The sequence below is a fragment of the Lathyrus oleraceus genome, chromosome 2 (assembly GCF_024323335.1).
Source record: "Lathyrus oleraceus cultivar Zhongwan6 chromosome 2, CAAS_Psat_ZW6_1.0, whole genome shotgun sequence".
Lineage (NCBI taxonomy): Eukaryota > Viridiplantae > Streptophyta > Magnoliopsida > Fabales > Fabaceae > Lathyrus > Lathyrus oleraceus.
Genome location: NC_066580.1, coordinates 291,331,692 through 291,403,780, shown reverse-complemented (window position 1 = coordinate 291,403,780; position 72,089 = coordinate 291,331,692). Strand labels below are relative to the sequence as shown.

The following is a 72,089-nucleotide window of genomic DNA, read 5'->3' as shown; positions in this document are numbered from 1 at the left end:
AAGAAAAAGAGAAGAAAATGGAGAAAAATAGAGATAATGGGCCACCACACTAAATGGGCTTGTGGCGTCCATCACCTGAATGTGTGGCACCCGCCACAAGAACCAAAGAGGGTGGTGGCGCCCACCATCAAGCATGAAGAGTTTGTGGCGCTCAACCCTTAAATTATGGCTCTCGCCACGGAGTCAAGGATTAGGGTTGTGGCAACCGCCACAACCTAGTCTTCCCTACTATTTCTCCATGATTTTAGCCACGAATCCACTTACCGTTGGTTACAATTTAGGGGAGTGGAAAATATATAAAGGAGTTTAGTTTTTTTCAACCACTCATCTCTTCTTCCAGCTTTCAATCGACGATTAATTTTTTAGTCAGATAGTATTTTCTTTTAGTTTCCTAGGCAGTTTTTCCTACTTTGTAACAGCGATAGTTTCTCCACATCAGGGACTATTGTAATTTATTTTACGCATTTGAATTCAATTGTAACGGCTACTCATTGCCAAAGCCTGCCGACATTATTTTATTTGAAGAATCAAGATTCAGTTCAAGTTCTCAATTCATAATCCAGGTTTTATTTTGATTGTTACCGGATCCATGTCCGGCTAAACCCTTAGGTGTCGGTATGTAAAGACTGTCGAAACGACGGGATTCGTAGATGGTCGGTGTTGATTTTTTATAAAACCTTTTTTCCGGTTTTAGTTTCTTATTTTATTCAAACTGTTTTACGTACGAGAGTACAAAACAAACTAAGGTTACGGTCAACAAGAACGAGAGTTTGAGATTTTAACCAAATAGCTGAAACTAGGAACTAATCCTAAACATAGCGAGAGAGCTTTAGGGTTAATTAGACTTTATTCATATTCAAAAATTACTTTTAAATTCAAAATGAGACCGCGAGAGCCAAGCGTTCTGGTTTAGGAGTATGGTCAGAGTCAATAAAAACGAGAGTGTGAGACTAAGTCCTTTCTATAAATAATTTCTACTGAAGAATATTTTGACCAATAAGATTACACCAAATATCTATCGAATCCCCGAAGTTTGATGCGTTACATATTGATATCCCTTCATCGCATATCCTTATTAATATTCTATTTATGCTATAGTTATTTCTCTTCATCCCTCCAATCTTAGAATGATCAACAACCTTAGATTTACATAGTAACATTAGAAAACGATACGTTCGATTATTAGTCCTTGTGGGTTCGATAATCTTTAAAACTACGCGATAGGACTGTGCACTTGCAGTCATGATTCCCATAGACTTACTAAGTCACGATCAAAACCCTAGATGTGAGTTTGATCGAGCATGGGTGGATGCACACACTACCTACAAAAGAAGTAAAGCTATACATATACATATTTTTGGCATTTTGGTTAGTAAATAATGAAAAACAAGGTATGATACATTCAAATGTGCTTGGTGATCTCTCCCAATGCAAACCCAATGAATGAGGGGTAAGAAGGATGCCAAGGTGTGATCCCAAAGCCAATGCACATGATGTGATAACATGAGGGATCTTAGGTTCAAAATTGGGGTCTTACATGCATGCTATATCAATTGGACACTTTAATGTAGGCATGAAAACCTCAGGGTGTCCTAGAGGCACAACGAAGGGGATGAAGTTTTCGAAACATGGTTACCCTTCTCAAGACTTACCAAACCTATAATGGGTATTTCGAAACAAATCGAAACACAAAGTATTGACAAAGACAACTCTTCTTACGCAAAGAGGGTTTTACAAGGCGGCCAAGTACAACTGGGCTGGAGAGAGGTTTGCCAATAGGAATTGAGCTTTGAAAAAAAAGGTGTGCCAGAATGGACCTAGACTTAGAAAGAGTTTGACAGACATGGACTGGGCTCTGATACACTCTGTCAGAAGGGACCTTGCAATAGGCACGAAAACCTCATATCATCCCTCAGGCACAACGGCGGGGATGAAGTTTTCAAAAATATGGCTACACTTCCCAGGACTCCCCAAACCTATATTAGGTGCTTCAAAACAAAACATGATGCAAAGTTCTGACAGGGGTACCCTGCTCGTGCAAAAGGCAACAAGGGGGATACAGGATTTCATGCACCAATCAACAAATAAACTCACAAAAGGAGAGTTATCTCAATGAAATCATCTCCGTGTAGGAGGCAAAAGGGGCTTACGATGAGAAAGCAAAAAGGAACGACTTAAAAGATCCTGCTGGGGATGCCAACCATGAATCTTACAAGGGTCAAAACAAAAGGTGTTATATATTTTTTTATATAGTGCCAACGGGGGTGGGCTTTGAAAAGGTGCAAACAAAAACGGGCTCAAGAATGTGCCAAGAGAAGTTTGGGCATGTTTCTACTTGTTAGAGAGCTTCGTGCTATGTCATATGATATGCATGAATGGTATAAAGAATTATGCATGACAGGTTTTATGCAATGTTATGAGGGTCTACAGATGCCCCAAGTTTGGGTATGGTGTGATGTACACCGAGGGAGATTTACTTGGGTTACAAGGCTTCTTGTTTATAGGGTGTGGGTTGCGTCTTGCATGATTTCCGGACATCCTTTCTTCTTGATGTTGTTGGAGGAAGAAACTGGCATGGACCTTCTGATACCCAAGCTTAGTCTGAGCAGGTAAGCTGAAAGAAATAACATGGCGAATGATGATTCTCGTAATCTCTTAGGTCAATGGACCTTCATGATCTTATGTTCTTGCATATCGTATGTAGAATTTGGGTACCACAGTTGCCCCTTCAAACACTTTAAGATCAATGTAAAAATCATATTTTCATTTTAGTGCTTTTATCATTATCCCCGAAATTTTCAATGCATTGTTTATTAGAAATAACAGTCACATTTCGCAAACAAGCAGAAAAAGTAAAAATGAAGAAGGGTTCAAAATGAAAATTTTATTGATTGAAAATGGGAGATTACACAAGAAAGAAATTCCTAAATGAGGTAATTGCAAAACGAAACATAAAAACAAATTGGCAATGTGAAAGTCTCGGAGATCCATTGAGTTTCAATTCTGCTATAGCCTTTATGTCTTATAGATCCTTATACTCTACTTATGATGAGAGTGACTGGATTGATCCCTCAGTTTGGGGTTTCCACTTATTGGAAAGATGGATTCACAGATCCTCGCAGGATACAGTCTCTTGCCATAAAAAATACCTAATTTTTTCCTATACCGTCCTTTTGGGTTTTCAGTCTACGGGATACCCTTTTTTTGCCTCAGTTTCCCCTTAGGGTGTCAACTTAGTGATTTTCCAACTCTTTTGATTTATATCCCTAATTTTTAACCGGATCTTTTCTTTTTGCGGCTTGTAGCGGTAAATTCATGACCATTGAGCTATTGGTTAGCTCAATGTCAATAAAACAAGAGTCGCAACCACACTTTTATTGTTTCCAAAGAAAAAGGGAAAAATACGAACAAAACCCAAAGATAAGAAGTTTTCAAATCAAAACTAATAAAATGTCAGAGATTATAGGTAAGGGGGTTGGTTACACAGTGGGAAGGTATTAGCACCCAAAGTGTCCTAGGTACTCCTAGGGATCCCTTTTTGTGCGCAAGTGTTTTAGTTGAAAAAGATGTTTGCTAAAAAAAAGAATGAGGGGATGAGAAAAGAATTAATTATTTACAATTTTGTGTTTGACAATACCTTCGGTCTTATGCCTACGTACCAACATAAAAATGAGGGATCAAAACCTCGTAGTTCATGGTAAAAATTTCAAAGATGGGTGGATTGATTTTAACAAAAGCTTAAAGATCTTTTGTTATCAAAGGGAGAATACTCAACCAAATATCCACCGATAATGCATGATTTACAACATATAAGAGGGAGGGCTCCAACTTGGATTCAATCAATAAGTATGCCACTAACCCCTAATAAATGGAAAGACTTACAATCAATATATCATGGAATGGGAGAATTATATCTCAACCCAAGATAACTCAAATCTAAACACTCTCTTTTAAAAAGTTTAAAAGAAAAAGGCACAAAATGGCCAAAAGGATTAGATGAGGTTGTTAGTTCTTTTTTTCTTTTTGAAAATAAGGTCAATATGATTAAGTTCATTTACAAATTTGATTAAGAAAATATTTTGAAAACCAATGGCATAAGGCCAAGGTTTCTACTCATTAAAACTAGTCTAAGATGAAAACACAAGCACAAAAGTTTTGAAAATGAGGGAGAGATTTTGAAGTTAAAGAAGTATGAGGAGATTAAGGGATAAGCCTAGACAAGATTTAAAAGTTTAGAGTTGAAAAGATGTAATCAATGAGAAGCATCCACAAGACAATAATGTCAAATAGGAACCTATTTCCTTTGGATTGGTCAAGCAAGCAAAAAAGCATAATCATCCAAGAAATTAATAAGAAGACCAATGGAATCAAATAAAGATAACCAAACATCCAAGAAAGCACTCCAAAGCAAGCAGTCTTCAATGTCTTTTACATGTATCAGATGAAATATCGCTTGAAACATACTCAAAGAGAAAGCATCAGATAATCATAGTAAGATCAAAATAACAGCTTAAGCACATAGACAAAGAGTATCAGATAAACCAAAGGAGTCTCTCAAGACTTGTATAAGATGAATGGCATTGGCCAACATATCTCAGTCTCAAATTAATGGCATTGGCCAGGTTCCTCCAAAGCATAGGGATGTTGCCTACTATAAGCCCAAAAGTTCAAATCAAGTCTCAAATAGAGGTCCAACAGTCCACTAATGTATTTTTTAGGGTTTTTGTTTTTATTAAGTGGTTTAAGGTCCTAAGACCATAAACAAAACAAAATCACAAGCACAAATATAATACAAGCATAAAATATGGCTCAAGTGGGCAAAATGAAAATGACTGAAACATAAACAACTCACATGAATGTAAATGACAATGAATGATAAAGTGAAAGAATTTAAATTTCATTAAAGTAAATTCCATTAAAATAAAGTCAATACAAAAGATGTTAGTGAAAGAAGAAAAGTGTTTAAGTCATTTTTTGGAGAACACTCAATAATCCACTCACACGCATGGTGATATGAACCTAGACATCATTCATGAGAAAGGCTCTAACTTGGATAAATTAATAAGTATGCCACTAGCTCTCACAAATGGAAAAGAGGCACAATCTTCACACAATACCATGAGGAATGGGAGACTTACAATCTCACTTACAAAAATGTTATGCCTTTTGGGACAAATTTAGCGTTATGTTAAGCAATCGTAATTGGACTTATATAGAAGTCACAACTATTTGAGGCCGGACAATAATAATATTGGTGTTAATGAATGCTAGAGACAAGGTATAAACCAAGCTTCTAAAGCATACCACACACAAAAATAAGAAGGGATGTACCTATCTCAATCAAGCTCATGTTGATTCATCTGACACAAGGTCATTGATGAATCAACTAGCATTTTATCTATTGAGAAATCATTGCCAATGAGGGATTAGGGAAGTAGAGAGATGAATTATGAAGAGATGGAGTGAAAAGGATCCCAAATTGATCAAGGGGTGAACTTCATTTGATCGATACCATTCATTCATTTTGAGGGATGAAGTTCAAACTTCATCAACCCCCTAAATCCAATGGTATTGATCAATATAATGTCCAATTCAACCAAGATCAAGGCCAAACAAAAATTGAGTCAACACAAAGTCAAAGCAAAAACTCACCAAAATATTAAAGTAATTAAACAATTTAAATCCAATTTTTAAATGAAGAAAAATACATTTTAAAAGGGGGAAAATCTCAAATCCCTTCAAATCACCAAAGAAATGGCTAAAGGATTTATCATAGGTCAAACAAGGTCAAAGGACCACTGACTATTTTTTTTGGCATTTTTGAAAAGTCAGAAGTATTTAAAATCAATTAAAAACAAGTCAAAAATCACAAAATTCACTAAAAATATCAAACTTAATCCAAAAATTAATTTTAATTCATAAAAAGGAAGAGGAAATTATTTATGAAATTTTTTGGTGAAATTCCCATAGTTTTTGGATTAAAATTGAAAATATAACGAATTAAATGAGAAAATGCTATTTAAAATATTAAATTGGAAAATGAATTAATAAAAAAAACAAGGGTCATCAAATCTCCCTCATTAATTGAGATGACAAATCTGATGGCCAAGCACATCACTACCACCATGCACCTGAGTTAAAGCACGTGTACACTTGGTAATCATAATCAAAGGATGAGATTAGAACGTGGCAAACAGATCAGATGGTCTGGACTGCACCAGCGCACCACCGGAGCCCTAGCTTCGGTCATCTTCTTCGGCCAGGTCACCAGACTGGTCAGGATCAAAGTGTCACTAAAATAAATGGATCATACACTATTTTGAAGAGGAAATCACGAGGATTCCAAATATGACCTCCAAAATTTTCAACTCCCACTCTATAATGAGAAATGTGGAGTTGAAAATTGAGGTATGCAAATTGAGTTGCTTTGATTCAACCTCGAAGCAACTCAATATCAATGCCTACATTGGTAGAACTCCAAGCAACAACAAATCAAGCAAAAAACTTAAAAAGTAAGAGAGAATCGAAGAGTTGAAAATCTGGAAAGTTCACCTCCGGGTTGCAGTGATGAGGCTCGATCTTGATGCAATTCCACTTGGCCTTGCTTCCTCTTGCTTGCAGGAGATGATTAGAATCAAAATGGATGTGAATCCTTGTAGTTCTAGTTCAGAAATAGAAGTTGAACTAGAAGCTCGATTTCAATGAAACCCTCAAGGTATTCTTTAAATGGTGGCTATGGGATTTCTTGGCACAACTTGGGCAAGGGTTCTCCTTAATTATGAGGTTATGGAGTTCAATTTATAGGCAATGCAATTCATTTCCACACCATTTGAAATTTGAATATAAAAATAGTAATTGATATGCAAGGGTGCATGGGAATGTGTTTAGGCCCAAATGATCATTGCAATCAGTCCAAATTCATGCAAAAATAATGTTGAGATCATAACATGAAGCCATGCAAAGGTGTGTAACATTTGAGTTCAAAAGTTGCCAAATTGGGCCATGCAAAGAAGCTATGCGCAACCCCTCAATTCTTGTCCAAATTGAATGATCTTGATATTTTTGGAAAGCTATCATAATGAGGAACAACTTTGATGTTGGGACTCTTTCCAGTTGAAGCTTGTAACATGATGAATTCTGACCTTGAAGTTGGAGGAATCAAATATACTTGAAAATAAGTTAAAAGTCAAATGACCCCTTTTTCCACCTTGAATAACTTTTGCTATGAGCTTCAAATGACTTTGATTCCTTTTTCAAAGTTGTATATATTTCAATTATCTTCAATTTGGTCACAAATTTGACACCATTTGGAGCTTTCATGATAGAGTTATGGATTTTAGAAGTTGAGGAAAATTGCTTATTCAATGATGAGGACCAAAATTGACCTATAATGTTTCCTCATGGAACATGCCCTTGCAAGTGGAATTAGACATTTATCAAAGAAGAAAAGTTTAATAAGACATCTTGAAATTGATAATGAAACTTGGATCATCTTCATATCATAAATATTGAGAAAGTTATGGTTCACGAAAGTTGACCTTCTATCTAGGGCACACACAAAATGACCTATAATCTTTCACCATAAAAAAGAATTTACAAGCAAAATTAGATATTTATACCAACATGAAAGTTGTTTGGAATATAATAAAGAGTAACTTTGATCTTGGAATTATTTTCATATGACAAACATTGTAGGAGATAGGGTCTAGGGAACCTTAGATTTGATCAGTTAACTTTTCTGGTCAACCTCCTTGAACCAACTTGCAAACTTGAAGATCATTTGCTCTTTGGGGCTCATGGAGGATCATATATGCTTAATATTAAGTATAATGGAGTATCCCTTGATATCTTTAACTAAATGTTGAAGAAACTTGCTGACGAAGGCACACAAGATACCTAGATGGATTAAGGCTTCCTTGACAAACAAGCTTCAAACTCTTGATGAATTCTTGATCAAAATGATAAATAGAGAACATAGGGATCCATATATGATGCTTAGAACCAATATGGACCATTGATTTCTTGATTATTTTTATTTAGGGTCTCAAACCCTAGTTGCGAGCCTTATGAGGCACATGTGGATACACACACTTCCTACAAAAGAAACCCTAGACATATTTTTGGTATTTTTGGTATTTTTGGTATTTTCGGTTAGTAAACAAAAAAATAAAGTACGTGAAGGTTAAAATCTTCATATCGACTCAGTAGAATGGACTTAAATAATAACATATAGAAACAAATTTTGGTCCCTAAGAGACCTCATGATGCATATGATATGAATGTTAAAATAATCTTTATGGGAAATATATTTCCACAAAGGAAAAGAATCCGAAGAGACTGAAAGTCCACAGGAGCATAATGCATTCCATGAGGAAAACTCACTGGGGAGACAGAGACTCTAGGGGGAATAAAAAGCTATGCATAGGCCAGGCTACAACTTAAAAACTGCTGGAGACACGAGGGGATTTCCATGAAAATAAATTAATGGAAAGACTCGGATTGGGGAAAAAGAATCTGCATGTATTGGAACAAAACCAACACAGTAGGAAACAACCACTAGGGAAGGGCGTAAGTCAGAACAAATCTGAAATACCCAAACACTCAAAAGGAAATTCGATTTCAAAAAGAAATACGAATCCAGACTCAACTAAGGAAGAAAAAATTCAACACATGAGTAAAAGAGATGTATTACCTACCACCTGTTATTGGGTAGGAAGATTATACACTCCGGCAGAGGGACATTTGTCACCGGTTAAGGTAAACATATTAAGGATGACTCGCTGAGAAAAATGAGGAATATCCATTACCGGTTACTGGGTAAAAATAGCATGCTGGGAAAAAAATAAAGGAATAGGATTTACAACTACCTGTAGGGATAGAAGACCAAAGGAAGAATATTCGTTACCAGTTAGGGTAAACGTATCAAGGATAAATTGTTGCGGAAGATCACCAATTACTGGTTAGGGCAGCTTAACAAAGGTGATCGACGATAAAAACATAGGATTACATCTACCAGTTACTGGGCAAAAGACCGAAGGAAAGAATATCTATTACCGGTTAAGGTAAACATTTCAAGGATAGACTGTCGGGGAAGATCACTAACTACCGTTAAGGCAGCTTAACAAAGGTGATCGACCACAAAAACATAGGATTTACATCTACCAGTTACTGGGCAGAAGACCGAAGGAAAGGATATCCATTACCGGTTAAGGTAAACATATCAAGGATAAAATGCTAGGGAAGATCACCAACTACTAGTTAAGGTAGCTTAACATAGGTGATCGACCACAAAAACATAGGATTTACATCTACCAGTTACTGGGCAGAAGACCGAAGGAAAGAATATTCGTTATCAGTTAAGGTAAACATATCAAGGATAAACTTGTCGTAAATAATATCCATTACCGGTTAAGGTAAACATATCAAGGATAAACTTGCTGGGAAAGAAGGATTTACAACTACTTGTTACTGGGAAGAAGACTAAAGAGAGAATATTCGTCACCGATTAAGGTGAACATATCAAGGATATACTCGGAAAGAAGAATATCTGTCACCGGTTAAGATGAACATATCAAGGATAGACTACCAAAATAAATAGGATTTACAACTACCTGATATTGGGAAGAAGGCCAACGATAGGAGAATATCCGTCACCGGTTATGTAGAACATACAAAGGATAAACTCGATAGGGAAACGAAAACGAGTCCGTTGAAGAAATCAAAGAAGTAAATTACCTTTTACCGATTAGGGTAAATTAACACAGGTAAAGTACTCAACATCAAGAAGAATATTACCAGCTACTGGGTAATAAATACTTTGGGACCAAAAGAATTATCTAGGTAAGAACTAGAAAGAAACGGTCAAACAAGACTCAACCCAATGAGGATATAACTTAAGAGGAATTGTTTCATCCAGATAATGAAATGAGGGAGGAAAAAAAAGTAATAATTATCCACGAGGAAATAACTCAGTGGGGAAGAAGAAAGGATAAGCTCTTTCTGCTTAAGGGGATGACACTCTACATTGAAGGAGGACATATACACCAAATCTGCATGGGAAAATGAGATCACCAAAGCAGGGGATCAAAAAAATTAGGTCAATGTGTAAAACGCATAATGAAATATCTGATGCTATGTTTATGCATGAGTATGTATATGATTATGGTGAAAAACGAGCACAGAGGATACAAATGTTGAATATCCAATCATCACAACTAGATACTCGACTAATTTCAACAAGATGGGAACACCAACTTGAAAACCTGCTAGGGATGAAAATAAATCATCGAGGATATAAATTCTATCTCAAATATTCAATTCCTTGGGGACAACACATAACCATGCACTCAAGGAAGACTGGGGATATAACAATCCAAATCAATACTCAACTCTAGTTGGGGAAGATATGGATAACATGCATCCGACCAAAAACTGTTGAAGACTCAGCGCTCAGAGGAAATGAAGAATATATATATATATATATATATATATATATATATATATATATATATATATATATATATATATATATATATATATATATATATATATATATATATATATATATATATATATATAACAATCACGGGGATTAAAACAAATCCAATCTCAAAACTCAACTCTTAAAAGAGGAGGAAAAACTGCTAGGAGAAAAGCAAAGCTCTTGCTTAAAGCACAAACTCTTTGGATGAGGAGAAAATACAGCTTGACAACTCCGTTGGGGAAGGAAAGCAATGATGAGGACATCAACTAACATGTTGAGCATAAGAGAGGTCTGTTGCGGGATATATATATATATATATATATTATATATATATATATTATATATATATATATATATATATATATATATATATATATATATATATACTTCAAAGCCACAAGTCAATGTTGCGGGGAATTTTAGGTCAACACCATATCAAATGAGAGACAACCCTACAGAGGATGACTATATTAAATACTTCTCAGAATCAAAGTACTGCTTGAACGGGGAGATCTTTCAATGAAAGAGGAAACTCCACAGGGAATCCATATCACAACAAGAGGTATAACTCCGAGTGGGGAACTGGATAGCATACTGGGGATTCCATCAATCAAATATGTGATTACTTCACTGGGGAATAAAAATCTACCAGGACAAATCAAAAGCCACACGAGGATGTAATCAACAACATATTCCTTAAGAGGAAGACAACAACCATAAGACTCTTTTTGGAGATTGAGAAATAAACCAATTCCAAGGTACCAAAAATATAAACTGGCCTGCAGAAACTCGCAAAGGGAGAAACCAAGCTACGACTATGAAACCACCAAATAAAGTTTTTAGGGATCCGAGAATCAAATAAAGGTTTCACTGGAGATCCAGGGTTCAATCACAATAATGCAAATCAAGGATGAAAATCCATGAAGGTCTTAGCTGGGGAAAGATGATGACCTAAAAAGAGAACAACACATCAACCATGCTAGGGATTAATATTGAACTGTTTAGGGAGAAAACACCTCTAAACACTGCCTACGGAAGACAACAATGCTTCACACGTCAATACTTACCGTTCTCAGATTGCTGTTGACATTCCTTTTTTATTTTAAAGTTCTTTAAAGTAAGTGCCTTATTATTTCAGAAAAATGTTTATTCATTGATTTATTTATTTCAAAAATATCATCATAAAAATGCAGTTTTATTAAACAGAAACAAATAAGAATTGCAAATAATTGGATAAAGGCTCAAATTTATTTAATAGAATAGTAGTCCGCAAATGACGAGACTCCATGGATCTTTACAAAGTTTGAAAATGGTAATTTACATGGAAAAGGGCTACATTGAACACAATGACCATTACTTTCCCTACCAACTTTGAAATCCATTATGCTTTGTCTTCGGTTGAGAATGATGAATCAAAACCAACCTGACTAGCAATGTTTCTTCAACGATCAGATCTAGCCGTATGCAGTTACTTGCCATAATCCCTAATTTTTGCCTACATTTCCCCAAGGTGAGGTATTCAATCTACCAGAATGATTTTTTTCTGTTTTATGTCTCTAACTTTTGCCTGGATCACCCTTTCGGGTTTTCAATCCACCAAGACGCTCATTTTTTCCTAAGCCACCCTTTCGGGTTTTCAACTTAGCGAGTTGTTCTTTTTCTTTTTTAGGATAAGTATTGATTGACTGCATCAACATTCACAGGACAAATGAACTCTTCACCATCCATAGTTGTAAGAACCAACACACAACCTTAGAAGGCTCTCTTGACAACATATGGGCCTTCATAATTAGGAGTCCACTTGCCCTTAGAATCAGGTTTGAAGGATAAGATCTTCTTGAGAACGAGGCCACCTTCTCGGAACACACGAGGCTTGACCTTCTTATCAAAAGCTTTCTTTATTCTCTGATGATATAACTGACCATGACACATGGCAGTTAATCTCTTCTCCTCAATAAAATTGAGATGATCAAACCTGGTCTGACACCATTAAACTTCGGCCAACTTGGCTTCCATCAATACACGCAATGATGGAATCTCAACCTCTATGGGGAGCACAACTTCCATGCCATAAACAAGAGAGAAAAGGGTTGCCCCTGTCTAAGTGTGGACGGATGTACGGTACCCATGCAAAGCAAATGGGAGCATCTCATGCCAATCTTTGTACTTTACAACCATCTTCTGAATAATCTTCTTGATATTCTTATTCACAACTTCAATAACCTCATTCATCTTAGGTTTGTAGGGAAAAGAATTATGATGTGAAATCTTGAATTCTTTGCAAAGATCTTCCACCATATTATTATTCAAGTTTGATCCATTATCAGTAATGATATTACTTGGCACACCATATCGACATATAATCTGACTCTTGATAAACCTTAAAATAACTTGCTTGGTCACATTTTCATACGATGCCGCTTCAACCCACTTTGTGTAGTAATCAATAGCCACCAGAATGAAACGATGTCCATTTGAAGCTTTGGTCTCAATCATGCCAATCATATCAATTCCCCACATGGAGAAGGGCCATGGAGTGGATATGACATTCAAAAGTGTCAGAGGAACATAAATCTTATCTGCATAGATTTGACACTTATGGCATTTCTTCACAAACTTGCAATAGTTAGATTCCATTGTCAGCCAATAGTAACCTGCTCTCAACATCTTATTTTCCATAGCATGTACATTTGAATGAATACCAAAGGAACCTTCATGGACTTCTGTCATCAATAAGTCTGATTCTTGTCTATCCACGCTTCTGAGCAAAACCATATTGAAGTTTCTCTTATAAAGCACATCACCATTCAGGTAGAAGTTGCCAGCTAATCTTCTCAAAGTCTTCTTATCTTTCAAAGATGCCCGAAGTGGGTAAATCTGACTTTGGAGGAAACATTTAATATCATAATACCATGGCTTATCATCCTTGATTTCTTTAACAACAAACACATGAGCTAGCCTATATAGATGCATCACAGTCAGATTAGGAACTTCTTTCCAAAACTTCACCATAATCATGGAAGCCAACGTTGCAAGAGCATCTGCTATTCAGTTTTCATCTCGAGGGATATGATGAAACTCAAACTTTGTAAAGAAAGTTGATATCCTCCTCGCATAATCTCTATAAGGTATCAAATCGGGTTGATTCATCTCCCATTCACCTTTGATCTAGTTAACAACCAAGGTTGAATCTCCATAGACGTCAAGATATTTGATTATGAGATCAATGGATTCTTCGAGCCCCATAATGCAAGCTTCATACTCAACCATATTGTTTGTACATTCGAAGGTCAACCTAGCTGTAAACGAAAAATGAGTGCCTTAAGGAGTAATAATCACTTCCCCAATGCCATTACCATAAGAATTAATAGCTCCATCAAATACCATACCCCAACAGGAACCAGGTTTTGGTCCTTCTTCAAGCACTGGTTCATCATAATATTGCATCTTCAAATACAATATCTCTTCGCCAGGGAAATCAAACCGCACTGACTGATAATCATCAATACGTTGGTGAGAGAAGTGGTCAACCAAGATACAACCTTTGATCACTTTCTGAGCTCGGTATTCAATATCATACTCAGATAACAACATCTGCCAACGGGAAACCCTCCCAGTTAAAGAAGGTTTCTCAAAAATGTACTTGATTGGATCCATCTTGGATATCAACCAAGTAGTGTGATTTAATATATATTGGCGCAGACGCTTGGCAGCCTAAGCCAAAGCACATCATGTATTCATAAGCATAGAATACCGAGACTCACAGTCGGTGAACTTCTTACTGAGGTAGTAAATTACATAGTCTTTCTTCCCAAATTCATCTTGCCGACCAAGAACACATCCCATACTTTCTTCAAGCACAACCAAATACATGATAAAAGGTCTTCTTTCAACAAATGTATACAGAATCAGAGGCTTAAGCAGATATTCTTTGATACTGTCAAAAGCTTTATGGCAATCCTTGGTCCAATCACAAGACTGATATTTCAGAAGGAGCTTGAATATAGGCGCACATGTGGCAGTCATATGCGATATAAATCTTGAGATATAGTTCAAGAGACCGAGAAAACTTCTGACTTGCTTCTTAGTTTTGGGCCCAGGCATCTCTTCTATTGCTTTGACCTTGGCATGATCAACTTCAAGACCCTTCTCGGTGATAATAAAGCCTAACGACTTACCAGAGTGAACACCAAATATACACTTATTGGGATTCAGTCCTTGATAAATGCTCAACATATTGATCTTCAGTCCTTGATTTAGCAATCGTATCATCAACATAGACCTCAATCTCTTTATGCATCATATCATGGAAAAGAATGGTCATGGCTCTCTAGTACGTTGCACCAGCATTCTTTAAACTGAAAGGCATCACTCGATAACAGAATATTCCACAAGGCATAATGAATGTGGTCTTTTCCATATCTTCGGGTGCCATCTTAATCTGGTTATAACCAGAAAATCCGTCCATAAAAGAGAATAAATTTAACTTAGTTGTATTGTCTACCAACATATCAATGTGTGGAAGAGGAAAATCATCTTTCAGACTGGATTTATTCAAATCTCTATAATCAACACACATGCGGACTTTTCCATCTTTCTTAGGAGCAGGCACAATATTGCCAACCATTGCAGATATTCAGAGGTAACAAGGAACCCGATGTCAATCTGCTTTTGCACTTCCTCCTTGATCTTCACTTCCATATCAGGATGAGTTCTTCTTAATGTATGCTTGACCGGTGGATATTCTGGCTTCAACGGTAATCTATGCTCCACAATATCGTTATCAAGACCTGGCATATCTTGATAAGACCAAGAAAATACATCAGAATACTCTCGGAGAAGCTCAACCAACCCCTTCTTAACCTCTGGAAGAAGCTGCGACCCAATCTTGACTTCCTTGATATCATCATTGGAACCTAAGTTGACCAACTCAATCTGCTCTCCAAACGACTGAATGGTTCTTTCCTTATGCTCAAGAAAATGGGATAACTCATCAGACACATCTTTATCATCATTCACTTCCTCAGCTTCAAACACAAGGAAATCAAAGTTTGGAGAGAGAGTAGGATCATTATATTCAATGGGTTTGAGAAGCAACCTGCATAATGATTTGATATTTTGATTTTAGAAATATGAAGTGCAAACAAATATTATGCAGGTATGGGAGAAATTATTACTTATTTATGTTTCTTTGTGGTTACCATTTTTAGAAAAAGAAAAAAGTAAAAACAGCATAAATGTGGATGAATAAAATTGCATTTTATTGATGATAATTTGAAAATTCCCAACAATGTTTCACTTCTCCCTTAGGCATAGGAGAAGGATTTTTCTATAAACAATAAGACATATTACTTTGAATGATGCACAATGACAAAGACATCAACAACAACTCAATTGCTGCAAGTTTGTTCGTGAGTCACAAAGTTGGCACAAGCTTCTTCATCTTCATCTTCATGAATGATGGCAGCTGGGTGTTGTTCTTCTTTGTGAATGAACCCTCCACTATGAAAGATTGGTTGCATAGATTTGACATCTCCTTGAAATGGCCCTTGCTGAAATCCCAGACCAACCATGTTCTTATTCTCAATGACTTCTACGACGTGACGCCACTTGTTTGTGCCTCTAGCCTGAACAACTTCTTGTGCATCTTTCAAGGAAGACATGGATGCCCCAGTCTTCTGGATCTTATCAGCTACTGAAAAAGCTTGGAACAAAGTTCCAATCTCTTCTTCAACTTAAACATATGTGAAAGACGACAAATGGCTTACCAACAACGCTTTCTCACCTCCCACAACAACGAGCTTGCCATTCTTAACAAATTGGAGTTTCTGATGTAGCGTCGACGTGACAGCACAACCCTCGTGAATCCACTGCCTTCCTAACAAACAACTATAGGTCGGATGAATGTCCATTACTTGAAAAGTAATCTGGAAATCACTCGGACCTATCTTGATTGGGAGGTCCACTTCTCCAATGACAGTTTTACGAGAACCAACGAACGCTTTCACAACCACACTATATTGTACCTCATAGGTGCGCCCTGGTATGATAACCTTGCCAAAGTAGATTTGGGTATCACATTTAACAACGAACCAGTATCTACCAAAACATTGGACAAAGCATCTTCTCTATAATTCATTGATATATGGAGGGCCAAATTGTGATTTTTGCCTTCCTCGGGAAGCTCTTCATCACAAAAGCTCAAATTATTCCATGAAGTGATATTGGCAACAATATGATCAAACTGATCAACCATGACATCATGTTCCACATATGCTTGCTCAAGCACCTTCTGCAACACCTCTAGGTGCACTTCAGAATTCATCAACAAATATAAAAAAAGAGATCTTGTATGGTGTTTGGAGCAGCTGCTCCACAATATTAAACTCACTCTTCTTAATCAATCGGAGAACCTCATCTTCATCACCCTTAACCTTCAACCCACTGGATTCACCAGGCTGATAAATTGGAGAGTTAACAGGATTAACCAAAGGAACAACCACCTTCTTACCAACCATAACATCCTCCATAACCATTGGAGATACTGGACCAAATACACAACTGCTTCGGGTCACTTTCACAACATCAACAATACTCACTACTGAATTTTCCGTGGGAAGAGGAACCTCTTGCCATTTTTTAATCATAGTAGCTTTATATTTGTAAGGTACAACTTTATCGGATGCATAAGGGACTGGGCCCGCTAACCGTATTCCTAATGGTGATACAGATCTATCATCTCTTTTGCTGCTGTCAAACTGGATTACTACTCGCTCAAGAGTCTTGAATACTGGCATAATTACATTCATATCATTACCCATATCTCTGGATTGAATGATCTGAATAACGCCTTTATCCATCAACATTTGAATGTCCCTCTTGACAATCATACATCCTCATGGATTAACACTGCAGATAACACAATCATCATGGTTATGTTCACAATCACTGATCCAGGATAAAATTCTATGTATCTCCACCAAATACCTTTGGATACGACGAGCATAAAAAACTATGAATTTACCAGGACAACCATCTACCATATTCACAGAAGAATTGCCATGGGCAGGAAAAGGATTAGCTTTGACATTAGGTGTGCGGTCCTCAAAGGACATTATCCCACTTTTAACCAATTTCTGGACTTCATACTTCAATGGATAACAATTCTCGATGTCATGGTCGGGTGCCCCTTGATGAAAAGCGCAATGCAGATCGGGCTTGTACCACCATGGCAGAGGCTCAGGTGTATGCGGAGGATTCCTCGGCTAGATCAAATTCTTGATGACGAGAGAAGGATACAGTTCAACATACGTCATTGGAATAGTATCAAAAGTGACCTTTTTCCTTTCAAAATTATCATGCTAATTGTTGTAGTTGTTGTGATTTTTGTGAGTATGTTGTTGTTGTTGTTGCTATTGAACTGTTGATAATTGAATTGCAGAATTGTTGGTAAATATTGGAATAACTGAGGATACTCGATGATGATGTTGGGATCTGGAATTCTTCCTCAGATGAGGTCTCTTTTGCCTCCCTACAGATATTGAATTGTTTCCCGCTCCTTCTTAGAGAAACTACCCCCATATTTCTTGCTCGTAGATGCTTCTTCTTTAGAAAAACGACCCTCTCGAACAACTTCTTCTAAACGCATCCCCATGTTCACCATTTCACTGAAGTCATTAGGAGCAATGGAAATCATACGCTCATAATAGAATGAACTCAGAGTCTTCAAAAAGATCTTTGTCATTTCCTTGTCTTATATTAGGGGACTAATCTGAGCAGCAAGCTCTCTCCACCTCTGTGCGTACTCTTTGAATGTCTCCTTATCCTTCTGAGACATGGACCACAATTGATCATGATCGAGATCCATATCTATGTTGTACTTGTACTGCTTGACGAATGCCTCACCTAAGTCGTTGAAAGTATGGACACTAGCGTTGTTTAAACCCATATACCACCGAAGCGCGACACCGGTCAAACTATCTTAAAAATAATGGATAAACAACTGATCATTATCTGTCTGGGTCGACATCTTGTAGGCGTACATCACTAGATGGCTCAAAGGACAAGTATTCCCTTTATACTTTTCAAAATCTGGGACCTTGAATTTGATAGGGATTTTTAAGTTGGGCACTAAGCAAAGTTCAACAACACTTTTCTCAAACAAATATTTACCTCTAAGGGTCTTCAATTCTTTTCTCAGCTCTTGAAATTGGTCTTTCATTTCATCCATTTTCTCGTACATATTAGGGCCTTCAGACGGCTCAGAATGATAAATGGTTTCTTCAACACGCGGCAAAGCATGAACCACAGGAAGAGGCGTTGACATGATCGGGCGAGATGCCGGCATAGGACAATAGTTGGAGCATAACCTTTAGGCACAAAATTCAGAGGCATTCCCCATGGGAATCTGGCTGGCATAGCCTGTGCAGGCTGGGTGGCAGGAAATATAGACACTGGCATTGAAATGATATTTGAGATGTCAATCCTTTGTTGAGGAGTTATAGGAGTTGGATCCGATTGATTCTGAGCAACAACGAATGCCTCCATCAGTGCGGTGAGTCTAGCAAATTCTTCCTTGAGGTCTCGATTCTCTTGTTCCATCTGATCCATTCTTTGTTGACGATTAGCACGAGTATCGTATTGATAAGTAAGCTTGTCTAATACAAAGACGAAGAACAATAAGACATCTGGCCGAAGGGCTAGAAGGCAAGAAACCTACTATGCAAATGATGCATGAAATGAAATGTTTTTATTTTAATTTTCAAGGAACATTCAAAGTCTTACTTGCAAATATTTCAATAATAATAATCAATAATAACATTTGGATTTAACCATAAAATCTCTTTTTATTCATAAAATTTTGGAAGGATTACACCGAGTACAATTTCAGAAACCAAAAATACAAATATAAGAGAAAAAGAAAGTATCATCCTAAAGATCCCTAGAAACTGAATCAGCTGAACTAGCCAAGGGCGTGTACTTCCTTCAGATGCGTCGGATCTCTGACTCATAAGCGGTCTTCATGTGAGATTTCTTGATGACGAGTTGATCAACGGTCTTCTTCCAAGCACCAGAAGGTTGAGGAATACTAGAGGAAGCTGAATCCTCTGGCTTTCTCTCTCTCTCTCTCTCTACTGCATGTTCTTCAAGAATCTCAATAAGTGTTTCCTTGTATTTCAACTCAAGTTGCAACTCCACTTGCTTTTGATGCAAGGCATGGAACCGTTCATCCCAAAGGCCCCTCTTTTGCTTCATCTTAGCTAGTATGTCTTCCAACTCCTCCACATCTTGGTTAGGGAGAGTTGATGTCTCAACCACAACCATAGACATAGGTCTCTCGTAGGTGTATGACATCTTAAGCTCCAAAGCTCTCTTCTTCACCCAACTAGTATAAGCTTCCAAAGCTACATAATTGCATGGACCAAGCTCAACTCTTCCCTTCCTATGAATATTGTGCCAAGCACGCACCATCCTACTCTTCATATTTTGGGGATCTTTACCCTCTTGATAGAAAAGACCTTCTAACTGAACATTATTAGGTTTATCCTTCAAGGGGAACCCAAGCTGATGACGAGCCAAAGCAGCGCTGTAGTTGATTCCTCATTGTGTACCAATGAGAGGCACATTAGAGAATTCACCATAACTATCAATAATTTCCAAGCCATCAAATGCAGAATCATACCAAGTAATATCATCATTAATGAGAGATATAAGTCTCTGGGACCATCGTAGACATTTCTTGTTCTCCAAGAAGACCGGTGTCTGAGACAAGTGCAAAATAAACCACTTGTACAGAAGAGGAACGCAACACACAACGGTTCCACCACCCTTAGAACTCCTTGGATGTAGAAAGAAATACGTGTCACCCAACGAAGTCGGAACAGAATTCCCAATCAAGAAGATTCTAATGGCGTTAACATCAGCAAAGTTGTCAATGTTAGGGAGCAATGCTAAACCATTGATAAGCAAGACAAATATGGCTTCAAAAGCGTCCATACTACCAACTTGAGCAAAAGCATCAACTCTCCCAATCAAAAACTCAGAAGTAATACCTTGGATCCCTCCTTTCTTTGTCATATTAGCATCGATCTCAGACTTCTTCAAATGAAGAGCATCAGCTATGACGTGAGATTTTGGCATCTCCTCTAATCCACTGAAAGGTACCTTGTCAGATACGGGTATACCCAAGATATATGCATACTCCTCTAACATACGCACAAGCTAATAATCAGGAAAAGTGAAACACCGATAAAGAGGATCATAAAACTGCACCAAGACACTCAAGAGTCCTTCAACCACATCAGCAGACAACACAGATAAAAGCTTTACATGAAGTCCTTTTAAATCCACAGGATCAACTACAAGGGATGCTAGCTTTCGTAACTTTTTCAAGTCGGGGCATCTGAAACTGTACTTCTTAGTGTTCCTTCATCCATAATCCATGGTTTGAAAATATTTGCAAATACGACCTTAGTTCCTTGAAATTTTATTTTCTGTGATGAATGATATAATGTACATGTATGCATGAATGCAACAATCACACACAAGGGATCACACATAAGGAAAACACAAACAAAGGTCAAGGGATGGATCAAGTCATCATAAAGACCAGTCATCCTTTTAGGTGGATCAGGGTTTTCACCCTATCAACACCCAAGTTCCATTGATATTAATGAGACTGGTCGGATCAACCAAGAATCAAAGGGTTTGTTGCGATTCACGAGCATGGAGTCAAGTTAAGAACCATCCTAAAGGAGTGTACTAAGGATAAAAACCTGTAGATCATGTTCTAAAAAGTTGACATAGTCGTGATCCCATCTATCGGATACTATAGGTTTGGACGATTGACTCATCAACCCATAATATTCCCAAGAGAAACTCGTCTAAGTGTAGTATCGCGTAACAACTGTTATCAAGTCTACATTTGAACGGTCTCCGCACTATGTCCTAAACAGGCCAAGTTGAGTTAAATGTTCTACGGTCTTCAGCTTCTCTGACTCCTATTAAAGAAAGTAATGCATATCCACGACTTACTCGTGTGACATTAGTAACTCCAAAGGGGTCTCTATTGAGTTAGGGATCTCATGTCAACTCTTTCAGGACTACTCCTTCAAATCCAACATGACTATATCACCCTCCTATCTTATATTGCACTCAAGTTCAGGTTAGAACTTATCTCACCACATAGAGATCACCAAGCACAACAGACAGAAAGTATCACACATACAATATATACAAACATCAAACACCAATAACCAACAAATATAATACACACAAAAATAAGGCTAAACCCACTTAGGACTACTCCCTAGCATAGTCTCCACTTTCTTTCTGTAGTGGTAAAATCATGACCACTGAGCTATTGGTTAGCTCAACACCAATAAAACCAGATTCGCCACCGCGCTTCTATTATTTCTAAAGGAAAAGGAAAAAGTATGAACAAAACCCAAATATAAGAAGTTTTCAAATCAAAACTAATAAAATGTTAGAGATTACAGGTAAGGGGGTTGGTTACACAGAGGGAAGGTATTAATACCCAAAGTGTCCTAGGTACTCCTAGGGAGCCCTTTTTGCGTGCAAGTGTTTTAGTTGAAAAATATGTTTGCTAAAAAATAGAATGAGGGGATTAGAAAAGAATTCATTATTTACAATTTTGTGTTTGACATGACCTTCGGTCTTATGCCTGTTACCAACATAAAAATGAGGGATCAAAATCTCGTAGTTCATGGTAAAAATTTCAAAGATGGGTGGATTGATTTTAACAAAATCTTAAAGATATTTTGTTATAAAAGGGAGAATACCCAACCAAACGTCCACTGATAATGAGGGCTTTATAACATTTAAGAGGGAGGGCTCCAACTTGGATTCAATCAACAAGTATGCCACTAACCCCTAATAAATGGAAAGAATTACAATCAATATATCATGGAATGAGATAATTATATCTCAACCAAAGATAACTCAAATCTAAACGCTCTCTTTTGAAAAGTTTAAAAGAAAAAGGCACAAAATGGCCAAAAGGATTATATGAGGTTGTTAGTTCTTTTTTATTTTTGAAAATAAGGTCAATATGATTAAGTTCATTTACAAATTTGATTAAGAAAATATTCTGAAAAACAATGGCATAAGGCCAAGGTTTCTACTCATTAAAACAAGTCTAAGTTGAAAACACAAGCAAATAAGTTTTGAAAATGAGGGAGAGATTTTGAAATTAAAGAAATAAGAGGAGATGAAGGGACTAGCTTAGACAAGATTTAAAAGTTTAGAGTTGAAAAGATTTAACCAATGGGAAGCATCTACAAGACAATAGTATTAAATAGGAACCCATTTCCTTTGGATTGGTCAAGCAAGCAACAAAGCATAATCATCCAAGCAATTAATGAAATACTAATGACATCAAATAAAGATAACCAAACATCCAAGCAAGCACTCTAAAGCAAGCAATCTTCAATGTCCTTTACATGTATTAGATGAAATATTTGTTGAAACATACCCAAAGAGAAAGCATCAGATAATCATAGTAAGATCAAAATAACGTCTTAAGCATAGAGACAAAGAGTATTAGATAAACCGAAGGAGTCTCTCAAGGCTTGTATCAGATGAATGACATTGGCCAAGATATCTCAGTCTCAAATTAATGGCATTGTCCAAGTTCCTCCAAAGCATAGGTATGTTTGCTACTCTAAGTCCAAAAGTTCAGATCAAGTCTCAATTAGAGGTCCAACAGTCCAACAATGTATTTTTTTAGGTTTTTGTTTTTATTAAGTGTTTTAAGGTCATAAGACCACAAACAAAACAAAATCACAAGCACAAATATAATACAGACACAAAATATGGCTCAAGTGAGCAAAGTGAAAATGACTGAAACATAAACAACTTGCATGAATGTAAATGACAATGAATGATAAAGTGCAAGAATTTAAATTGCATTAAAGTAAATGACACTAAAATAAAGTCAATACAAAAGATGTTAGTGAATGTTAGTGAAAGAAGAAAAGTGTTTAAGTCATTTTTTGGAGAACACTCAACCATCCACTCACAAGCATGAAGATATAAACCTAGACATCATTCATGAGAAGGGCTCAAACTTGTATAAATCAACAAGTATGCCACTAGCTTTCACAAATGGAAAAGAGGCACAATCTTCACACAATACAATGAGGAATGGGAGACTTACAATCCCACTAGCTTTTGGGACAAATTTAGGGTTATGTTAAGCAATCGTAATTGAACTTATATAGAAGTCACAACTATCTGAGGCGGGGCAATAATAATATTGGTGTTAATGCATGCTAGAGACTAGGTATAGATCAAGCTCCTAAAGCATACCACACACAAAAATAAGAAGGGATGAACCTATCTCAATCAAGCTCATGTTGATTCATCTGACACAAGGTCATTGATGAATACACTAGCATTTAATCTATTGAGAAATCATTATCCAATGAGGGATTGGGGAAGAAGAGAGATGAATGATGAAGAGATGAAGTGAAAAGGATTCCCAATTGATCAAGATATGAACTTCATTTGATCAATACCATCCATTCATTTTAAGGGATGAAGTTCAAACTTCATCAACCCCCTAAATCCAATGATATTGATCAAATTAATGTCCAATTCAACCAAGATCAAGGCCAGATAGAAATTGAGTCAACACAAAGTCAAAACAAAAGCTCAACAAAATATTAAAGCAATTAAACAATTTAAATCCAATTTTTAAATGAAGAAAAATACATTTTAAAAGGGGAAAACCTCAAATCCCTTCAAATCACCAAAGAAATGGCCAAGGGATTTATCATAGGTCAAACAAGGTCAAATGACCATTTAATAATTTTTTTGGCATTTTTGAAAAGTCGGAAGTATTTAAAATCAATTAAAAACAAGTCAAAAATCACAATTCACTAAAAATATCAAACTCAATCTAAAAATTAATTTTAATTCATAAAATGGAAGAGGAAATTATTTATGAAATTTTTGTGAAAGTCCCATAATTTTTGGATTAAAATTGAAAATGCTATTTGAAATATTAAATTGGAAAATAAATTAATTAGAAAAAACAAGGGTCATCAGATCTCCCTCATTAATTGAGGTGGCAAATATGATGGCCAAGCCCATCACATCCACCATGTACCTGAGTCAAAGCGCGTGTACACTTGGTAATCACAATCAAGGGATGAGATTAGAACTTGGAAAACACATCAGATGGCGTGGAATGCGCCAGCGCATCACCAGAGCCCTAGCTCCGATCATCTTCTCCGGCCAGGTCACCGAACTGGTCAGGATCAAAGTGTCACCAAAATAAATGGATCATACACTATTTTGAAGATATAATCATGAGGATTCCAAATATGAACTCCAAAGTTTTCAACTCTCACTCTATAATGAGAAATATGGAGTTGAAAATTGAGGTATGCAAACTGAGTTGCTTCGATTCAACCTCAAAGTAACTCAATCTCAATGCCTACATTGGTAGGACTTTAGCCAACCATAAATCAAGAAAAAAACTTAAGAAATAAGAGAGAATCGAAGAGTTGAAAATATGGAAAATTCACCTTCGGGTTGCAGTGATGAGGCTCGATATGGAAAATGGATGTGAATCCTTGGAGTTCTAGTTCAGAAACAGAAGTTGAACTAGAAGCTTGATTTCAATGAAATCCTCAAGTTATTATTTTAATGGTGGTTATGGTATTGCTTGACACAACTTGGGGAAGGGTTCTCCTTAATTTTGAGGCTATGGAGTTCAACTTATAGGCAATGCAATACATTTCTACACCATTTGATATTTGAATCCAAAAATTGTAATTGATGTGCATGGATGCACGAGCATGTGTTTAGGCCCAAATGATCATTGCAATCAGTCCAAATTCGTGCGCAAATGATGTTGAGATCATAACATGAATCCATGCAAAGGTGTGTAACATTTGTGTTCAAAAGTTCCCAGATTGGGCCATAAAAAAAAGATATGTGCAACCCCCTAAGTTCTTATCCAACTGGAATGATCTTGAGCTTTTTGGAAACCTAGCATAATGAGGAACAACTTTGATGTTGGGACTTTTTCCATTTGAAGCTTGGAACATGATGAATTTTGACCTTGAAGTTGGAGGAATCAAACATACTTGAAAATTTTCTATGTTAAAAGTCAAATGACCCATTTTTCCACCTTGAATTACTTTTGCTATGAGCTTCAAATGACTTTGGTTAATTCTTCAGAGTTGTAGATATTTCAATTGTATTCAATTTGGTCACAAATTTGACACCATTTGGAGATTTCATTATAGAGTTATGGATTTTAGAAGTTGAGGAAAATTGCTTATTCAATGATGAGGACCAAAATGGACCTATAATGTTTCCTCATGGAACATGCCCTTGCAAGTGGAATTTTACCTTTCTCAAAGATTCAAAGTTGAATAAGACATCTTGAAATTGATCATGAAAGTTTGATCATCTTCATATAATAAAAATTGAGCAAGCTATGGTTCTTGTAATTTGACTTTCTATCTAGGGCACAGACAAAATGACATATAATCTTTCACCATAAACAATGACTTTCCATGCTTAATTAAATATTTATGCCAACATGAAAGTCTTTTGGTATGTCATAAAGAGTAACTTTTATCTTGAAATCATTTCCATATGACCAAAAGTGCAGGAGATAGGGTCTAGGGTACCCTAGATTTGATTAGTCGATTTTTCTAGTCAACCTCCTTGAACTAACTTGCAAAACTTGAAGATATTTTGCTCTTTGGGGATCATGGAGGATCATATATGCTTAATATGAAGTATAATGGAGTATCCCTTGATATATTTGACCAAATTTTGAAGAAACTTATTAAGGAAGGCACACAAGATACCTAGATGGATTAAGGCTTCCTTGATAAACAAGCTTCAAAATCTTGATGAATTCTTGATCAAAATGATAAATAGAGAATATATGGATCCATATATGATGCTTAGAACCAATGTGGACCATTTCTTGCTTGATTCTTTGTATTGAGGGTCTCAAACCCTAGTTGTGAGCTTGATGAGGCACAAGTGGATACACACACTTTCTACAAAAGAAACAAAGCTACAGTAGACATATTTTTGGTATTTTTGGTAGTAAACAAAGAAAATAAAGTATCATACAATAAAAAAATGCTTGGTGATCTCTCCCAGTGCAAATCCTATGAATGATAGGTGAGGAGAATACCAAGGTGTGATCCCAATGCCAATGCAATGTCATGAGATGAGGGATCTTAGGATCAAAATTGGGGTCTTACATGGCCCACCGGAATACCCATTTTTGCTTAAGTTTCCCCTCAGGGTGTCAACTTAGCGAGTTAAATTTAGGCGAAATATTTTCTGACTGTGTTTGCATTTGCCGGTGATGCAAGATCATCGTCATCCATAGTTGAGAGGATCAAGGATCCTCTTGAGAAAACCTTTCTCACAATATATGGGCCTTCATAATTGGGGTTCCACTTGCCCCGAGGATCTGTGTGGATCGAAAAAATCTTCTTTAGTATTAGGTCACTGACTTGGAGATTTTGAGGGCGAACTTTCTTGTCAAAGGCCCTTTTCAACCACTTCTGATAAAGTTTGTTATGGAATAGAGTTGTCATGCACTTTTCTTTGATAAGGTTCAGCTGATCGACCCTCGCTTGAATCCATTCAGCTTTATCTAGTTTGACATCTGTCAAAATCCTCAAAGAGGGGATCTCTACTTTGATATGGGGCATTGCTTCCATACCATACACCAGAGAGAAGGGGGTTGCCGTAGTCGAGGTTCGTACCGAAGTACGATAGCCGTGAAAAGCAAAGGGTAACATCTCGTGCCAATTCTTGTATGTATTCACCATTTTCTGAACAATTTTTTTTATATTCTTGTTGGATGCTTCCACTGCACCATTCATCTTCGAACGATATGGTGATGAGTTGTGATGTTCAATCTTGAAACTTTTACACAACTCCTTCATTATCTTGTTATTAAGATTCGAACCATTGTCGGCAATAATTTGGTTGGGAATCACATAATGGCATATAATGTCTCTTTTCAGAAAGAGAGCCACCACTTGTTTGGTGACAATTGCGTACGATGCAACTTCTACCCATTTGGTAAAGTAATCGATAGCTACAAGGATGAACTGATTCCCATTCGAAGCCATTGGCTCGATACGTTAGATCACGTCAATTCCCCATATAACAAAGGGCCCAGGATATGAGATGAAGTTCAAAGGCACTGGAGGCACATGTATTATGTTTACGTAGATTTGGCACTTGTAGCACGTCTACACATGACGGAAACAATCAACTTCCAAAGGAACTTTCATGCACATCTGTTATTATCCGGTCTGCTTTATGTCTATCCATGCATCTGAGCAGGACCAAATCGTAACTCTGCTTTTAAAGCACCTCTCCAATTAAGAAGAACTTGGATGAGAGCTTTCTCAGAGCCTTATTGTTTGTGATAAATTCATTTTCAAGGTGAATCTATCTTTCAAGATACGTCTTGATATCATGGAACCAGGGTTTGTCATCCGACTCTTCCTCAGTTGCCAAACAATATGCAGGCTCATCCAGGTGCTGAATATTGATAGAAGGAGCTTGGTTCTTCCATTTGAGATTGAACATGGACGCTAAAGCAGCAAGAGCGTATGCAAATTAATTTTCCTCCTTTGGAATATGATGAAAAGTGATTTCATCAAAGTAGAGAATCAATTTCATGACGTGTTCCCTGTAAGGAGTCATCTTCTGATCATGGGTTTCCCAGTCTCCTCGTACTCGACTAACGATGAGAGTTAAGTCTCTGTATACCTCAAGGATTTTCATCTTTAAATCGATTACTGATTCTATACCAAAGATGCATGCTTCATATTCTTCCATATTGTTAATGCAGTCAAAACATAATCTCGCAGTAAACGGAAGATGAAATCCTGTTGGTGAAGTGATAATTGTGCTTATTCTGTAACCTTGGGCATTAAAAGCATCGTCAAACACGAGTGTCCATCATGATCATGATTTGGGTCCTTCCATAGGGCCGAGAATATTGCACTCTCTTATGAACAAGATGTATTCATCGGGAAAATCAAACCTCATAGATTGGTAATCTTCCACTGGTTGATGTGCCAAATAGTCAGATAGCACACTGCCCTTGATGGCTTTCTGCGTGACGTACTGAATGTCATATTCAGTCAAAACCATCTGCCAACGGGAAACTCTTCCGATTAGAGGAGGTTTCTTGAAGATGTACTTGATCAAATCCATTTTGGAGATCAATAGCGTAGTATGAGTCAACATGTACTGCCTCAGTCGTTTGGAGCCCAGGAAAGGGCACAACAAGTCTTCTCTAGCAATGAGTACCTTGATTCAGACTCGGTAAACTCATTGCTTAGGTAGTAGATGGCATGCTCTTTCCTACCTGATTCGTCATACTGACCAAGTATACAACCCATGGAGTGTTCCAGGACTGTTAAGTACATGATAAGAGGTCTCCCTAGCACCGGAGGCATCAAGATGAATTTTTCTTGAAGATACTGTTTTATCCTCTCAAAGGCTCTTTGATAGTTATCATTCCACTCAATGGCTTGATCCTTTCGAAAGATCTTAAAGATAGGTTTGCATGTGGATGTTAGGTGAGATATGAACCTAGCTATATAGTTAAATCGTCCTAGAAAACCACGAACCTCCTTTTTAATTTTCGGTGTTGGCATACTTTGTATGGCCTTGACTTTATCTGGATCGACCTCGATGCCACGTTGGCTCACAGTAAAACCTAGAAAATTGCCAGATCTTACCCCAAATGTGCACTTATTGGGATTAACTCTTAATTTTAATTTCCTCAATCTTACAAATAGCTTTTGTAAATGAATGAGGTGCTCATCTTCAGTTTGGGACTTGGCAATCATATCGTCAACGTATACCTCAATCTCTTTATAAATCATGTCATGAAAGAGAGTGGCCATAACTCTTTGATATTTTTCCCCAGCGTTCTTCATACCGAACGACATGACCTTATAGAAGAAGGTTCCCCATGGAAATAAACGTTGTCTTATCCATGTCTTCTGGATCCATTTTGATCTGGTTATATCCAGAAAAACAATCCATGAAGGAGAATATAGAGAATTGGGTTGTATTATCCACTCACACATCAATGTGAGGTAGTGGAAAATCCTCTCTCGGGCTCTCCCTATTTAAATTTATGTAGTTTATGCATATGCACACCTTGCCATCTTTCTTAGGCACGGGTACGATGTTGGCAACCCATTGGGGGTAATTGGATACTTCTTGAGAGCCTGCATCAAGCTGCTTGTAAATCTCTTCCTTGATTTTGATAGCCATATTAGGTTGAGTTCTTCTCATCTTCTGCTTTACCGGAGGGCAGTCTCCCTTAAGTGGTAGATAATGTATCACAATGCATGTGTCCAAACCAGGCATGTCTTGGTACGACCAAGCGAACACATCGACCTATTCACGCAGTAGCTCTATCAACCCATTCTTGACACCAACTTCTAGGGAGGTGCCTATTCTGATCTCTTTTTTGCAGTCCTCAGACCCAAGGTTGACAATCTCCAATGATTCTTGTTACGATTGAATTACTTTTGTTTCCTGTTGTAACAATCTGGCTAACTCCTATGGGAGCTCACAATCTTCGTCACAATCTTCCTCATCTTGGTAGATTGGATTTTCGAAGTCATAATTGGCCATAGCAGTAGCGTTGTCAATGGAATCCGAGTTGGATCTGCATGAATGATGATTCATGATTTATTTTAGAATGATTGGACAAGGGAAAAACAAAAATATGAAACATTGCCATTTTTTAAAAACAGACAAAAAAACATGGAGCACAATTGAATGCGAAACATTCTTTATATTCATATTAAATAAGACTTGAAAACAACAGGGGCCCTACAAGCTCCGTTATGCCTTGGGCAAGGGCATAAGGATCTAAAATTAAAAACAGGAAAATTACGTTTGACAAAAACTGACTTCAGGTAAGTCCACGACTGTCCAATTTCTAAGCACCTGACCCAATACCTTCTGATATACTAAGCGAACAACTTCAGGAGTGCTGATATCGTCATTCATCATAGAAATTTATCCTCGAAAGAGATATCCGGCGCTGACGAACAATTCTGGAAGAAGAAGAACCTGCTTATCTCCTGCTGATGGTACATTCTGTTGAGTCACATTTTGTGACCGGTATCCAAGACCTGGTCTATCTTTATTGGTTGGTAATTCCAATACTCGACCCTATCCTTTAGGGTGACCTGCCTTTATTACCGTTTGAGCATCCTTCAGAGAGGATATCAAGAACTTAGACTTTCCAGATACTTTTCCACTATGGGGAGTCATTAACATGTTGGCAATCTCAAATCCCTGAAATGTTGTTTCATGAATTTATCCACCCAATTCGATGTATTAGAAAGATGATAGTTGACTGACCATAATGTCTTCCTCTCCATCAATGGTTATCAGCTTGCCATTGACGATAAATTTCAGTTTTTGGTGGAGAGTAGATGTTACTGCTCATGTAGCATGGATCCATGGACGACCCAAAAGACAACTATACGTAGGATGAATATCCATAACATATAATGTCACGAAGAAAGTATACGGTCCTATCCTAATAGGAAGGTCTACTTCTCCAACGACATATCTTCGGGAACCGTCGAAAGCTTTGACTATCAATGTGTTGGGTTTCATTAACAATCCCTCTATTGTCAGCTTAGTGAGGGAATTCTTCAAGTGCACATTCAAGGAAGACCCGGTACTTTGGATAGTATAGTATCATCACATTCGATAGAGATACGGACAACTTTGTTATAAGCTTTGCCTTTGGGAGGTTGTTCGTCGTCACAGAATCCCAAATGTCCACTTGTTGTGATGTTGGCTATGACCCCATCAAATTGGTTGACAGTAATTTCCTGGGGTACACGGGCCGCACTAAGAAACTTGACCAAGGCGTTTATGTGGGCTTCAGAGCATAACAACAGTGATAAGATAGATATATTGGAAGATGTTTGGTTGAGCTAGTCAACCACCTTGTAGTCACTCTGTTTGATTATATGGAGGAGCTCCTCAAAATCATTTGAAGCGGTTTTTCCTTAAGGAAAGTCTTTCCCTTTCTCCGTGTTGGCAAATTGTTTTCCCATATTCTTGGACACAGATCCAAGTTCTTCTTTCTCAGGGGGGTGTTAATGCAAAGATACGGCCGCTTATAGTCATACCATCAATTCTCGTGATGTTCACAGTAGGCTCTTGAACTTCAACATGCTTATGAAATTCAACATGCTTTTGAACTTCAACAAGCTTTTGAATTTCCACAAGCCTTGGAATCTCAGCAGGCTTTTGAATTATAGCAGGCCCTTGAACTTCAGCAGGATTTTCTTCCAGTCTTTGTCGATAAAGATAAGTTGTGGAACTGTAATTCCAAGGATAACTTTAGTACTTTCGTACAAAAATGGGGTTGGTACTGTGATTGCCAACGGAGTTATGGGAGCATTTGTAACATGTATTTGTAATGGATAGTAAGGTATCTCTAAGGTAGACACGTCCTTTGTAGTTGAGATCTGTTCTACCAGGAAGGTTCCTTGGTCTATCAGTAGTTGGATACCTTTCTTTAGCTCTCTATAACCTTGTGGATTATTAGGCAGTGTGCACAATCATAAGTGCAATTGAGGAACACGTTCTTCATCAAAAATTGTTCCTTCACCACAAGAAGAGGAGTTTTCAACATGTCAACCTTTGAGATAAGGTTGAGCTCAGCAGGCTCTTTGATCATATTGACAGGATGATTGACTTGGGGCAAAATCGGGTTATTGTTAATGTTAGGACCTATATGTGCAAATGATATAGCCTTAGAGTCAAGAAGGTCTTGAACTTTGAACCTGAAGGCCTTATAATTATCAATTGAGTGACTAGGTTTCCCAGCGTGGAACTCGCAACGTGTATAGACATCATAATCGGGTGGAGGTGGCGTTGGGGGAGGCCTGACTTCCCTCAGTTTGATTAAAGAACCATTCAGCAAGTGGTTCAACAACTGGCTACAAGTCATTATAAGAGGATCAAGCTTTCTTTCCTGTCTTCTTGGGCGTTGTTGGCCCTGTTGATATTTTTGATAATTATTATGTCGAGGAACGTGCGACTATTGGTATTGAACATGCGCTTGATCTTGAACTGGCTGTTGAGCGGCAGGGATGTCATACGTTTGTTATTGGTAATTATTGGGGGTTACCTCAAAATTTTGATAGTATGGGGTCTGGTAAGCTTTACCTTTCCCCTTTGATGTGGAAGCAGCGTTAGCCTCCCCTTCTTTCTTTTTAGGGAAACCACTGTAAGGCTTCTTAGCCCCGTTTGAGGCAACATCAGGGCCTTAGATCTTCCCAATTTTTAGACCGTTCACTATCCGTTCTCCAGCAAATATCAGATCAAAGAAACCAACAGAAGCACTCCACATCATCATGTCTAGATATGATATTTGCAGTGTGCCCATGAACGTATCAGTAAGTTCCTTCTCAAGGAGTGAAGGTTGGACCCTGGAAGCTAAGTCCCTCCAGCGTTATGCATACTCCTTAAAGGACTCTTTAGATTTTTGGGTAAAGCTTTGGAGTTACGTTCTGTTAGGAGCCATGCCAGTATCATACTGATAGTGTTTCAAGAAAGGCTCAACCAACTCTCTCAAGGTACGTACATGTGCATACTCTAGTTGCATGTACCATTCAAGAGACGCTCCGCTAATACTGTCCTGAAAGAAGTGCATCAGTAACTTCTGATCATCGGAGTAAGCTTCCATCTTCCTGTAGAAGGATCTGATGTGAGTTTTAGGACAAGTAATCCCCTTGTACTTCTCGAACGCAGGGACCTTGAACTTAGCTGGGATCTTCACTCTAGGGACTAGACATATGTCAGTAGTGTCCAACCCAAAGGTACTAGGACCTTCAATTGCTTTGAAAATTTCATCCATCATACGAAACTTCTTATCAATGTCATCAGGAGAAGGCCCATAAGCCTCATACATTGACTCAACCTTAGGCATGAAGAAAGCATCATGGTAATCATCCACGTCAGCTTAGGATCCTCCCTGAGCAGGGATATGGAAAGTGTTAGCAACATTCAAATTGAAGGGTACCTCTTAAAGTGGAGCCTGAACAACAATAAGGACACCTTTTCCCGCAGCAGGATTCACAATTAGCACATCAGCAGCAACCCTCTTGTTGGCCTGACGGTTCTCTTCTTTCCTTTAGGCCATGTTTTGAATGACTTTCATGAGTTGGCCCAACTGGGCTCTCACATGAGTCATCTCTTCCTTTATTGCAAACTAGTTTTTATCTAGTTAGCTCATGATGTCATACCCTAATTTTTAACCCTAAGATCCCACATATCATTTGCATCATTGCACACAAACAATGTCACATCTTCGTCTTTCCCTTTATCCATCTTTCGGTTTGCTTCTTGTAGGGATCACCAAGCACCTCTTTGTTGTTTTGTTTTACCTTTGTGACTACTAATCAAAATATTAAAAAATATGTCTTGTTTCACTTAAGTTTATTGCGCAAGGTAAGGGCTTTTTTAACCAGGGACATCTCAAAGTTTTGTGGCTTACTTCTCAAGAAAATTCAAAGGTTCATGTGTTTATTTCCATGCCTTCTTCAACAAGTAACTTCAAGCTTTGAGAAACTTAATCAAGATTAAATCCAGAACACCTTACTTTGAGTTCATATGATCACCCATGTGATTTAAAATGCAAGGAAAGTCCAAGTACCCAAGCTTGTTCCAAGAGGTTTGACCAAAAAGTCAACATTTTGAAATCAAAGTTTCAAGGATCACAACTCCTTCAATTCTCAAAAAATTTGAATGATTCTTTTTGCATATGACTCTTCTCAACCTCCTCTACAATTTCTCTTTACATGACAAGAGCCAATTAATCTTGGAGGATCATCAAACGTTTGGTGACATTATATGTCATTTGTGGACTTAGTGAAATTTGACCTATTTTCAAGTGACTTTTGCCCAACTTTCAAGATTCATAACTTCTCCAATTTTCAACATATAAGGATGATTCTTTTTGCATAGTGTCATATATGATGCCCTCTATAATCTTTATTCAAGGACCAAGGTCAGAATATGATTGGAAGGCCATAGAATTCATTGAGACATTACTTGTCATTTTCAGCCATGAAACACTCGAATTTTTCTAAGTTACATGATTAGTTTTTCATGCCAACTTTGACATGACATAACTTTCTGCTCAAGCATCCAAATGAAACCTTTCTTGGCACATTGTAATCTTTTCCATGATGTTAACACATTGCAAAAATAATGAGATTAAAAAGCTTCCCGAGTATGGTGCCCCATTGGATTGAACATGGTGACTTGTAATTGAAGAAATTGCCATTGCCCGAGTTTGGAACTTCACTAATCTCAATTCCAAGCTAGATTAGCATATGTTTTGGACCTAAACATGTTTAGCCAAGTCTCCATAAGTTAATTAACCTTTGAAATGCATCATTTAGATGAGTTTTGATGAGTTTCAAGTCACACTTTTCACACACTCGGATCAAATTCATTTTGCACGAATTCTGCATTATTTCACACGTATTTGATTCCAAACTCATTCCCTATAAAAAGAGCAAGCTATTGCATTCATTTCCAAGCTTTGGAGAGCCAAGAAATCCCTATTACAACATGAAAGTTTTCCATAAAATTCAACTATCGTGTTTTGAGTTTCAGCTTATTTCAATCCAATTTCTTGATTCCATTATCACCTTCGGCATCCTCTGAAACTTTTGCAACAATTCCTAAGCTTTTAGACCTCATGAAGTGCTCTAACCAGATCGAGCTTCATAAACTTCTGATCACCATCTAGACAAGGTAGTTCTGAGCATCATTTGAAATCAAACAAGTTACCACAATTTAGTTTTTCACTCTCTGATGATTTCCCCTAACTTATCTGGTATTGATTGATCGTATTCATCGTTTAATTTTATTTTTCGTGGCTTGCTTGTTTCTGAAAATTATCTGAAACTCCCTTTGCTTAGTTCACATAAATGAATTTGAAGCATAAGGTTGAATTCATGATGAGAGGAGGATCACAATGGTGGTGGTCTCGTGTCTTGAATTTACCAAACGATGAAACTCCGGTGAGAGCTCACTAGAGAAGACGGTCGAAGCTTTCTTAGGTTGTCTGAGTTTGATCAAACATGTTTGCAGAATGAAATATTTTGATTGGTTGAATTTAAACTGAATCATGTGTTTGGCTTGCAGCGCGTTCCATCGTGTTCTCTAACATTTGGAGTGTTGGATCTGCCACGTCAACTAATGAGGCGCGATCCAACGCTCAGTGTTTTTTTTTTCTGATTTTTATTATTTTTATTTTATTTTTTGTAATTTCTTTTTCTTTAAAAATTCATAGTAAATTTCATTTTTTATCTAAAAAATCCCAAAATAATTTCTAAAAATTCTCTTTTATTTTTCTTCATTTGTTTTTTATTTTTCCATATATTTTTTTCACTGATTTTCTATTTTCATGAATTTTCTCTTTTCTCCTTTGCTTTAAATTGGTTTTAAAATACTTTTCTGTATTTTAAATTCTGAAAAAATTATTATATACTTCTTATTTCATTTCCAACCTTCCATAACTATCTTGGCCATTTATTTAGTGTTTTGAAGAACTTTATGGATTTTCCATTTTATTGATAGTTATGAGGAGTTCTCTAATGTGCCTCTTCTTGGTACACAAGGAGGAATCAACTACCATCCGACTTTGGCAAGATGTCAACTTCGGTTTACTATGACGAACAAACCTAATAACATATTGTTAGAAGGTTTATTTTTCTAAGAAGGAAAAGATACTCAAGGGTTGAAAGCTAGGATGGTACGTGCTTGACACAATGTTCATAGGAAAGGAAAAAGTGAGGTTGGATTGAAGAATTGTACAACATTGGAGCCTTACACTAGTTGGGTGAAGAAGAGAGCAAATGAATTCAAGATGCCATACGCTTATGAAAGACCTATGCCCTTAGTAATGGTCAAATCACCCACTATTAAAGGCATAAAGGAGTTGCAAGAGGATTTGGATATGATGAAGCAAGAGAGGGATGATTGAGAAGAAATTTTTTGTACCTGACACCTTGATAAAGTAGAATTGCAGAAGCAGCTAAAGAAGAAGGATGACTTGATAAAATTTCTTAAGCAACGTGTTGTGAAGAGATCAAGGGACCAAGAGGATTTAATTTCCTCTAATTGCTCATCATCTACTCATCTTCCTACTTCCAGCGTTTGGAAAGGAATTATAGACCAACTCATAATAGAGAAGGAATGTAACGGGAAATTCATGATCGTCAAGCTATTGACAAGCTAGACATCAAATAACAAGAGTCGCCACCGCGCTCTTATTGTTTCCAAGGGAAAAGGGAAAAAGTACGACAAAACCCAATAAGTAAGAAGTTTTCAAATAAAGACTAATAAAAGTTAGATATCATAGGTAAGGGAGTTGGTTACACAGAGGGAAGGTGTTAGCACCCAAAGTGTCCTAGGTACTCCTAGGGAGCCCTTTTTGTGTGCATATGTATTTTGTACAAAATGATGTTTTACAAACAAATAGAATGGGGGGATGAGAAAAGAATTCCTTAATTATATTTTTGTGTTTGACAAGACCTTCGGTCTTGTGCCTACATACCAACATATAAATGAGGGATCAAAACCTCGTAGTTCGTGCTATAAAGTTCAAAATGAGTGGGTTGATTTTAACAAAATTTAAGTTTGAAAGGCACAAGGGCCTAAAAAGTGATTTGAATGAGTTAGTTCTTTTTGGCTTTTTGGAAGTTTAAGTCAAGTATAGTTAAGTTCATCTACAAGTTTGATTAAAGAAAATAAGTTTGAAAAATGCAATGGCATAAGGCCAAAGTTTCTACCTTTTGCAAAAGTGGTCTGAGTTTAGAACAAAAGTAGTTCACACAAAGAAGGTTTTGAAAATGGAGGGAGAGATTTTGAAATTAAAGAAACGGGGAGAAGATTGAGAGACTACCCTATGCACAAAAATTTAAAAGTTTAAAGTTGAAAAGATCTGACCAAATGGGAGCAATCCAATAGACAAGTATGTCAATAGAAACCCAGAATTCCCTTGGACTTTTTTAAAATCAAGAAACACACAAATGCACAATTATATCAATCTTGAAGAGCAAAGGCATCAAATAAAGATGGCCTCATCCAAGCTTATCCACTTTATGATCTTCTTCAAGATAACCTATGTAGCAGATGAATTCCACAAGTTACAGGTTCAACATAACAACTTAATAATGATCAATGTTGCAGATGAACTGGAGAGATTTTGAATGATGTATCAGATGAAGTTTCAAATTGAAAGCACTTGGTTCTTCAACAAATTGGCATTGGCCAAGTCCATTAGCAAAGGAATGTTGCCTAATATCTAAGTCCAATTGGGAAAGATCAAACCAACAGTCCACTCAAAAGTCTTTTAGGGTTTTTGTTGTTAATATGTACATTAATGGTCAAAGACCACACAAGCAAACAAGGTATACACAAACAAAATATTATCATACAATATGGTCCAAATAGACAAAGTGAAAATTACATTAACATAGACAATTAGAATGATATGTATAATGGCAAATGATATAAAGTGCTAGAAGTAAATTGCATTAAAGTAAAGACTTGAAGTTAAAAGTTAATGGTTAGTAGGTTAGTAGTTAGTTTTGTTTTGCTTTTTGATTTCAAGACATTCTTTGGAGAACACTCAACCCACTTGCCACAAGCATGGATCCTTGAACCAAAACATCTTCCAAAGGAAGGAAAGAAGGCCAAGTTTCCACACAATACCATGGAAGAGGGGAGACTTACAAACTCACCAACTAGAATGCTTATGCCTTTTGTGTCATAAATTTAGCGCTTTGTTAAGCAATCGTAATTGGACTTATGTAGAAGTCATAACTATTTAAGGTTGGGCAATAGACTTTTGGTGTTAATGTATGTTGAAGACATAGTATTATGAACTATTCTCATTAAACATACTGTCGCAACCCGAAAAATACGGTATGCGAAAAAACAACCGGCGAAGAAAGAAATGACAGAAGAGTCGCCACCGTGCGTTATTTATCCCAAAGGAGGGAAAGGAAACGCTCGAAGTAAACCTGGAGAAAGGAAAGGAAAAGACAAGGTCTCGCAACCAAATCTTGGGTTCGGGAGTCGATTATGCGAAGGGAAGGTATTAGCACCCCTACACATCCGTAGTACTCTACGGGATCCACTCTTGTTTGTTTCTTGTCTAAAGGGTGTATGTTTATCTAATGTACTATTTACTAAAAGAAGGGGTCAAAGAAAATGACTCGCACGGATGTCGCATCCACTGCATACGTATCTCATCTGAATATGAGAATCAGAGTCTTCGTAGCTCGGCTACCTATGGGTGAAAGATAAGTGTGTTCGCTAAGACATCGCGTCTTATGCCTACATATCTCATCTGGAATGAGAATTAGAGCAAAACGTAGTTCAACTAACTACGGGAACAAGGGTCTCGATTGCAACTAGGGCAAGAGAAAGGGAAAGTCTCGATCGCAATGAGGGCGAGAGAAAGGATCGCAACGAGGGCGAAAGCAAACAAGGATTAGTTGTTAGTTGTTAGTCAAACTCGGCAAGACATCGCATCTTGTGCCTACGTATCTCATCTGAACATGAGAATCAGAGTTGTCGTACTTCGGCTCACGCACGCCAAACAAAACAAGACACCTACACACAAAAAGGTGGCAAACATGGAGCCCGACTGCCAATCACTGGACTTACATCAGCATCCGAACCAAAACACACACAAAAGGGCAAACGTGGAGCCCGACTGCCAATCACTGGACTTACATCAGCATCCGAACCCAACAAACTTACACTGGAACCCGAATGCCACTCGATGGACTTACATCAGCTTCCAAGCACACAACAAGCACAAACAAATAGCAAATCGCTAAGGGGTCGGGAACTCGAGCCTAGCAACTGTCAGACAAACACACACAAAAAAGGGAAAAGTTCCCGGAGAGGTCTCGCACGACCTCCTGCCTACATACCTCGTCTGGAACAAGGATCAGGGCGATGTAGTTCCCCTTCATAGGGGTTGCCATCTGAATATGGACTTACAAAGGAGGACACCAGTTGTGTCAGAGGAGAGTGGGCGATGTGTTCACGTCCTAGCAGTAGGTGTCGCAGCTCGCTGAATCGAGTCTTAGGCAGTTACCTTTTTGCAATAGGACGGACTGACATGCCACAAGATTGGAGACGCACAGAAGGTCTAAAAAGAAATGGGGAAGCTCTGCCCTAGAGTTGTCATGCAATGTGTACTTAAGTGTTTAGGATTTACAAATGGGAATATCTACCTAATGTTAGCATGCAAAGAATATGGGAATTCTACCTATGTTATCATACAAAGGGTTCTATCTAATGGGTGCTACCTAATCGGAACAAGAATCGGCGAATGGAGCAAGGAGAAGTGTTAGGGATAAAGGTAGATGGCGATGCATGAAACAATCGACTTACAAGGTTGATGGCGATGCAAGAAGCAATCGACTTACAAGGTTGGATGAATACGTGCTGGTTCTGTTAGGTTTTGAAAAATGATTACTCGACGTTGGGTCGAGGTTTTGATCTTGTTTTGAAATGGTTATCGAATGTTCATTTTAATTCTTGTATTAACAGGTGAATAAAGAATTAAAGAATAAATATTATACATTTCATGGGAGAGGGGTACATTTGTTATGAATGGGGGTTGTTCATGGCAGACAAACAATAATAATACATGCCTCATACACCATACAAGTAGGCTACAGTTAATCAAACAATTAAGATATAAACAAGTATATAATCGCATCAAATGATCGAAGAATGAAATAATGAAGCATTAAACAATGTATGAGTGTAAGTGCAAGGGACATGTCTCATTGTAAGGAAGCCCAAGAGTAAGCTATGTGAGGTTGATGGCGATGCTTAAAAAAGCAATCGACTTACAAGGGTGTGAAAAAAAGGGCTCGATATTAAATCGAGAAAAGTATGATTTTTATAGTTTTAAAAATGGTTTTGAACTAAACTAAAATACAACAACTATGCATTATTAACAAATGAAATCATGAGTATAATAAACATAAAAAGAAGATATTAACAAAATACTAAGAGGATAAAAAATGCTAAAGGAAGGTAAAATCGAATAATAAGCAAAAAATACCTCACATGAGTATCGAACCCTCTCCGCCTAATATTATGCAACTAAACTCTCTCCACTAGGCCACTCAACACTATCTGCTGTTGAGATACTATCCTAAATATATGAACTGGAATAAAAAATTTAAAATGAAAACAAAATAAATATTTCCATGGTTTTTTTTTATCTCTGTTAAAAACAGATTAAGCTAAATAAATAAAAAGTAAATAATAATAATAAAAGAAAATAAAAACATATACATTTTTCTGATTTTTGTGCTAAAAACGAAATAAATTAAATAATAAAAGAATTAATTAAAAAAGAAAAAAGAAAATGGAAACAGAAGCTCGTCTCCCTCACTCTCTCTCACCTTACGAGCTCAAACCTTCAGCATCTCACTCGCATCTTTCCATCTCTCACACGAATCCCTCTCTCGCTCTCAACAAACCCCTCTCAATCACTCTCAACTCTCACAATATTTTCAACAACAAGCACATGAGAAAGATAAAAAAGAAAGAAAGAGAAGTACTTACAAAGTGCCACGGCGGTGGTGGTGAAGGACACGAAGAAGCTGGCCTCCAGGTAATTGATTTTGGGATTCTTAGGGTTTCTTCTCAGATTTTCGCCTCCAGCTCTCTGTTGTTCTCTTTACTGATTTGCCTCTCCTCTTTATATTCTGTGAATTAGGGTTACAAATTGGTGCCCTTGTGTTCAAAAGTAACTCTGCAAAGCACTTTGGAGGCTCAGAAATTGGATTGCCCTATCCATGTTAGATTCAAGAAAAGGTATCCTTTCTCCTCTGCTATGACCTCATATCAATTTGGGATGTTTTTGGACTTTGCCCTCTGACTGTTGGTTAATGGTTTTGCACTTTAGGTTTTGCAAATTGACTGATTAATGTGTCCCTTTTTACCGCAGTAAAAAATGGTGAGCTTGGTTGGATGCATCCTCGTTCATGCTTGGTAGGTTTGAGTTGCAAGGTAACAAATATGGTTCAACAGGTTTTCGGGATGGTAAGTCAACATATCTCATGGCTTGGTACATAGCCATTCCATAGCAGCAACAGATGTGGTACCAGTAGGTGTTTGTAGTCTTGTCACATGGTTTCACAATGTTTAGCTTGGGTTGTACTGCAAATTATTTGTTGTGTTCATGAACTTTGTGTGTGGCTGGAACTGAACCACCTTTGTTCTGTCTGAAGTCATTTTCAACAATGCTGAAAGCTTGTAGTAAGATCCTTCAGATTTGAAAACCTTAACATCAATACTTTCAATGTGTTTGTTGGTTTTGCAGGCTGCTGATGCTTGGCGGCAGGACCATGGCTTTGTAGGAATTTGTTGACAAGATATTGTAGCAGCAGTCAAGAATTCATTCGGATATGTTTGGTTTTGATGTGCAGTCACCATTGCCTCTTACTTTTAAATCCAAGACTCCAATATAGCTAAAACAGTTGCACCATTGCAGCTTGAAATGATGATGTACCACTCAGATTTTTGTCTGTAGCATTGGACCCTGAATCCAGGATATCTCCTGTTTTTGCCTTTCCTGAAGTTACGGTCTTAACATTACCGATAGACTGATTCCGCTTTATAACAGGAACTTTTTTTCTTTAAAAGGTATTTGTTTTTTTTAGAAATGCTTTCAATCTTGGCTGGATCTAAGGATGATGCAATTAATGCTTCCATTGCTTTGTTTTTAGAGACCTCGTGCCCAGTATCAACCAGAGAATCCCTCTCTTCATCCAACTGTTTTTCTCTGGATGAACCAAACGTCCCACGAATCCTGGTTCACCTTGGGGCGCTCCACCACCATCAATCAGCCTAATCTGCTGCTCCTGTGTAGGTTGTTGATTGTCAATAGAAGCTTCTTTTGGAGAATTGCAATTTGTGGAATTTGAACTAGCTTCATGTTTGTCTTGACGCGCTCCACCACTATCAATCAACCCAATATGCTGCTCTTGTGTAGGCATGGCATGAACATAAACATGGTTGGCCAAGGATAACTTGCAAATGAAGCACTCATGATGGAAGCAAGCAAACATGAACAATGGAGTGATGGATTAAGGTTCATGAATCAATTTTCTTGAGTTCTGAATTCCTTACTGTTTCGAAAATTTGGATGTCTGAAACTCTTGGGAAATTTAATGAATGGCTTTGTTATTTTGCAGGGTGTTGTTATGTTAACACAAGTTGGCGGCTAACCTCAACTTTTACTTCACCATTCCGCTTCTGTTTCGATAGGTAAAGACCAAAGTATTCCGCTTGAGCGCCAAAACCTTACACTGCCATTTTCCTGATGCTGGTGTAGATTGACTGTTGCAGCCTGAATTCAATGACAATGTGTTTTATTTCATTTGCACTTAACCTGCCTTTTTTGTGTGCATTACTGTAGGAACAACTGTTGGTTTTGACGGCGTGCATCATCTATATGTGCTACATGAGATGCTTTGGACTCGTTATCTTCTTGAGCATTACTGGATGAGACATCCACCTCCACGGATGATGACAAATTTCAGGTATAGTAGCCGGGAGTGGTTGTGGGTTGTCAGAATAATCTCCGTCCACAGGCGGAACTGAAGCATTTTGATTGCTTCAGTTCTGCTCCGCTACAGTTTCAAGCTATTGTCTTGAGTTACCTGCATGTATGCTGGTCCCTCCATTTCTCACTTTCACTTTCCCTTCAGGAATAGTAGTAGCAGCCACACCATTCTTATTAGAACTCATTCCTATTCTACTTGGAACAGAATGCCTTCTTGTACCAGAAGCTGGGAAAGAAAGCTGCTTCTTAGCAGGAGTACTTGGCACTTTGCTTTTAGTCTTTGCAACCTTTGCAGGTGAGCTTACATCTTCTTTCTCCGGAGATATCGCAATGCTATGTCTTCGATTAGTTTCGGAATTCTTGTTGAACACGGACTTTGAATCACCATCACCACCCCAAGAATCAGTGGTTGATGTTTTTTTGCTTTTCCTTTAACAGGTGCTGGAAGTACGCTCCTTGAAGCTAGAGTTTGATGACTTGGTTTTTGGCTTGTAGGAGAGTTTTTACTATCTTGATTTTGATCTCTTAGAGCATACAATTTGGAGATTTCTCCAACTCACATAGTGTGATTTGCAGCACCTTTTGCTGATTTATGATTCTCTTCATCCTTTGTGTGAACTATCAGAAGGAAAATCCTTACCGACAATAACATTACCACCATCCGATGGACTAATTCTATCTACATTTACAGTAGATGAAGGGGCGGAATTCACATTAGTAATTCCAGATGATACAGTTGTAGGCCCATTGGCAATAGCTGGAACAGTGCTTGTTCCAGAACTTTTTTTCTAGCCTTTGTCCCTTGCGAACCTGGCAAAGGAGGCACACCCTTTGAAGTTTCTTGGTTATGACTTGGTGTGGATGGTTGGACAAGGTATGCACCAAGTGATTTGCACAAGTTTGAAGGAATTTTGGAATGACAAAAGGCAAAAGTCAATTGTTGACCGAAGTCAACAAATGGTCAAAATGTGTTTTCTTTATGATTTCTTTGTAAATGGATATTCAATGGACAATTGTGGGTGAATGAATTTGGGTTGACTTTGGTCAAAGTTGACCAAAAAGTCAACTGTTGACCAAAGTCAACAGTTGGTCAAAAATGCCAAATTTTGTATTTTCTTGTATGGAATCAAATGTAATAAATTGAAATGGATTAGCAAAATGGTTTGAAGTTGGTTTTCAAAATTGGTTTAGTCATGACTTGAATGTTTGACTTTTGAAAAGAAAATAACCTGACTGATAATGTGTATGAACAAAACCAATGAAATAAGACCATAAGGTTAGGGTTTTGGCATAGTATCCATGAACCAATAACATGACTAGAAAGTGGCTTGAAACACAAGAAACCTGTTTTTTTTCAGATGTCCCAGACTATAGATATATTCACACTCACAACACCATGACTTTGGATCAAAACCACAATCCTCATACAAAACCAAAGTAAAGCTAGGCCAAGCATGCCAAACAAACATAAAAATTCAGGATCAAAATCGGGGTATGACAGCTGCCCCTATTTAAGCGTCTTCAACTAGAGAAAATGAAGCAGGACGTTCTTCATATGATCATAGTGGGAGATGATTAAATACTAAGAAGACCCGAATTTTGATCCTGAATCCCCATGAAATAGTTTACAATGTCTGTCAGAATCGGCAAAGAAGCAATCTCGAAAGAAGAGTCCGTCTGGTACGGTGAAAATCGGCCTGAGTACCGAAACAGAAAGTTGACCTGGATACCAAAATAAATGGTAACACAGGAATACCCATGGCCTGAACGCCACACATTAGTCTGAACACTAAGCATTGGAATATGAGAGTATCAATGTTGGTCTGATCACCGGAAATCTGGTCTGAACTCCACTTCGATCTGGAAATCGGAAACTGGCTTGAATGCCACTTCGGTCTGGATACCGGGAACTGGCCTGGACGCCACTTCGGTCTGGATACCGAGAACTGGCCTGGACGCCACTTCGGTCTGGATACCGGGAAAACTGGCCTGAATGCCACTTCGGTCTGGATACCGGGAACTGGCCTGGAATGCCACTTCGGTCTGGATACCGGGAAAACTGGCCTGAATGCCACTTCGGTCTGGATACCGGGAACTGGCCTGGACGCCACTTCGGTCTGGATACCGGGAAAACTGGCCTGAATGCCACTTCGGTCTGGATACCGGGAACTGGCCTGGAATGCCACTTCGGTCTGGATACCGGGAAAACTGGCCTGAATGCCACTTCGGTCTGAATACCGGGAACTGGCCTGGAATGCCACTTCGGTCTGGATACCGGGAACTGGCCTGGAATGCCACTTCGGTCTGGATACCGGGAAAACTGGCCTGAATGCCACTTCGGTCTGGATACCGGGAAAACTGGCCTGAATGCCACTTCGGTCTGGATACCGGGAACTAGCCTGGACGCCACTTCGGTCTGGATACCGGGAACACTGGCCTGAATGCCACTTCGGTCTGGATACCGGGAACTGGCCTGGAATGCCACTTCGGTCTGGATACCGGGAAAACTGGCCTGAATGCCACTTCGGTCTGGATACCGGGAAAACTGGCCTGAATGCCACTTCGGTCTGGATACCGGGAACTGGCCTGGACGCCACTTCGGTCTGGATACCGGGAAAACTGGCCTGAATGCCACTTCGGTCTGGATACCGGGAACTGGCCTGGAATGGCACTTCGGTCTGGATACCGGGAAAACTGGCATGAATGCCACTTCGGTCTGAATACCGGGAACTGGCCTGGAATGCCACTTCGGTCTGGATACCGGGAACTATCCTGGAATGCCACTTCGGTCAGGATACCGGGAAAACTGGCCTGAATGCCACTTCGGTCTGGATACCGGGAAAACTGGCCTGAATGCCACTTCGGTCTGGATACCGGGAACTGGCCTGGACGCCACTTCGGTCTGGATACCGGGAAAACTGGCCTGAATGCCACTTCGGTCTGGATACCGGGAATTGGCCTGGAATGCCACTTCGGTCTGGATACCGGGAAAACTGGCCTGAATGCCACTTCGGTCTGGATACCGGGAACTGGCCTGGAATGCCACTTCGGTCTGGATACCGGGAACTGGCCTGGAATGCCACTTCGGTCTGGATACCGGGAAAACTGGCCTGAATGCCACTTCGGTCTGGATACCGGGAAAACTGGCCTGAATGCCACTTCGGTCTGGATACCGGGAAAACTGGTCTGAACACCACAAGTTCTTCGTCCTGACTGTTGAGAACTTCTTCGATCTGGAAATCGGGAAAACTGGTCTGAACACCACAAGTTCTTCGTCCTGATTGTTGAGAACTTCTTCGATCTGGAAATCGGGAACACTGGCCTGAATGCCACTTCGGTCTGGATACCGGGAACTGGCCTGGAATGCCACTTCGGTCTGGATACCGGGAAAACTGGCCTGAATGCCACTTCGGTCTGGATACCGGGAACTCTGGCCTGAACGCCACTTCGGGAAAACTTTCGATCTGAAAATCGGGAAAGACTGGCTTGAATGCCACTTCGGTCTGGATACCGGAAACTTCTTCATGTCTATCAGCATCGGCGAAGATAACAAAACAGTGATAAATGAGCCGGTACGCATGCCAAAGACCCATGCTGGGGATAACAATCGAAAGATTGACCAAAGAGTGCATGAGATATATTATCTATAGCCGTCAAAACGTAGATAATACACTCGCATGGAAGATTATCCATAACCGGGTTGCAGGTTGTTAAATGAATAATCGACCGAAAAGAAAGGCATCAGGGTACCAGGACTAGGCATGCAAAAGATGACCAATCAAAAGAGGATAAAGTTGCTTACTCGGATCAAGTATCCAAAAAGAAGGGGAAGACCCAATGGGGACAATACTGCTTGACCAAGGCAAGTATCCAGAGGGGAAAAGAATATCAATACCGCCAACTGGGTACTGATAACCGCAAAGAGGGGATTACATCTACCGGTTAGTAGGCAGAAAACCACAGAAAAGTAACCAGTCATCGATAGGATGAGCACAAAGGGTTAACTCCAACAAGGGGATGAAAGTGGGATTTTACAACTACCAGCTATTAGGTAGAAAACCACAAAGATAGGACTTACAACTACCGGTTCGTTGGTAGAAGACACAAACAGCATGAACCACAAAGGCTACCTCTGCTAGGGGGTGAAAGTGGGATTTTACAACTACCAGCTTGTAGGTAGAAAACCACGACGATAGGACTTACAACTACCGGTTTGTAGGTAGAGGCCCACAAATTCCGCTGAGGATGAGATGAATGAGTGCCGGTTAGTGAGCAACCATTCATTTATGCCCCAGAGAAGTACAAGAGACAGCGAACAAGAAGCCAATTTAGGATCGATCCAAAAAGGCAAACTGAATCAAGACTCATCCTAATGAGGAAAGAACTCAATAGGGAAAACCCATCCCATTATGGAGGGAACGAAAGCAACCGTCATCCACGAGGATGTATCTCGGTGGGGAGCGCAGAAGGAATGGTGGACATTTTTTGCTTAAGGGGTCGACTCTATATGGAGAGATCAGACACGCCCACATATGCTAGGGGAATGGACCCAAGCTTTGCAAGATGCTGCCAACTTCGAGGAGTAACACTGCTGGGGATACCCACTCAACTAAGGAGCCACCTGTTGGGAAAGCACCAACCTCTCAACCATGTTGATGAACCCAATTCTGAAGTCGATCCAATGGCGCGATGCTAAACTCTTTCCAACAAACCAATCTCGGTTGGTCGCCACGGCCTAGGGCTAATGGATATGTTTGCAATGTTGATGCATGAGTTTTTTTTCCTTGTTTTACACAATGCTCCATGATCATGGAAATGCTATGCACTAACGATGCAATATTCTATGCTTATCTAAATGATGAATGCATAAACACACGTCTCCTCCAGAGACAACACCGGGGAACTCCAGGAACTGTGCTGAGGATCCTATAACCATGTCAACTTCCATCCTGCTGGGGAAAGACAAACCTTGCTGGGGATGCACTCCCTCGAACCCGAACTGCTTGGAGATTACCCTGCTAGGGGAGGCAACCCATTCTTATCTCTACTGGGGATGATTTTCTCCGAACCCGATCCGCTTGGGGATTACCCTGCTAGGGGAAAACCATCAACACAAACCCTACTGGGAAGGCAGTAACCTTCAGGCTCGCTGAGGAGACACTGATCTCAAATCTGTTAGGGAGGTAACCCCCTCACACCCACTGGGGAAATACAGCTCATTGGACACGGAACACCTGTCGAGTCGCCGAACAGCGACATCCATCGTCCACCCACAGTGTCGGCTTTCCTCTTTTGAGAACACCCAGACTCGCCTAGACTCCTCTGATTCATCCCACGAAGATCGAATTCCTGGGATTCATACAAACTTTCCGGTCCTTAGACTTTGAAGAGTCTTCTTGATTAACTTTCCAGGATTGTCGTCGTAATCCTTCACTGTCTTTTCACCGTTCAACTATCTCTTGCCCCTGATCAGGCTCTGCAGCAGAGATCGTTAGATAAAAGCGTGCCCCAGGTATGCCCTAGGTGTTCCGATATTTCAACGCCTAAGTCACTCAAATTTCCGAATAAGATTTCCAGATTTCAACCTCATAAGCATGCATCGGAAGGGACCTCTATGTTTCAAAATGCAAATATTCTTATCAAAATAAACAGATGTTTTCGTAATCAGAATGGTAATGACACAAAAATAAAATTTACTTGACCGAACACACGCTTTATTGACTGGAATAAAAGATGGCTCACAACCGAGCAACACACAGGAAGCAAACCCTGGAAAGAGGTGATTGCACACAACAGAAAAAACTCTATCCTTGTGGCAATGTGAAACCATGATCTTATCGGGTTCCAACTCAGTTACACCTCATATGTCCTCAAGACTTTCCGCACTTTCTGTCTTCTGAACAAGATGCTTCCGATTGGTCTCTGTTGGAGATTCTCCAAGTCATCATGAGCACAAACGATCATGCTAGACGCAGTTGTTCGCTTCATTCCCTCTTTTGCCTGGACCGCCCTTTCGGGTTTCAGTCCACCGGGATACCCTTTTTTGCCCAAGTCGCCCTTGTGGGGTTTTCGACTTGCCGGGTGTACAGTTCTTTTCATTTTGTCCCTAATTTTTGCCCGAACCTTTTCTCTCTTTTTTTGGTTCGCCGGGATGCCCTTTTTTGCCTGGACTCTTTTATTCTTTTTGTCCAGCGGGTCTCTTTTTCACGAAGTATCTTTTAACTGCGTCCGCATTCACAGGGGATGGAAAATCCTCATCATCCGTGGTCGTCAGCAACAAGGCTCTGTCAGAGAAAACCCTTTTTGACCACGAACGGACATTCATAATTGTTTATCCACTTGCCCCACGATCGTCTTGAGGAGGAAGGATCCTTTTCAACACCACATCTCTTCCATGCTACCCACGAGGTCGCACTTCTCGGTCAACAACACGCTTCATTTACTGGGTACAACTGCCCCATGACAAGTAACTGTCAGCCTCTTTTCTCAACCAGGCTCAACGCGTTATACCGAGTCCTCATCCACTCGCCCTCTTCTAACTTCTCATCCATCCGGACTCTTTACAATGAAATCTAGCCTCCAGCAGGCAATATCACTTCCATCCCATACCGCATGAGGAAGGCGTTGCCCCAGTAGATGCACGTACCAAAGTACGACACTCAGGATACCAACTTCGTATTCAGCCACTATCATTGGTGCGTTCACATGTTATCGGGGAAGCACTAGCTCACTCTCTTTAAGCTCTCCCCATCAGACATCAAAACCCGTTCGGATTCGGGGTCAGGCCCCTCCTCCGGGATCGGTCACTCTCAATCTTTCGATTCGAGTACCTCGAGATGTCCTCATCAGGGACTTCAGACTTCCTTGGTTGACAATCATCAATGGGCTGTTGGGCGAGATAACCATATAATACCCTCCTCTTGGTTGCTTTCTAGGAGGTATACTGAATATCGTATTCAGTCGACATCACTTGCCCTCTCGCAACCCGTCCGTTCGATGCTAGCTCCTCAAGCACATACTTGATCAGATCCATTTTGGACATCCACAAGGTGGTATGAACCAGCATACACTGTCTCAATCGGCGAGCAGCCTATGCCAAAGTACATCAAGTTTTCTCGAGCAGTGAGTGTATTGTTTCACAGTCGATAAACTTTTTGCTTAGGTAAATTGCGTGCTCTTTTCGATAAGACTAGTCATACTGACTCAATACGCACCTCATAGACCAGATTAGCAGTCGTTTCTTCCCCGGAAGGTATCAGAATCAGAGGTTCCTGCTACTCCTTTTTTTTTCATGCCCCTTGGCAGTCCTCATTCCACCTGACCATTTGATTTCTTTCTTTTTTTTTTGTTTATTTTTGGTTCAGGCGTTTCTAGTACTTTTTTTTTTTTTTTTTTTGCAGGATCGACCTCGACTCCTCTTTCGTTTGCAACATGCCTCGGCAGCTTGCTGGACAGCACTCTATAAGTGCGCTAATTCGAACTCAACAGTATGAGTTATCTCTATCTGTCAAACAACTTGGTCCACCGGATGCCCCTCTTCTGCTTGGGACTTTGCCATCATGTCATCAACATGGCATTTGCTTTCACGATGAATCATATCATGAAACAAAGTCACCCTAGACTTCTGATACTTGGCACCGGCCTTCTCGATACTGAACGACATCACCTTATAACCAGAAGGTGCCCCTTGTGTGATGGACATGGTTTACGTCATATCATCTGGCAACAGTTCAATCTGGTCTCGGCCAAGAAGCCATCCATGAAGATAAACTGAGCATTATAATCAATCCAATACCTCGTTGTGACGTACCGGGAATTCATCTTTCAGATTAGCTCAGCTCACATCTCGACAGTCCACACACATTCTCATCTTTCAGCACCGGTTTCCGCTTCCCTGGAGGACAGTCTTCTCTCCATGGTAACTCGTGCCTCCACAACATCGGTATCTTACCTTGGTGTATCTAGATACAACCAGGCGCACATATACCATCCTGTTCTTGACTTGCCTCTGAAGCGGCCTCAATATTCGCTTTCTGACCTCGGCGGTACTTGGGATGACAATCTCGACTCGCTCCTCGTGTGGTTGAATCACCTTCTCCTCTTGTTTCAACAACCTGGCTAATTCCAGCAGATCACAATCTTCTTCGCCTTCTTCTTCGGCATGATAGATCGGATTGTCGAAGTCATACAAAGGTGTAACCAAATTGTTATTGATGAGATCAGGAGGGTAATCACTTTTGAGGTTGGAACGAGACAAGTTCAAAAGAAAAAACGAAAAACATTGCCATTTTTATTTTCTTTAAACTGTAAAAAACGAAAAACAGGGAACACCGCTTTTAATCACAAAAACATCCATTTATTACTGATGCAAAACGTTGCAAAATGAAACACATGAGATGGCCCTTACAATGGACCAGTACGTTTCGGGCAAAACGTATGGCTTTCATGCAAACAACAATTGAAACACAGAAATACTACACTTCCGGATGAGTGACAGTGATGCTTTTGGAGGCCTTCCAGTTTCCTGGTACGCACGACTTTATCCACAGCTCGAGCTCGCGGTCGCGGTCGATCTCTTCACTCACTGAACAAGCATGATCAGAATCCAGCATTCCTGCACTGACAAAGATGTACGGTGGACGACGTCCTCTGTTTGGTCTAGACGACTCTTGATCTGGATAACCAATCCCGAACATGTCTGCCTTTACCACTATGTCGATGATCCTGCCCCAACCTCGGGCCTCTTGGTTCTTCACCACCTCTAGAGCTTGTTTATAGGAAGAAATGGACAACTTCTTCTCTTTCTCGACAACAAGAGCGCTCTCCACCTGGATGGTTTTGATTGCTTGACTGGGTATTTCAAGTTTTCCAATGTCCATTTCTACTTCTTTCATCTTCTGGGTCGTGTCTCCCATCAATACACACCCCTCTGTGGCAACGGCCGCACAACCATTATCAATAACAGGGGAAACTCCATCCTGCACTAGAGGTTCTGGGACCACAGACATGGGAACCTTTAACTGATCTTCCTCAGTCATCTCCATTCCTTTCTTGACCTTTTTCACCATCTTCATTTTTACAGGACCCTGCCTGGGTACAGGGTTGACATCCCCCTCCATGATCTGTGCCAAACTGATGATCTTGGAGTCCACCAAGTCTTGGACAACATGCTTGAAAGCCCTACAACCCTCAACACTGTGCCCGGGTGCCTCAGAATGGAACTCGCACCTGGCATTCTCATCATAGTTTGGAAGCCTCCGCTGCTGTTCTACAGGAATCAAAATCCTCGGCCGAACTAATCCCAGATCTCTCAATCTCCTGAACAAAAGGGTATAAGTCACAGGTGGTTCCTCAAACTGACGATCCTCCTTCTTCTTCCTCACCTGGCTCTTAGCTCTCGGTGCCTTCTGTTGAAGTGGTGGTTGTTGCCGGGGTACAGGTGAGTTACCAACAAGAGTGGTTACAGCAACATCATAAGGATGATAACGATCCTTACTGCGTTCTTTCTTTGCTGGCACACCACTTGACTCAACCTCCTTTTTGAGCGGACCACTGTCAGAGAGTTTCTTTGCTACCGAGCCAGAGGGATTTGTTACATCGGATGATGAAGCCTTTCCCTGAACTTTCTCCTTGATCATCCAGCTCTCAATCCTTTCCAATCTCTCAGACATGGCTTTCTGCCCCAAGGCAAGCCCTTGCACAATACTGAACAATCCCCTCATCATCTCTTTCAGTTCAAGGATGTCGGCGTTGGGAAGATCCATCAGCTTGGATTTGTTGAGTCTGACTGTATGTCTGAATGGAAGAGCTATGCGTACCGGTTGACACCTACAAAACAGCAAATGGGTTAGTATGACTCACACATGCAATGTCTATCCGTACCAGGAATATTCCTTTGATTTTGGTTTCACAGAGACAAATAATTTTTCAACAATAACATTCTGACATCTGGATATCTCTCAACCAGAATCTTAATCAAAAAGTGGACCCTGAGTACGGATAGACACGAGTTGAATGCAGATGAATGCGATGCAAATGCATGAATGCAAGTCACTGCGCCACCAAGTCATCTGAAGACCCATTCTCTGAACTAGTCACAGTCATCGGGACTAAGTCACCATAAATCCGACTTGGGGAGTTCCGAAATAAACGGAACTAGAGATTACATCACTATCATCACAGGAACATCCACTGAACGGATGACAGTCAGATCCTCTGAACAGGTACTCTCAAATTCAACCCGGGGATCCGAAATAAACGGAACCCGCTGATAAACCACGGACAGAACTCCGGCGTCCCAAAAATAAAAGTCCATAAATTTGGCTGAACCAAAGTCACCATCACAGCACCACTGGCAGAAACCGTATCTGTAGAGATCAAACCCTCCCCTCACTGGTAGGTTCTAAGAACAGAAGTTTGCCAGCTTCAGCCCTTCAGTCGAGAATAATACGTTTACCACTGAAGGTTTGGCATTATTACGGGATAAAAGACCTCTGCCGACTCCCCTCAACAGGATATCCTAAAGCAAGTTCCCAGTCTCGGGGTCCTCGGATTGAGCAGCGAGAATGCGCCCACCAGAGCTAACATAATCACGTCTCGGAGGAGAGGCCTCGACTGAGTTCTCGGGAAATGGTCACCAGAGTCGACGATTTCTAAAGGAATATCTGTCGTTATGGAACACCCATAGGACAAAATATATCCAACAGAAACCGCGTCTGGAATGTGGGTCTCATGAACGACTTATCATAGCAACATGCCACGCAAGCCTCATGACTATCCACTCTAACACTTATGTGTATGCTCAAGCCTGGGTAGTGGGCTTATCTCTCATAAAATATCCCAACCCAACAAACCCACAGAACCCACAGATACAACAAACATATGTACATGAATGCAATAAAATAGAGCAGGTAAATACGGAAAGTAAACGACTGTACAAAAGCATAAACACCCAACAAACAAGAAATCTACAAAAGCTAGGAGGGACTCGCTTAGGGAAACCGTATACTCCCCAGCAGAGTCGCCAGCTGTCGCAACCCGAAAAATACGGTATGCGAAAAAACAACCGGCGAAGAAAGAAATGACAGAAGAGTCGCCACCGTGCGTTATTTATCCCAAAGGAGGGAAAGGAAACGCTCGAAGTAAACCTGGAGAAAGGAAAGGAAAAGACAAGGTCTCGCAACCAAATCTTGGGTTCGGGAGTCGATTATGCGAAGGGAAGGTATTAGCACCCCTACACATCCGTAGTACTCTACGGGATCCACTCTTGTTTGTTTCTTGTCTAAAGGGTGTATGTTTATCTAATGTACTATTTACTAAAAGAAGGGGTCAAAGAAAATGACTCGCACGGATGTCGCATCCACTGCATACGTATCTCATCTGAATATGAGAATCAGAGTCTTCGTAGCTCGGCTACCTATGGGTGAAAGATAAGTGTGATCGCTAAGACATCGCGTCTTATGCCTACGTATCTCATCTGGAATGAGAATCAGAGCAAAACGTAGTTCAACTAACTACGGGAACAAGGGTCTCGATTGCAACTAGGGCAAGAGAAAGGGAAAGTCTCGATCGCAACGAGGGCGAGAGAAAGGATCGCAACGAGGGCGAAAGCAAACAAGGATTAGTTGTTAGTTGTTAGTCAAACTCGGCAAGACATCGCATCTTGTGCCTACGTATCTCATCTAAACATGAGAATCAGAGTTTTCGTAGTTCGGCTCACGCACGCCAAACAAAACATGACACCTACACACAAAAAGGTGGCAAACATGGAGCCCGACTGCCAATCACTGGACTTACATCAGCATCCGAACCAAAACACACACAAAAGGGCAAACGTGGAGCCCTACTGCCAATCACTGGACTTACATCAGCATCTGAACCCAACAAACTTACACTGGAACCCGAATGCCACTCGATGGACTTACATCAGCTTCCAAGCACACAACAAGCACAAACAAACAGCAAATCGCTAAGGGGTCGGGAACTCGAGCCTAGCAACTGTCAGACAAACACACACAAAAAAGGGAAAAGTTCCCGGAGAGGTCTCGCACGACCTCCTGCCTACATACCTCGTCTGGAACAAGGATCAGGACGATGTAGTTCCCCTTCATAGGCGTTGCCATCTGAATATGGACTTACAAAGGAGGACACCAGTTGTGTCAGAGGAGAGTGGGCGATGTGTTCACGTCCTAGCAGTAGGTGTCGCAGCTCGCTGAATCGAGTCTTAGGCAGTTACCTTTTTGCAATAGGACGGACTGACATGCCACAAGATTGGAGACGCACAGAAGGTCTAAAAAGAAATGGGGAAGCTCTGCCCTAGAGTTGTCATGCAATGTGTACTTAAGTGTTTAGGATTTACAAATGGGAATATCTACCTAATGTTAGCATGCAAAGAATATGGGAATTCTACCTATGTTATCATACAAAGGGTTCTATCTAATGGGTGCTACCTAATCGGAACAAGAATCGGCGAATGGAGCAAGGAGAAGTGTTAGGGATAAAGGTAGATGGCGATGCATGAAGCAATCGACTAACAAGGTTGATGGCGATGCAAGAAGCAATTGACTTACAAGGTTGGATGAATACGTGCTGGTTCTGTTAGGTTTTGAAAAATGATTACTCGACGTTGGGTCGAGGTTTTGATCTTGTTTTGAAATGGTTATCGAATGTTCATTTTAATTCTTGTATTAACAGGTGAATAAAGAATGAAAGAATAAATATTATACATTTCATGGGAGAGGGGTACATTTGTTATGAATGGGGGTTGTTCATGGCAGACAAACAATAATAATACATGCCTCATACACCATACAAGTAGGCTACAGTTAATCAAACAATTAAGATATAAACAAGTATATAATCGCATCAAATGATCGAAGAATGAAATAATGAAGCATTAAACAATGTATGAGTGTACGTGCAAGGGACATGTCTCATTGTAAGGAAGCCCAAGAGTAAGCTATGTGAGGTTGATGGCGATGCTTAAAAAAGCAATCGACTTACAAGGGTGTGAAAAAAAGGGCTCGATATTTAATCGAGAAAAGTATGATTTTTATAGTTTAAAAAATGGTTTTGAACTAAACTAAAATACAACAACTATGCATTATTAACAAATGAAATCATGAGTATAATAAACATAAAAAGAAGATATTAACAAAATACTAAGAGGATAAAAAATGCTAAAGGAAGGTAAAATCGAATAATAAGCAAAAAATACCTCACATGAGTATCGAACCCTCTCCACCTAATATTATGCAACTAAACTCTCTCCACTAGGCCACTCAACACTATTTGCTGTTGAGATACTATCCTAAATATATGAACTGGAATAAAAAATTTAAAATGAAAACAAAATAATTATTTCCATGGTTTTTTTTTATCTCTGTTAAAAACAGATTAAGCTAAATAAATAAAAAGTAAATAATAATAATAAAAGAAAATAAAAACATATACATTTTTCTGATTTTTGTGTTAAAAATGAAATAAATTAAATAATAAAAGAATTAATTAAAAAAGAAAAAAGAAAATGGAAACAGAAGCTCGTCTCCCTCACTCTCTCTCACCTTACGAGCTCAAACCTTCAGCATCTCACTCGCATCTTTCCATCTCTCACACGAATCCCTCTCTCGCTCTCAACAAACCCCTCTCAATCACTCTCAACTCTCACAATATTTTCAACAACAAGCACATGAGAAAGATAAAAAAGAAAGAAAGAGAAGTACTTACAAAGTGCCACGGCGGTGGTGGTGAAGGACACGAAGAAGCTGGCCTCCAGGTAATTGATTTTGGGATTCTTAGGGTTTCTTCTCAGATTTTCGCCTCCAGCTCTCTGTTGTTCTCTTTACTGATTTGCCTCTCCTCTTTATATTCTGTGAATTAGGGTTACAAATTGGTGCCCTTGTGTTCAAAAGTAACTCTGCAAAGCACTTTGGAGGCTCAGAAATTGGATTGCCCTATCCATGTTAGATTCAAGAAAAGGTATCCTTTCTCCTCTGCTATGACCTCATATCAATTTGGGATGTTTTTGGACTTTGCCCTCTGACTGTTGGTTAATGGTTTTGCACTTTAGGTTTTGCAAATTGACTGATTAATGTGTCCCTTTTTACCGCAGTAAAAAATGGTGAGCTTGGTTGGATGCATCCTCGTTCATGCTTGGTAGGTTTGAGTTGCAAGGTAACAAATATGGTTCAACAGGTTTTCGGGATGGTAAGTCAACATATCTCATGGCTTGGTACATAGCCATTCCATAGCAGCAACAGATGTGGTACCAGTAGGTGTTTGTAGTCTTGTCACATGGTTTCACAATGTTTAGCTTGGGTTGTACTGCAAATTATTTGTTGTGTTCATGAACTTTGTGTGTGGCTGGAACTGAACCACCTTTGTTCTGTCTGAAGTCATTTTCAACAATGCTGAAAGCTTGTAGTAAGATCCTTCAGATTTGAAAACCTTAACATCAATACTTTCAATGTGTTTGTTGGTTTTGCAGGCTGCTGATGCTTGGCGGCAGGACCATGGCTTTGTAGGAATTTGTTGACAAGATATTGTAGCAGCAGTCAAGAATTCATTCGGATATGTTTGGTTTTGATGTGCAGTCACCATTGCCTCTTACTTTTAAATCCAAGACTCCAATATAGCTAAAACAGTTGCACCATTGCAGCTTGAAATGATGATGTACCACTCAGATTTTTGTCTGTAGCATTGGACCCTGAATCCAGGATATCTCCTGTTTTTGCCTTTCCTGAAGTTACGGTCTTAACATTACCGATAGACTGATTCCGCTTTATAACAGGAACTTTTTTTCTTTAAAAGGTATTTGTTTTTTTTAGAAATGCTTTCAATCTTGGCTGGATCTAAGGATGATGCAATTAATGCTTCCATTGCTTTGTTTTTAGAGACCTCGTGCCCAGTATCAACCAGAGAATCCCTCTCTTCATCCAACTGTTTTTCTCTGGATGAACCAAACGTCCCACGAATCCTGGTTCACCTTGGGGCGCTCCACCACCATCAATCAGCCTAATCTGTTGCTCCTGTGTAGGTTGTTGATTGTCAATAGAAGCTTCTTTTGGAGAATTGCAATTTGTGGAATTTGAACTAGCTTCATGTTTGTCTTGACGCGCTCCACCACTATCAATCAACCCAATATGCTGCTCTTGTGTAGGCATGGCATGAACATAAACATGGTTGGCCAAGGATAACTTGCAAATGAAGCACTCATGATGGAAGCAAGCAAACATGAACAATGGAGTGATGGATTAAGGTTCATGAATCAATTTTCTTGAGTTCTGAATTCCTAACTGTTTCGAAAATTTGGATGTCCGAAACTCTTGGGAAATTTAATGAATGGCTTTGTTATTTTGCAGGGTGTTGTTATGTTAACACAAGTTGGCGGCTAACCTCAACTTTTACTTCACCATTCCGCTTCTGTTTCGATAGGTAAAGACCAAAGTATTCCGCTTGAGCGCCAAAACCTTACACTGCCATTTTCCTGATGCTGGTGTAGATTGACTGTTGCAGCCTGAATTCAATGACAATGTGTTTTATTTCATTTGCACTTAACCTGCCTTTTTTGTGTGCATTACTGTAGGAACAACTGTTGTTTTTGACGGCGTGCATCATCTATATGTGCTACATGAGATGCTTTGGACTCGTTATCTTCTTGAGCATTACTGGATGAGACATCCACCTCCACGGATGATGACAAATTTCAGGTATAGTAGCCGGGAGTGGTTGTGGGTTGTCAGAATAATCTCCGTCCACAGGCGGAACTGAAGCATTTTGATTGCTTGAGTTCTGCTCCGCTACAGTTTCAAGCTATTGTCTTGAGTTACCTGCATGTATGCTGGTCCCTCCATTTCTCACTTTCACTTTCCCTTCAGGAATAGTAGTAGCAGCCACACCATTCTTATTAGAACTCATTCCTATTCTACTTGGAACAGAATGCCTTCTTGTACCAGAAGCTGGGAAAGAAAGTTGCTTCTTAGCAGGAGTACTTGGCACTTTGCTTTTAGTCTTTGCAACCTTTGCAGGTGAGCTTACATCTTCTTTCTCCGGAGATATCGCAATGCTATGTCTTCGATTAGTTTCGGAATTCTTGTTGAACACGGACTTTGAATCACCATCACCACCCCAAGAATCAGTGGTTGATGTTTTTTTGCTTTTCCTTTAACAGGTGCTGGAAGTATGCTCCTTGAAGCTAGAGTTTGATGACTTGGTTTTTGGCTTGTAGGAGAGTTTTTACTATCTTGATTTTGATCTCTTAGAGCATACAATTTGGAGATTTCTCCAACTGACATAGTGTGATTTGCAGCACCTTTTGCTGATTTATGATTCTCTTCATCCTTTGTGTGAACTATCAGAAGGAAAATCCTTACCGACAGTAACATTACCACCATCCGATGGACTAATTCTATCTACATTTACAGTAGATGAAGGGGCGGAATTCACATTAGTAATTCCAGATGATACAGTTGTAGGCCCATTGGCAATAGCTGGAACAGTGCTTGTTCCAGAACTTTTTTTCTAGCCTTTGTCCCTTGCGAACCTGGCAAAGGAGGCACACCCTTTGGAGTTTCTTGGTTATGACTTGGTGTGGATGGTTGGACAAGGTATGCACCAAGTGATTTGCACAAGTTTGAAGGAATTTTGGAATGACAAAAGGCAAAAGTCAATTGTTGACCGAAGTCAACAAATGGTCAAAATGTGTTTTCTTTATGATTTCTTTGTAAATGGATATTCAATGGACAATTGTGGGTGAATGAATTTGGGTTGACTTTGGTCAAAGTTGACCAAAAAGTCAACTGTTGACCAAAGTCAACAGTTGGTCAAAAATGCCAAATTTTGTATTTTCTTGTATGGAATCAAATGTAATAAATTGAAATGGATTAGCAAAATGGTTTGAAGTTGGTTTTCAAAATTGGTTTAGTCATGACTTGAATGTTTGACTTTTGAAAAGAAAATAACCTGACTGATAATGTGTATGAACAAAACCAATGAAATAAGACCATAAGGTTAGGGTTTTGGCATAGTATCCATGAACCAATAACATGACTAGAAAGTGGCTTGAAACACAAGAAACCTGTTTTTTTCAGATGTCCCAGACTATAGATATATTCACACTCACAACACCATGACTTTGGATCAAAACCACAATCCTCATACAAAACCAAAGTAAAGCTAGGCCAAGCATGCCAAACAAACATAAAAATTCAGGATCAAAATCGGGGTATGACACATACCACACACAAAAAATATGCAAAAGGTGTGGCCTAATCTCATCCATACTCATGTTAATCTTTCAATCAACTAGCATTAGGACTTTGAGATGTCATTGGCCAATTGGAAATGAGTGGATGAAGAAGGGGAATTAGATGAAGAGGGAAAAGGATGAATGAGATCACAAATTGATCAAAGGAGGACTTTTACCAAATTAATATTATTCATTCATTTTGGGAGATGGAATGTACATTCCATCAATCCCCTAAATCCAATAATATTAACTTGACAAAGTCAAATCAACCTTGACCAAGGCCCAACAACAAATAAGAAACTCAATTAAGTTAATACAAATGGTCAACACAATTAAAATGTCATTTATTCAATTAAAAATAATAAAATAATGCATTAAATTCAAATATGTTTTGTCTAAACTCTAAAATCTCATCAAAACACCAAATAAATGGCCATGAGATTTATCATAGGTCAAACAAGGTTAAAGGACCTTGGAGAAAAAATTTCATAATTTTTGGACATTTAAAATATTTTTAAACAATTAAAAACAAATGCAAAATCAATTAATTCATTAAAAATATTAATATTGATCCAAAAAATAATTTTAATTCAGAATATGAAAGAGAAAAATATTTGATATTTTTTGGTGAAAGTCCCATATTTTTTGGATCAATATTAAATTTATTATGAATTATTGAAGAAAATGGAATTACAAGGAAATTCAGAAAATCCAAAAATACGTGGACCATCAGATCTTCCTTATTAATTGAGGTGGCAAATCTGATGATCCAAAACACGCGTTACATGTACACCTGAGTCAACTGCGTGGCACCGTTGGTAATTAAAACAAACACTTCAGATTAAAACGTGGCTTGAGGATCCCGTGGTTTAGATGTGAGACACATCATCGCCGGAGCCAGAGCTCCGGTCATCTTCCCCGGTGAGCTCCACCGGACTGGTTGAGATGAACCATCACCAAATATCAAAACATGGACATGATCCTAAAGAAAAAACATCACTGAGCACGAATATGACCTCCAATTCCTCCAATTCCAAATATATTAAGAGATGTGTGGAACTGAAAAATGAGGTTCATGATCTGAGTTGCTTCGATTTGGCCTCAAGGCAACTCAATCTTCTTGCCTACATTGGTAGGACTTCAGACAACTCAAGAATCAATGGAATTGAGCAATAATTTAAGAGAATCGAAGAGTTTAAAATTTCTGCAAATTACCTTCAATGGAGGTCTGAACTTGATAGATCTTGATCTGAATTATGCTTGGCTTCACTTCACTTGCTTGCAGGAGAGGAATGGAAAGGCTTAGAAGCAATGGATTCCTGGAGAATTGAATTCCAAAACAGTGGAGAGTCAAGCTCAAATTCAAATGAATTTATAAGGGTTATCCTATGAGAGTGAAGGGTTTTCAATGGGGATTCAAAGCTGGCGTGATGTGTGTGTAATTTCTGAGCAAATGGAGCTGTATATATAGCCAAATCCATGTCATATTTGCACACTCTTTTCAACCTTCCTAATTTGGAAAATGATGATAGCATGGTGCATGGGCGCGCATAGGCCCATGAAATGATGGTTTGAAGTCCAAAGTGAATGATCAGATGTGTTGAAGCAAGCTTGGAATGCAAGGCAATTGAACATTGATGCTTGAAGTTGGATCCATGCCAAATGATATCATCCTGTTTAAGCCATGCACATCCTATGCATTTCAAGTCCAAAATGAATGAGTTTGAGCTCTTTGGAAAGGTGAGATCAAGAGGAACAAGTTTCATGTTGAACACTTTTTCATTTGGAGCTTGGAACTTGGAGAAATTTGAGGTGGAAGTTTGGAAAATTTTGACATATCAAAAATTTTCTAAGTGTCAACCCATATGTCTCAATATTCCATCTTGCTTAACTTTTTAAAGGAGCTTCAAATGAGAAATGTGTCTTCATCAAAGTTGTAGCTATCTCAAAGACCTTCAAATGGTCACCAATGTCATGTTATTTGGATTTGAAATGATAGAGTTATGCATTTTTGAAGTTTGGAAAAATCACTTGATCAATGGTATAGGTCAAAAGTGACCTATAATGTAGCCTCATATCACATGTTCAAAGAAGTTGAATTATCTCCCACTCCAAACATCAAATTTTAATTAGACACATTGAATTTGGTTGTGCAACTTGTAAATATTTCATCTCATAAAAATTGAGCAAGTTATGGCCTTGGGAAGTTGACTTTCAAATTAGGGTTTAGACAAAATGACCTATAATGTTTCAACATAGAAAATGATCTTCCAAGAAACACTAGATCTAGGTCTAAACACGAAAGTTGTTTATAATATCATTTAGAGTAAGTTTTCTCTTGGAATAATTTTCATATGATGAAAATTGTAGGAGATAGGGTCTAGGGAGACCCAGTTTTGATCAGATGAATCCATCTGGCCAACCACCATCAACCAACTTGCTAATTTCCAATTCTCTTGACTTTATTGGCTCATGGTAGATCATATATGCATAAGATGATGAATTTTGAAGTGTCCCTTGAGAAATTTGATCAATTGGTGAGATAGCTTGTTGGAGAAGTTACTCAAGATACCCAGTCAAACTAGGGTTTCCAAGGCAAATCACCCTCAAACTCTTGAAGAAAACTTGATCAATATAACATGTGGAGATAAATGGGACTCATATATGATGTTCATAACCATTATTGAATCGATTCTTGGTTGTGCTCTTTGTTCATGAGGGTCTCAAACCCTAGATGTGATCTTGATGAATCAATGAGATCATGCCCTACTTACAAAAGAGTTAGGCACATACAGAGACATATTTTTGGTATTTTGGTTAGTGAAATGATAAAATGCAAGTATGATATAATCATAAAATGCTTGGTGATCTCTCCCAAAACAAACCCAATGAAAGAGGGGTAAGGAGGATGCCAAGGTATGATCCCAATGCTAATGCTTATGATGAAATTGCACGAGGGATCTTAGGGTAAAAATTTGGGCCTTACAACTGCCCCTATTTAAGGACATTCTAACTGAGGAGGTGAAGGTTAAAATCTTCGGCTCGACTCAGTAGAATGGGCTTAAGTAACAACATAGAGAAACAAATTTTGGTCCCTAAGAGACCTCATGATGCATATGATATGAATGCAAAAGCAAATGCTCTGTGGGGGAGATATTGCCACAAAGGAAAAGAAATCAGAGAGATCGAAAGTCCGCAGGAGCATCATGCATTCCATAAGGAAAACTCACTGGGGAGACAGAGACTCTGGGGGGATAAGAAGGGAGTTATGCGTAGGCCAGGCTACGACTTAAAACTACTAGGGGACTCGAGAAAATCGATATAACAATGGAAAGACTCAGTCGGTGAAACAAACAGCATCTGCAGAGGATACAAATAAGTCAGGATAAAACTGAGGTACTCGAATCATGCAGGGGAACAATGATTTCACTAAGGAAATGCGCACTCAACTCAACTGGGGAGAAAATAAAATTTCAACACAGGAGGAGCAGAAATCTATTATCTACTACCTGTTACTGGGTAAGGAGATAATAAAAATCTGACAGAGAGAACATTCGTCATTTGTTAAGATGAACATATCAAGGATGACTCGCTGAGGGAAAGCCAGGGGGAATATTCATTATCGGTTACTGGGTAAGAATAGCCTTGTTGGGGATGTCAAGGAGGATACCCGTCATCGGTTAGGATGAACATATCAAGGATATACCAGCTGAATAACAAAGGGGGAATTACATCTATCAGAAACTGGATAGAAAACCGTCGGTGAGAAAAATCTGTCACCGGTTAAAGTGAACATATCAAGGATTCACTCTACGAGGGGACAAAGTAGGATTTACAACTATCGGTTACTGGGTAGAAGACCAATCAAAGAGAAAATCTGTCACCGGTTAAAGTGAACATATCAAGGATAAACTTTGAAATGGGGAATAAAAGTCGAGATTACATCTATCAGTTACTGGATAGAATACCAAAGGAGAGAAAATCCGTCACCGGTTAAAGTGAACATATCAAGGATTGACTATGTGGAGAAGAAAAGTAGGATTTACAATTACCGATTACTGGGTAGAAGACCAATCAAAGAGGAAATCCGTCACCGGTTAAAGTGAACATATCAAGGATTGACCCTTTGAGGAACAAAATAGGGATTACAACTACCTTTTTACTGGGTAGAATACCAAAGAAGAGAAAATCCGTCACTGATTAAAGTGAACATATCAAGGATAGACTCCACGGGGGAAGAAAATATGTCTGTCACCGGTTAGGATGAACATATCGAGGACATACTTTTCGAGGAAAAGATCCACTAGGGATACTGCTGAGGAGAAAAAGGGTACTTTTGTCGGGTATTGGGCAAGAAGTAACAAACTACCCACTAAGAAGAATATTACCAGCTACTGGGTAATAGACTCTTAGGGGACCAAGATATCTATCTAGGTAAGAGCTAGAAAGAAAACGGTCAATCAAGACTCAACCCAATGAGGACATAACTCAAGGGGAGTAATTCCATCCTAAAAATTTGCTAGAGAGGAAACTGAAATAACAATCATTCACGAGGAAACAAACTCAGTGGGGAAACAAAGAAAGGTTAAAGTCTTTTCTGCTTAGGGGCTGACACTCTACAATTGAAAGAAGACAAACACCAAATTTGGTATGGGGATAAAGCATCACCATAACAGAGAATGAAAGTCTCAAACAAATCGAATGTGAAGATGCAGGATATGCAAATCATGAATTTATATGAATGTATATGCGTATGTATATATGGTTATGCTGACAAAATGATCACGAAGGATACAGAGGTGTCGCAAAAAAGTTTAACCACCGGTACAATCCTCGGTCAATCCACAAATCACGGAGACAAACTGCTAGAGAACAGAGAGATCAACATCCCAAAGGCTCAACCCTGGCTGGGGAAATGCGGAGGAGATCTGTCAAGGATAAAACATCCAATCTGTAGGGAATTTTAGGTCAACACCATAAAAATGGGAGACAACCCTACTGGGGAACAATCAAAAGTTGCTCAAAAACCATGAGGAAACTCTGATTGGGAGCAAAGATACAACGATTGGTGGGGACACCAAAGCGATCTACCGGGGAAAGACTAAACATCTCTGATGACGAACCACCTGCTGAGGAAATGCGAACTCCACTGGGGAGGCCAAAACTCTGTTGGGGACAAGGACACGCCGCAACCAACTTAGCTGGGGAAAAAGAAAGAAGCTCCACTGGGGATCAACCACTCCGCCGAGGAACTAAATCAACACAAACGTCTAGGGATACCTGAAAAGATAACTGCTTGGAGAACCTCAGATGCTTCGCACTTAAGAACTTGCTTCTCACTGTAATATTGTTGTTATTCTTTTTACTTGCTTTGGAAAAGTTCTTGCTTTTATATATTAAAGAAAACTTGATTTTGATTTAAAAAATTTAATTTCAAAATGATCATAATAAAATTTAAAATTATTGGCTGAAGTAAATAAGAGTGGGTACAATTGGATAAAAGCTCAACTTTATTTAATAGAATGATAGTCTGTAAATGACAAGACTCCATAGATTTTACAAAGTTGAAAATGGTAATTTACATGGAAAAGGGGTACATTGAATACCAATGATCCTTAATCCTTCAACAAAATCTTGATATCCACTATGCTTTTGACCGCTACTGGAGATGAATCGATGTCAACCCTTGTACTCAAACAATTCTTCAAAATCACTTAAGATCAGCAGAATGCAGTTACTTGCCATAATCCCTAATTTTTGCATAAGTTGCCCCAAGGTGGGGTACTCAACTTATCGGGAAATTCTTTTCTGTGTTATGTCTCTAATTTTTTCCTGGATTTCCCTTTCGGGTTTTCAATCCACCGAGACGCTCATTTTTGCCTAGGCCGCCCTTTCAGGTTTTCAACTTAGCGAGTTGTTCTTTTCTTTTTTAGGCGAAGTATTTCTTGGCTGCATCTGCGTTCACAGGACGAGTGAACTCTTCACCATCCATAGTTGTAAGAATCAATGCACCGCTTGAAAAGGCTCTCTTGACAACATATGGGCCTTCATAATTAGGAGTCCATTTTCCTCTGGAATCTGGCTTGAACGACAAAATCTTCTTGAGCACAAGGTCACCTTCTCTGAACACACGAGGTTTGACCTTCTTATCAAAAACTTTCTTCATTCTCTGCTGATGTAACTGACCATGACACATGGCAGTCAATCTCTTCTCTTCAATTAGATTCAACTGATCAAACCTGGTCTGACACCATTCTGCTTCAGTCAACTTGGCTTCCATGAGCAGACACAATGAAGGAATCTCAACCTCTATGGGGAGCACTGCTTCCATACCATAAACAAGAGAGAAAGGTGTTGCCCCTGTTGAAGTGCGGACGGATGTACGATACCCATGTAAAGCAAATGGGAGCATCTCATGCCAATCCTTGTACGTGACAACCATCTTTTGGATAATCTTCTTGATGTTCTTGTTCTCAGCTTCAACAGCCCCATTCATCTTGGGTTTGTAGGGAGAAGAATTATGATGTGCAATCTTGAAGTCTTTGCAAAGAGCTTCCACCATATTGTTATTCAAGTTTGATCCTTTGTCAGTAATGATCTTACTTGGCACACCATAACGACATATAATCTGATTCTTGATAAACCTTACAACAGCTTGCTTGGTTACATTTGCATACGATGCCGCTTCAACCCATTTTGTGAAATAATCAATTGCCACTAAAATGAAATGATGTACATTTGAAGCTTTGGGCTCAATCATCCCAATCATATCAATTCCCCACATGGAGAAGGGCCATGGGGAAGAGATAACATTCAATAGTGTCAGAGGAACATGAATCTTATCAGCATAGATTTGACACTTGTGGTATGTCTTCACAAACTTGCAACAGTCAGATTCCATTGTCAGCCAATAGTAACCTTCTCGCAACATCTTCTTCGCCATTGCATGTCCATTGGAATGAGTACCAAAGGAACCTTCATTCACTTCAGTCATCAACAAGTCTGCTTCGTGTCTATCCACGCATCTGAGCAAAACCATGTCGAAGTTTCTCTTGTACAGTATATCACCATTCAAGTAGAAATTATCGGCTAATCTTCTCAAAGTCTTCTTATCTTTCAAAGATGCCCCAGGCGGATAAATCTGACTTTGGAGGAAGCATTTGATGTCGTAATACCAAGGCTTCTCATCTTTGATCTCTTCAACAACAAACACATGGGCTGGCCTATCAAGACGCATCACAGATAAATTGGGAACTTCATTCCAATACTTCACTACAATCATCGATGCCAATGTTGCAAGAGCGTCTGCCATCTGGTTTTCATCTCGAGGGATATGATGAAATTCAACCTTGGTAAAGAAAGTTGAAATCAACCTCGCATAATCTCTATATGGTATCAAACCGGGTTGATTTGTCTCCCATTATCCTTTGATTTGATTCACAACCAAAGCTGAATCACCGAAGACATCCAATAACTTGACTCTGAGATTCATGGCCTCTTCAAGCCCCATAATGCAAGCTTCATATTCTGCCATGTTGTTGGTACACTTGAAAGTCAAACTAGCTGTAAATGGTAGATGTGTGCCTTGAGGAGTAATAATCACTACACCAATGCTATTTCTATATTGATTAACAGCTCCATCAAATACCATGCTCCAACGGGAACCAGGTTCTAGCCCTTCTTCTAGCAATGGTTTGTCACAATCTTTCATCTTCAAGTACAAAATATCTTCATCGGGAAAGTCATACTGCACTGACTGATAATCTTCAATTGGTTGGTGAGCCAAATGGTCAGCCAATATACTACCCTTGATTGCTTTCTGAGATCGGTATTCAATATCATACTCTAATAACAACATCTACCAACGGGAAATTCTCCCAGTTAAAGCAGGCTTCTCAAATATATACTTGATTGGATCCATTTTGGATATCAACCAAGTGGTATGATTCAACATATATTGACGCAGACGCTTAGCAGCCCAAGCCAATGCACAACAAGTCTTCTCAAGCATTGAATACCGAGTCTCACAGTCGGTGAACTTCTTACTAAGGTAGTAAATGGCAAATTCTTTCTTCCCAGTGTCATCTTGCTGGCCCAGAACACAACCCATGCTATCTTCGAGCACAGTCAAATACATGATCAACGATCTTCCTTCAACGGGTGGAGACAAAATCGGAGGCTCAAGCAAATATTCTTTGATACTATCAAAAGCTTTCTGGCAGTCTTCGGTCTAATCACAAGATTGATCTTTCCGAAGAAGCTTGAATATAGGCGCACATGTGGCAGTCATGTGGGAAATAAATCTGGAAATATAATTCAAGCGGCCGAGAAAACCTCTGACTTGCTTCTCAGTTTTGGGCGCAGGCATCTCTTGTATTGCTTTGACCTTGGCAGGATCAACTTCAATACCCTTCTCGCTGACAATAAAGCCCAACAAGTTACCAGAACGAACACCAAAAGTACACTTATTGGGATTCAAGCGGATTTTATACTTCCTCAAACGCTGGAATAGCTTCAATAATTTCTCAACATGTTCCTCTTCATCAATCGACTTAGCAATCATGTCATCGACATATACTTCAATATCTTTATGCATCATATCATGAAAAAGAGTAGTCATCGCTCTCTGGTAAGTTTCACCAGCATTCTTTAGACCGAAAGGCATCACTCTATAATAGAATGTTCCCTAGGGTGTAATGAATGTGGTCTTCTCCATATCCTCGGGTGCCATCTTGATCTAATTATATCCAGAAAATCCATCCACAAACGAAAAGACTTTGAATTTAGCAGTATTGTCTACCAACATATTAATGTGTGGTAGAGGGAAATCATCTTTCAGACTGGCTTTATTCAAATCTCTATAATCGACACACATGTGGACTTTTCCATCTTTCTTTGGCACTGGCACAATATTGGCCACCCATTGTGGATACTCAGCAGTCACAAGGAAACCAGCATCAATCTGCTTCTGAACTTCCTCTTTGATCTTCACCACCATATCAGGATGCGTTCTTCTCAACTTCTGCTTGATTGGCGGGTATTTTGGCTTCAACGGCAATCTATGCTCCACAATATCAGAATCCAACCCAGGTATGTCTTGATAGGACCAAACAAACACATCTGAATACTCTCGAAGAAGATCAATCAACCCCTTCTTAGCATCTGGACATAGTCGAGACCCAATCTTGACTTCCTTCACATCATCCTCGGAACCCAAGTTGACTAGCTCAATCTGCTCTTCAAATGGCTGGATAATCTTCTCATCTTGCTCAAGAAGATGAGACAAATCCTCACTCACCTCTACATCACTTTCCTCCTCGGCTTCAAACACAGGGAATTCAAAATTTGGAGAAGGAGAATGATCGTTGTATTCAATGGGGTTAGGAACCAACCTGCATAATGATTTGATATTTTGATTTTAGAGAAGTGAATTTGTGACCAAATATTATGAAGATGGACAATTATATTGTTTATTTATGTTTTTTATGATTACCATTTTCGGAAATAAGCAAAAAGTAAAAACAAAACATCAAAGATGTGGATGAATAGAATTAATTTTATTGATGATCAATTTAAAATGCCCAAACAATGTTCACTTCTCCCTTAGGCATAGGAGAAGGATTTTAAAATATAAAAGCAATTACTTAGATCGATGCAAAATAACAGGAATATCAACAGCAATCCAATTGTTGCATGTCTGTCCATGCGTCACAAAGTTGGTGCAGTCTTCCTCTTCATTGTCCTCTAGCACAGCAGCTAAGTGTTGTTCATTCCCATGAATGAACCCTCCGTTACGGAAGCTGAGTTGCATCTCTTCAGATCTAACGGTTGACGAGCCCTTATGGAACCCCAAACCAATTATTCCCTTGTTGTCGGCGACCTCTACCACACGCCCCCACTGATCAACAAGACCTTCTTCCACAATCTTCTGTGCATCTTTCAGAGAGGACATAGGTGCCCCAACTCTCTTCTCAGCAGCAATAGATAAGACTCGGAACGGAGTTCCAACCTCATCCTTAGCTTCCGCATACGAGAAATATGACAGATGGCTAACAAATAGCGCTTTCTCATGTCCCACAATTACCAGCTTGCCATTCTTGACAAATTTGAGCTTCTGATGCAGAGTGGAAGTAACAGCTCCTGCTTCATGAATCCATGCACTTCCCAATAAACAGCTGTAGGCCGGGTGAATGTTCATTACCTGGAAAGTAATCTGAAAATCAATCGGACCTATCTTGACTGGAAGGTCCACTTCTCCAAAAACTGTCTTGCGCGAGCCATCGAAGACTTTGACAATTACTCCACTATACCTCATGGGAGCTCCTTGATAAGATAACTTTGACAATGTTGACTTGGGAAGCACATTGAGTGACGACCCAGTGTCAACTAGCACATTTGACAAAGCATCTTCCTTGCAATTCATCGAAATATGCAAAGCCATATTGTGATTTCTTTCCTCCTCAGGGAGTTCTTCATCGCAAAAGCTCAGATTATTGCATGAAGTGATGTTAGCCACTATATGATCAAATTGATCCATAGTAACATCTTGCTCCATATATGCCAGTTCAAGAACTCTCTCGAGTGCTTCTCTATGCGCTTCAGAATTCAAAAGCAGAGACAACACAAAAATCTTTGAGAGGGTCTGGAGCAACTGCTCAACCACGCTAAATTCACTCCTCTTAATCAGTCGGAGTACCTCATCATCATCACCATTGGCTTTCAAATTGTTGGATTCACCAGACTTATCTCTTAAACAACCCACTGGATCTACAATAGGCACCTCCACCTTCTTACCAACAATCAACTCTCCTTTATTCTCCGGGAACACCGGTCCCAAAACTCGACCACTGCGGGTCACCTTCGTAACATCTGCAATGCTCACCACTGAACTGGTCGTAGGTAACGAGACCTCTTGACCATTCTCCATCATCGTAGCATTGTATTGATACGGTACAGCCTTATCAGATGCATACGGGATTGGGCCCATTATCCGTATTACGAACGGCGAAACTGATCTATTGCTGACGTTCTGGTTACTACTGCTATCGTACTGAATCACCAACCGCTCTGGTTGTTTGAAAACGGGCACAATGACATTGACATCGTCATCTATACGACAAGATTGAACAATCTGAATCATGCCTTCATCCATCAGACGCTGGATGTCCCTTTTCACTGTAACACACCCCCTTAGGTTCACACTACAAATATCACAACCATCGTGATTATGTTCATAGTCACTCACCAAACAGATATCTTTATGCATTTGCACCAAATCACTTCGGATAAATCGGACATCAAAAACCTTGAATTCACCTGGACAGTCTTCCACCATGTTCACTGAAGAATTCCCATGAGCGGGCAAAGGATTAGCTTTCACATTAGGCGCGCGGTCTTCAAAACACACCATGCCACTCTTCATAAGCTTTTGCACCTCATACTTTAGTGGATAACAGTTCTCAATATCGTGCCCAAGTGCACCCTGGTATAAAGCACAGCGAAGTTCGAGTTTATACCACCAAGGAAGTGGTTTTGGGATCTGCGGTGGATTCCTCGGTTGAATCAAATTTTTCAGGACTAATGATGGGTACAATTCTGCATATGACATAGGAATTGGGTCAAAAGATACCTTCTTCCTCTCAAAGTTCTGT

At 39.3% G+C, this 72,089-nt stretch overlaps 2 long non-coding RNA genes across 2 annotated transcripts; both read left to right on the top strand.

The window, feature by feature from the left end:
- Positions 1–42,285: 42,285 nt before the first annotated feature.
- On the top strand, positions 42,286–43,772 carry LOC127119181 (uncharacterized). The gene is made up of 5 exons (XR_007802701.1): positions 42,286–42,719; positions 42,823–42,895; positions 43,047–43,296; positions 43,399–43,488; positions 43,632–43,772. It is a non-coding gene; the product is annotated as an uncharacterized LOC127119181 (long non-coding RNA).
- Positions 43,773–58,016: 14,244 nt separating this feature from the next.
- LOC127119182 (uncharacterized) lies at positions 58,017–59,878 on the top strand. The gene is made up of 5 exons (XR_007802702.1): positions 58,017–58,449; positions 58,553–58,625; positions 58,777–59,026; positions 59,129–59,218; positions 59,362–59,878. It is a non-coding gene; the product is annotated as an uncharacterized LOC127119182 (long non-coding RNA).
- Positions 59,879–72,089: the final 12,211 nt, after the last annotated feature.